This window comes from Callorhinchus milii, unplaced genomic scaffold (genome assembly GCF_018977255.1).
Source record: "Callorhinchus milii isolate IMCB2004 unplaced genomic scaffold, IMCB_Cmil_1.0 Scaffold28, whole genome shotgun sequence".
Classification (NCBI taxonomy): Eukaryota; Metazoa; Chordata; class Chondrichthyes; order Chimaeriformes; family Callorhinchidae; genus Callorhinchus; species Callorhinchus milii.
This window is the reverse complement of record NW_024704769.1, coordinates 3,430,665-3,501,564: the sequence shown is the minus strand read 5'-3', so window position 1 is coordinate 3,501,564 and position 70,900 is coordinate 3,430,665. Positions and strand designations below refer to the sequence as shown.

Sequence of the window (70,900 nt, the reverse complement as noted above, 5' to 3'; positions counted from 1 at the left end):
AAGCGCTTTGAGACGTTTCAACAACGCGATAAAGTGCTACATCAAATGCAAGGAATATTATTATGAGCGAGTTGTCTGAACAACCCTGGAGTTTGTACAATCCACATCTTGTAGCTCGTATTTCTCTGTTGCCTTTCCCCCCAACAAACTGAAAAGTGTGAGAAAACTATAACGTAATGCTCTGCCACTAAAGTGTAAGTGTCAGATGCACGGAAATAAATTTTTCCCATCAACGCTTTGCAACGAGGTACGAGAGGAAAAGAGCGCCTAACATAATAAAACTAATACACAGAAATCAGATTGGTTAAATCCCATAACATAGACTGAATAAGATAAATTGCTTCTCAATAAAAGTGACTACATTTTTGTGACAGGCATTTTGGAAAAATATTGATCTCCCCACTGAAACCTTTTAATTCTGAATTTAAAAAAAATCCACCATCTCTGTGTAGATTTCAAGTTAAATATTTAACCAGCACAATACAAAATGGGAAAAGAAAAGAGATGTGAGCAAAAAGGTCAAATCTGGCACGTCAGTTAGAAAATAAAGACAACAACACCAACAAGTTACATTTGATAGCGCCTTTCACGTTGGGAGGACGTCCCAAGGTGCTGGACTGTCAAAAGATGTGCAACCGAACTGGAAGTTGGGATTAGGAGGGATGGAGGACGGTAAATTAAATAAAGCAATGAAGTTACCTCCAATTTAACTTAAAATTGTAGAAATTAAAAAAACATTTTGAAAGTTGCAGGTATTACGAGGCATTCGAATGTATCCGGGCTCACTTCCAGTCAGGCAGGTCAATAGATTTGAATACATTTGTACTGTATTTACAAGTTAAGCTCAGAATAGAGTAATTTGCAGGATTTCTTAACCGCAATTCTTTGATTGCATTACCAGGAGGAGTGAGCCACATCCTCACCTAATGAATCCCATTTAGAAATACCGCAAACTAAAGGAAATCCTAGAAATGTACAGCGCAGCAGGAGGCCATTCAACCAACTACTCCCGCTCCCCCGCTCTTACCCCATAGCCCCGCACATTTTTCCCTTTCAAGTACCTATCCAATTAACTTTTGAAGGCAACTATTGAATCTGCTCCACCACCCTTTCAGGCCAGTGCATTCCAGATCGTAACAACTCTCTGGGTTAAAAACAATTCTCGTCTCCCCTCTGGTCGTAAAGAAAAGGATCTCTTCGCAACGGTAAAGTAGGGCGAGGGATTTGTGCAAAAATAATGGTAGAAATTGGGCCAAGGTAACACGATAATGTAAAGCCAACACCGCAACACAAAGCTGCAATCACAGTGCCTCCCAGCAGTTACCGTTAAGATGAAATATCCAGTTTGTGTGATTACAATGCAGAGGATTTATACTGTTATGAATGGCCTAAGCTTACCAATTGCATGCTGTTCAGCTTTAAACGCATTCCGCTTGTACCATTTTGACTGTTTTCCACGGATAAACTGCTGTCACTCTGAGCTACCGCATTCCATGTTTGAAGCTGCAATGCCCACAATGTTACTGTTGTTGAAGTCTAATTGTGGAGATTTGGCAAAAGGTGGGGTGGTATTAGAATTAATTCCGTACCTGCCGATCTTTGCTGGAAACACCAGCTGTTCTCATACTCAAGTATTCCCAGACTAGAAATTATTTCTGTTGCAAAGGAATTTGTTACGTAAGACAATACGTTTGCAATAAACAGGCACAAAGCGAGATTCCTCCTTTCTGTCCCATCCCGTTCAAAGCTATACGTGTGTGTGTGTGTGTCTGTGGGGTGGTGTTCTAATGCAGATGTTTTCACTGGCTCTGCTTTTTATTTTATTGAGAGTGGTCAGAAAAACTCTTCCCAATATAGCAAACTCTCACCTCGCATTAGTAATGATCTTAGACAGTAATTGGCCGATCTCACTTTAGAGGGAACCACAGCTCCTCTGCGACCTGCTAACTCCATACTCCTGTTCGCTCCCTCTGCTTGGCAAGCTCTGGCCCCTGCCTCACTATCAGCAGACGGGCCTTCAGCCTTTCTACCCCCACCCTCTGGATCTCCATCCCAAAGTCCTTTCGCCTCGCCCCCCCCCCCCCCCTCTCCCTTGCCTCCTTCAAGGCCGGTTTCCCGCGCCTTCGGTCACCCTCTCTGCCCTCCACTCCATGTGAAAGGTGCTGTGTAAATGTCATTTGTTGTTTTTGTTGTTGTCACCCAAATTACCAAATGTGGCAGTGCTGAATTGTGATGAGGAAAGGGAACCCTGGTTGATTTTTCCTCTCCAGAGCCTAAGAACCTTTATAGCAATGAGTGCACATTGAATGTGAGATCAGCTGAGCGGGCACTGACTAAGTATCTATTTTTAACTGCAGGATAACCAAAAATACAGGCTTATGCAGCTTCAAAACCACGCAAACGCAGCATTCATTTTCATTTGAAACAGATAAAATCACACACATACGTGATCTCAAACATCTCCCAAGCTTCCTATAGGTTTAAGAGCTCATTGAATAGATGACACAAATTGTCGCCCTTTTTTTATTTCTCAACTCGTACTTTAAAACTAGTTTTTAAAAATAAATTTAAATAATTTTTTAAAAATTATAATTTGGTCACTCAATCCACGACTGTTTGTGGGACACTGCCTTGCTTAACTGGCTGCTGCCGTACGCCCACAAAATATACAGTCAATTCACATTACAGTATATTCTGCAAAGTGCTTTGAGACGTCTCAACGGCGTGATAAGGCGCTATATCAAATGTAAGGATTATTATTCTAAAGCAAAATTAAACTAAGTTCCAGGAAACTAGAATTTTAAAAAGCTTTTCAGTTATCCATCTGTTCGAGGGAATGTGGTGTGATTTTGATTGTTGATGTTTCAGAATGTGTTTAGTCTGTTTCACATCAAGGCTGCCATCAAATGTGCTTGAATCATCACTGGCGTTGGCACAAATATTGGGGGCAGCTAACTGGTTCTATTGTGGAGCCATTATTCCAACAATCATTGAATCATATCATCTTACAGGACGGAAGGAGACCACTTGGCCTATCACGCCTGTGCCAGCCCTTTGAAAGAGCGATCCAATTAGTCCCATTCCCCCGCTCTTACCCCATAGCCTTGCAATTTTTCCTTTTGAAGTGTATGTATACACGATTCCCTTTCAAAAGTTATGGGACCCAAATGCCAAATACCAGCAGCTCAGCATTGTCTATCCACTGGCTAAAGGAGTAACACATAGGTGCCAGTCAATTATAGAATTTATACAGTGAGAATGCTAGATAAATCATGGATTTAAGATATCCTACTTCTGTTTTGGGCCAAAAATATTCACAGTTTTACTGACAGACCACAAGTGGTCTCAGCTGGTTTTATTGTGTGAAGCGTTTCCTATATGTAATCCACGACTGTTTGTGGGCAATCGGCTGCTGCATTTCACCCACAAAATATACAGTCAATTCACTTTACAGTATATTCTGTGAACTGCATTGAGACGTGTCAACAACGTGATAAGACACTATATCAAATGCAGGGATTATTATTATATTTTATCTCCATGCTTCACCAAGTGACAGTATCTCATTCCTAAGAGGATTTTTGTACTGAAAGGATCATTTAGTTCACTTGAAGTACATTCTATAATCACACAAACTACGTTGATATACGTGGTAAAGAAACTCGATATGGTTTCAATGTCTATCTTTCATTAGCTGTTTGGTTCTGATGTTTTTCCTGAGTGTGTATCAGTTAGAGAATAACGGCAGGCAATGCTGCCGGTTGTATAGAATGACTGACGCGGCTTGTACTAATTGTTGCTCCTGCACTTTCCTCAGCTCCTAATTATCCTCCTACCTTGTATTTGTGTGTTGTCTCGCTCTTGCAGTAGTCTAGCACTGTGCTGTCGTACTGGCTGACAACCCAGGTGAAAGCCAGCTCTTCTTAAAAACACTAAAATATTATTTTCCTTAATAATTAAGCAGTGACCTGGGGCCAGGCTGCTGCAAGCAGCACTTTAGCACTGATCTCATCCTGAAGGATGGGTTACCCGGCATATTTCGCTGTGAAACCCAGTGTAAAACATGTTCAAGATGTGCGATAGGAAAGGATTGGCTGCTGGCGCTATCTTAGGGAGGCAGTTCATTACAGCAGAGGGGACATTTGCCTGTATTATCAAATCGCATTGCTGCAGTATAAATATCGACAATGTGAAATGATTTGGGCTGCCATTCAAAAGCGATTTCGCCTCATTTCACCTCCAGGAACATTGCTTGGTTTGTGTCAGGGGTTGACGAGGTTTTGGGCTGTTCATTCTACTCTGTCTTCATCTTCCATCCTCAGCCACAAGGTTCACAGATGTTCTAAGCAGTGTGCGGAGGGGGTCTGGGCCCTACCCTGAGCACGAGGCAGCCCAGACTGCCACCCCACCCCCCCAGATGCTCCCCCTCACTCCCTCAGCCATGCATAGTAAGTAAGCACCATTCAGTGTGTGGTGAAAAGCAGAGCATGCTGTGTGCACATTATCTGAGACCACATTCACACACACTCCCAAACGTCGATCTTGCTTCCTAATATCCTCAAGGGATGGGTTGGGGGAGGTGAGCAGGGTCTCCTTGGAGCTGAACCGTTCTGTTTGGCAAAAGAATGTCAGAGCCCACCCTCCAGTCCGGTTCGCAGTATTCCGGGGCACTGCTGATGACAGCCCAGCTCGGCCCGGCTCATCAGCAGAACTTGGAAGGGCAGACCAGCCACTGGGGGCTGGGAATCCTCCCACTCGGTTCCCGTTAACCCCGCAAGCCAAAGCCCTAACGGGTAGGCTGTTCCTAGCTGGACAAGCAGCGGGAAAGCTTGCCAGATAGCGATATCGATGGCAAGCTATGCAGTTTTAGCTGGTTAGACTCCAGCAGTTACCCCAACACAAACTTTTACTTCCCACCTGTTCCTCTTATTCTGAGTCCAGATATAGACAGTTAAATCCAGACATTTACTGCTAAAAAAAACAACCTCCCTTTCAATGAATGAGATGTTCTAGGAAACCTTTCTAGTACAAACATCCACAATTTACAATATACAATGCATGAAGCTGCGCATATAATAAGTAAAACCAACAACGTCCATCCCTGTTTCTGGGGCTCCAAGATGCAGTGTGTAAAATGTCTCGAGTCCATTTGTGTGTGAAGGTTACTTGCCTTAGATTTCTCTAACTAAGCTTATACTAAGCTTGTGCATTCTGACAACATGTCTTCCATCTTACATCCTCAGCTGCAAAGTTCACAGATGTGTTAAAGAGTGTGCGCAGAGGGTCAGGACCTTTTCCTGAACCGGAGAGTGGGCAGTCTGTACAGGCACCTCCTCTCCCTCCCTCCACCTCCACCCATTGTAAGTAAGCAGTGCCCCTGTGTGAGGCTGCTCAGTGCAGAGCACAATATCTGCTTACAGCATGCGAGAGGCATGTGCTTTTTCTTGAATGGCAGTGCAGAAGGTGTGGAGTCTGTGACAACCGGATGATTTCACTAACCCTGTCTATTCGCAAATACTTTGCCCACAAAATACACAGTCACTGCACTTTACAGTGTATTCTGTGAAGCGCTTTTAAGACGTCTCAGCAACATGATGAGGCACTATATCAAATGCCAGGATTATTATTGTTATCTCAGCAATGAGGGAAACTGCAGGGATCTTGTGGGTGTTTGTTTAACCTTATTCTCAATCGAAAATTGACCCGTTTCATGTCGTAGTTTCATGATGCAGTAGACTAATGTTTTACTACAGCTCTACATGCATTTCTTTGCAGAAATCACAGCAGCAATGTTAGGTGAAGATACAAACTCTCCTCCAAATTAGACAATTGTCTCATGTTACTGGGAGAGGCTGAGAGCTGAAATGTATTCATAAGCTGAACGCGTGACAGCAAAGAGTAAAATGTTAATCCTTTTTAAAAATGAGTATTCCTTGAAAATCGCTGATTGATTACAGACAGGATTATAGGTCCAGCATAAAGGAGTATGGCACAGACATTTTATACAAACAAGAGTATCCTGTTATGAATTCACTGTAGATTTTACATTAATCTACTTCAAACTTGCATCGAGTGAGAGGGCAATTTCTGTATTCATGCTGCCATGTTTGGGTAATGATTTGCAAAGAAGATATTTGATGGTGCACGTAGTACTTTGAATTTTCAGGCTCTTGTGTTCCCTTTTTATCGCAGCAGCTCAGTGAATTTAATCAGCTTAACCCTTTACCGGCTACACTAGCTTGGGTTAAATTCAAATCAAAGTAGATTTTGTACAGTCTTGGCCCCAGCATTCCCTTAAAGATGAGTCCTCCCTGTTAATGAGGTGTCACGGCACAACTCTGACCACAACACTGGTCAGGGTTACACTGCACTACTGTTACAAACCTCGTCACCATATCACTCTAGAATACTCACATTTTAACATTAACGATACCCAAAAGATAGTGGGTCCAATGTTTTAAGTTATTGAACAATCGCCACGGAGTCACCCCACCATTGAGGCAACAATTCATACGTTCATTTTCCTGTGAGGAACCTCAGTTTATCCTGTGGTCTGTCTCAGTGCTCCAGGGGACAGCAGCAGTGCGATTGATGATCTAGGGTCAGTTTCATTCATGACCATAACACCAGTTCAAACAGGAACAGGCTGGCTTTGGTCTGGGTCCCTTTCCACTTTATCCCTCAATGTTAACCCAGGTAATAGCTATATTTAATCGCTTTGGCTTGTAAACTCCTCCCTTTGCCATGTTAAGGACTTACATTTGCCCTGAGCCGGAGATGACAGCTAGGATATCACAGCATATGGATGGGCAGAGCATGTCAACTAAATCTGATCTGAGGAGAGAGAGCCGGATAAGAATAGCATGGCTAGGTCACTTGGTTTAAATAACAGCTCACCATCAGGGATACAAAGATATGGCCAAGCACTAGGAACAGAAATGACAAGCAAAGTGGCAGGTATGTTCAAATTTAAATAATTTCTCCCCATTTGCCTGAAGCTTGTACTAAATGCAATAATGGTTGTACAGTGTTTATGATAAAAGGAACAGCCATCGTACAACGGGGGGGGGGGGGGGAGGAGGGAGAAATCTTGATTTGATTAAGTTACAATCCCTGAAGACAGACCCACAGAGAGCAAGAGATTGTTTTGCTTGGGTGATCATCAACATCATCTTAAAGAGCAGTCTGCGGAAGGAGCTCAACGGTGCTTTTCAAGCACATACTCTCCGTTTGACAACCCAGCTGATTAGGGTAGGCGTTGCTTGTCAGAACAGTTCTGTGTATTCTGTGGGAGGATTACCAAAACTTGCCAAAGATAATTTAGCTCAAAGATCGGAGGAGGGGGGGAGGGGGGGGAGTGGTGAACAGTCTTCTTTATGAAGCATTAATGTTACATAATTCAGTACCTCGGAGGTATGTAATACCCGGCACTAGTTAAAATGAAGACACCAGTTAAACACCATGTTTTTAGGGTAAATTTGTAAATTGCAAATACTGTACAGATGTTAAGTTTTGAGTAAAACACTGGCCTTGAAGCATTAAACTGTACATGAAGATTTTACTGTAAATTACAAGCTTCAAAGGAAGATTGGCACTGCTTACGCAGACATATATTCTGTGTAATTTACAATACAAAATCTATTTGTATTATAAATATTACACTTTACAATATATTCTGTGAAGCACTTTGAGATGTCTCAACGACGTGATAAGGCACTATATCAAACGCAAGGGTAATTATCTCTTCTGAAGGGATACTGGGGTGAAATTCCAAATTAGAGCATCTTTAACAAGGTGAGTTGTAACAGAACCCTATGGCCTTCATCCTGACCCACGAGAAATTGTTCTGAGATAATCTTGGGTTGGAGCCCGGTTTCTCAGGAGTTGGTATAATGTACGCTGGGTCCAATGCAGGAGAGACAACCATTTCTGATGCCGTTTTCCCTGACAAGCTCATTAGGTGTCAGTCTGGCTCAGTTGGTAGGTAGCATTTTGCCTCTTGAGTCAGAAACTTTGCAGGTTTAGCCCCAAATCAGGCTTTGAGCTCATAGTCTAAGATGATTCTCATCTTATAGATGATTCTCTAGTCGGGAGCATTACATTGCCAGTGTCTTTCAGATGAAACCTTGCCATCTGCCTGTTAAAGATCCTGTGCCACTAACGTGAAGCATATTGAGGCATCTCGAAGACGTGATAAGGTGTTATATCGAGTGCAAGGATTATTATTATTACTGCTAAATCCTGTGTAATAACAACCTTTCAGCAAATTGTATTGAACTTCTTTAAAGCAACGTTTTAAAGCAAAGATCCATTTGAAAAAAATGTCTTAGCGATTGTGTAAACCGTCAGAAATCTAGTGTGTTAATTAAAGTAGGATGAATCATGCCAGCCAGCCAGGCAAAATGCACCCCGTGGCTCAGTAACAAAGGGAAAAGGCTACACAAATGATGTCTTTAAAAAGATCCAAAGATTGATCTAATTTGCAGGGCTATGGGGTAAGAGCGGGAGAGTGGGACTGGTCGGATAGCTCTTTCAAAGAGCCAGCTGAGGTGCGATGGGCCAAATGGCCTCCTTCTGTGCTGTAAGAATCTATAATTCTATGATACGGTGGCCAGTAATATGCAGAAATGACAATGTACGTAATCCTTTCTCAACTGAACAACAACTCGATTCATCAGTCAAAAAAGCTTCCTATGATCTGGGATACTGTCTCCTCATTTATAATTTATTATTATTATAAATTTATCATTTATCAGACGCTAACCTTCTTTCTCGATCACTTTAGAGTAGGAAGAAGTGCAGATGTACATGGGTTTAGTGGTTTTTCACATTCTGAATCTATCACTGAAAAAAATGGACAAACTGCTCAATTCAGTAACATGACCTTGTGAAGGATTAATGCCTGAAAGCATTTGAAAGCATTATCATTTGATAATAACCCATTAGTGTTTGATCCCTCGACCCTTCCTGATTTCGACTACAGTAATGTTTGCCTAACAATACACATTTTCAGCTCAGTACTTTAAGCAACGCCAGGGTTGAAAGGTTCCAGCTTACAGCAAGTCACGCTCCATGACCTACCTACCTCTCCTGTGCATGTCCTGAGAATGTAGCTTAAACAACGATTTTGTTTGTTCTGTGTTATATGTCATCTTGTGAAAGCAAGCAACTAGGAGACCACAATGATTACCGTACTTTCACGAAAACTACCTGCAGGGTACATCTTATAAAAAGCATATATTTCCAGAGACAATGTGGCTTATATTCGTGGGCGGGTTATATGTGCAACTTTTTTTGCAGATGGCTGGCCAACTTCAGTCTTCCTACAGGTAAGAGGTAAGTCATTACAAGAGTGAAGATGGTGGATTTTATATGCGTGTGTGAACATGGAAACGTTTCTTAGTGCGTGTAAGAGTTTACATCTATGTATATTAATAGGAAGGCAGTTGGAGCATATGATATTTTGATGTGGGGTGGAATCAATGTGTGGGATAACGGTATTTTACTGTCCCACAAGTCCCAAAGCATAGTCCTTGTTAGGTTAGGTGAGAGTGCAGGTTTTTTTTTCGTGAAATTACGGTAACAATCCACAGTATGAGCTTTCACGAAGTTATTAATTTTAACTGTAAAAATTGCTGTTAAAACGATTGCAGACAGGACTTTTATTTAAGAGGTGAATTACTCTGAAAAAAATCGGTTGGTTTCTGTTAGGTAGTGGGTCAACTCAAACCTTTTCCTCCGCCAAAACAGTGCTGCTGCTGGGATGAAGTCAAGTGTCGCATTGTGTTTGGTCTTTTTCAGCTCGCAAGCAAGAAATCATCAAGCTCACCGAACAGCTGATCGAGGCCATTAACAATGGGGACTTTGAGGCATACGCGTAAGTAATAAATGGACCGAATGGCCTCCTTCTGTGCTCTAAGATTCTATGATTAAACAAACTTGGCTACAGTTGTTATCAGGCACCAGCATCGCTTCATCTCGGTGATCTGCTACCTGAGTCCTCTCCTTGCCCACCTCCCCATCGGTTACCGAGCCTTCAGCAACTACCACCCCTACACCCCCCACCCCCCCAGTCTTTGAATCCAGCCTAAAAATGTACCTCTTCAATCACACCTGCTTTCCCACCCTCCCCTCACCCCGGTCTCTGTACATCAACAACATCAACTTGCATTTATATAGTTATGTCATTACAGGTGCACTGATAAAATAATCCTTTGTTACATTTCTCATTGCAGAAAAATATGCGATCCAGGTCTGACTTCGTTCGAACCTGAAGCTCTGGGAAACCTAGTTGAAGGAATGGATTTCCACAGATTTTATTTCGAGAACTGTAAGTAACAGTGGGCGCTTTTGCACTGATGCAGCTAATATTCTGCTAACTTTCTATTTGCAGGGCTATGGGGTGAGAACGGTAGAGCGGGACTAGTTGGATAGCTCTTTTAAAGAACTGTCCCAGGGGGCACGATGGACTGAATGGCCTCCTCTCCTGTAAGATTGATCCATTGGTGTGGTCAAGAACTGTGAACACCCAATAATTAATCACAGTCTGATCTTTGCACAAGACTGGTATATATGTAAAAAGACGTATACTTGGGATGCAAGGGTTATTATTATTTCCAGATCTGGGTTCTAACGTGGAAGCCTCTTCTCAGTTTGTCTGTTGTTTTTACAAAGACAGGATTTATTTGGTCTGGCAGACCAGCAGAAAGATATTTCTTGAACGTTATCCAACATCCACGCCTGGATACTGATGTGCGCAAATGGCTGGCGCGTTCTGCCCACAAAATACCACAATCAATCCACTTTACAATATATTCTGTGAAGTGCTTTGAGACGCCTCAACAGCGCTATATCAAATGCAAGGATGCAGCATCAATAGGAGCTAAAAGTATGAACGTTAACTGAGTTGCTTTGTTTTTCTTACCCCTCCCCCCCCCACCCCCCGCAGTGTTATCGAAGAATAGCAAACCCATCCACACCACCATTTTGAACCCTCACGTCCACCTGATTGGAGAAGACGCTGCCTGTATAGCGTACATCCGGCTGACTCAGTATATAGACAGTCAAGGCAAGCCCAGGACCACCCAGTCAGAGGAGACGCGTGTCTGGCATCGCCGTGACAGCAAGTGGCAGAATGTTCACTTTCACTGCTCGGGAGCTCCAGCTGCACCTCTCCAGTGAAGGTACGGTAAACAGAGTCCAGTGTCTGTTGCGGTCGAGAATTTACGTGGCAGAATAGATCACATCAGTGGACAGTGAGAGGTGGAGAAGCAGATGGTCCAGATGCCATTCAGCCACTGTTGGTTTCTTCCACAAAATATACAGTCAATTCACTTTACAGTATATTCTGTGAAGCGCTTTGAGACATCTCAAAGTTGTGATGAGGCGCTATATCAAATGCAAGAACTATTATTATTTGGAAAGTCAATATCGGATTTCTGCCAGGAAAGAAAGCGCTAATCCATATCAAACGCAAGTACTATTATTACTACGACTGGCAGAAACCAGAAGTGACTGAAACATGCCCTGACTGAAAGCCGTATTAATTTATCTCCTCCCTACCCACCATCATTCCCTACCTTTCCCCCAGCTCACACCATCCCCTTCACACTCTACACAATTGAGCAATATATAAACTTCTTTTTTAATATATAAAGTATCGGCAGATGGTCGGTCTGATGTACGAATATGAATTAATTTCTTTCAAAGCGGCAATGCAATCAGTATCTGTAGATCCTGCAGAAATGTCCCACTAAACCAGTTGCTGAGCCTAGATTATACCAAACGGGATTAGAGGCTCTGAAACTGTACGAGACGATGATGGCATATCATCTGCACAAACAGCTCCACTCTGTCAGCCCTCATGTCCTCCCACAACACCAGCAGCAGAAATGTCCCATTTGCTCGGCACTTTGCATCCTCCGATATATGGCTGGTTCCTTTTGAAAGGCGTTAACTGATTCAATATCTGCACTGATGTCTTTTCTGTACATCTACTATATGCGGTTGCGTGCATGCATCTTTCCCGTTTCAGCAGCCCCAGGGCTCTGCTGTTCACCACAACCAAAGAGCAGAGATTAAATCAGAACAGTCCATTAACTATATCAATCCCCTTACCAACTCTCAAATAAACTGAATCCAGGCCACCGCTGATGTGATTTCTTACTGTGTGTGCCAAATAACAGGGTGACGTGCTCCTGAATTTTTCCATATTTCATTTCCACTCTACCCGCGATTGGCTGCCATGTTCCGCTCACAAAATAGTCAATTCGCTCCACAGCATATTCTGTGAAGCGCTTTGAGACGTCTCAAAGTCGTGATAAGGCGCTACATCAAATGCAAGGAATTATTATTATTATTATCCCAATAACTTCTCCTTTGCCCCATTCTTCACACAGCTGAAGACGTTGGCACAGTTTTGTACCTGACAAACACTCAAGCTGAGCCTATGAAGACCAGCAGTGACATGCACGTGTCCGCATGCACATTATGCTCCAGATGGCTGCATAATTGTCACGTTTGTGGAACCATACGGTGTTTCTTTCAACTGTCTCAAGATGCAGACCATTAAAAACGAAAAATCATTTAAAAAAATCTAAAAACAGCTACTGTATATGTACTTTATATGATTCACATTTGATGGCAGTGGTGATTCATCGCAAGTTCATTTGAAACATTTGCCAAAGCATGAAGGTCAGTTGTCAATTTAATGGCTATCATCCTTGTGTTGGAGGGTTAGTGTTCATTTTAAATGACATTGTACGCCAAAAGCAGTGTGTCATTTGTTCTCTTGGAAACCCACAAGACTGGTTGTAAATTCTGTTCATCTCAGTGGAACTGTAAAGAACACTCTGTGTTTGTCAGTCGCTGGCAATTTGGGTGGTTTAAAAGACGGCCAATTTTTTTTAAAAAAAGCCAACATTTCATTTTAAACAATTGTTGCAACCAATTTTTGAGATATCGCTTTGAAAATGTCAATTTTATTATAAAATATAATCATTTGAAAAAATTACGACCGTTTGTGGGACACTGCTGTGCGCAATTGGCTGCCACGTTTCATCCACAAAAATACAGTCAATTTACTTTACATTATATCCTGTGAAGCGCTTTGAGACGTCTCAACGACGTGATTAAGGCACTATATCAAGTATTATTATTGTTATAAAATACTAAGGCTTCTGCCTTCACCAAGCCGTCACAAGTGGTTGCTGTACGCAACCAAAGTACATAAAGAAACACAACAACTTTGTTTTTTCATCTCATATCTTTGCGTGCTGTATTTTGGGGGAGAGAAGCAAGATTGATTTGTGGATTTTCTCATTTTGTGTGCAAAAGAAAAGTTTATTTGGTAAACAAAAAAAGTTAAAAAATTATTTTCAAAAAATTCACAAAAAGGTACTTTCAGCTGAAACCAAGATCTAAAGTGTTCAAATGTGAAAACATGGAGGAATTCTTTCCCCGGTTTTATTCAGCTGTTAATTATTTCACGTGCTCAGTAGCAAAGGTATTACAGTGTTCTTTACTGTTTCATTATACTGTGCTACCGACTCCAGGATTCAAAAGTTGCCATGAGTTGAAACTATATGCATTTTTACAGAGTTGATGCATGTTATATATTTATAGCCAATAATTTTATTCTGTGTTTAACTTGCAATGGGTTCAGATGATGTTCTGAGTTTTACCGCTTTGGAATTGCACAGTCTTGGATGCGTGTTGTGTACATTTGACGTCTGAGTTCGGTCTGGCTCAGAAAGGCATGATCACTTTGTTGTTTCTTTGTTAAAACTCGTGTAGAAAATAGTTTGTTCAAATAGACAAAAAAAAAAGTTTGCATGCCATAATTATCCCTGTTGCTTTATAAAAACGATTGCTTGTAGAGCTATACTTTCTCGTTCCCTCTCCTTTCTGAGCTTCGTAACTGGTTCAACTTTTTTTGTCTGACAATATGTAACGGAAACCTGGTTTGCATGCATTCTTCCAACTGTTTAACAATGTGGTGCAGGGGGCTGTGGAAACGCATTGAAAAGGACTTCCTCTTCACGTTTTTAATGGATGTTTTACATTAGACAGCTAGGATCTCAACTGTAACGAGCTGTGTGTGGGTCACATTTTTATTTTTATTATTAATTTTTTTTACGAGGGCTGTGAATTAAATGAATGAGTTTTACCTCATTGTTTGCCGAGTGTGGCTTGAAGTGTGAAAAAAAATTTGTCGATTTGCTGGAAATATTTTTATGGTTGACATGATGGACTATATACGCTTTTTACACAGCAACTGCCTGAATATGAAATGTGATTTTTTTTATTATTATTATGATTCAAGTTTTCTGCAGCTGAAATTCTGTCAGGTCTGGTTTATATGAGGACAAGATGTGTTACAGGATGTGGTCTGTGTTCCTCTCACCATTTAAAATGTTGATATGTTAGAAATAAAATGACTATACGAGTACAGGTGTGCAGTTACCATTTTGTGAATATTTGATCAACTTATTTTGATTGTGGAGTTCTGTAGCGTACTGGTTAGAGCACTCGCCTCACAAGCGAGAGGATCTGGGTTCGATTCCCGGTCGGTGTGAAATATTGGGCAAGTTTTCTTACTCCACGCACTTCTGTTTACCGAGCAGTAAGTGGGAACCCGTCGTTAGTCGAATCGCTTTTCTGGGGGATAATAATCCCTTAAAAAAAATTTGGTCACTTAATCCACGCAGGAGGAGTTTATTACTGTACTTAGACAGTTCCCTAGAAAGGACAGTTATGGGTTTAACAATGTGGAAAGATACAAATTTTTCTCAAACTGCAATTCAGAGTCCTAAACCGTGCGAGGTAACAACACACAGGAAAAAGGAAAGCCACAGAAGTTCACCAAGAACATTCCCCAGAAATCAATCTATTTACATCCGCCGACGGCACTTATTTCGGATTGACAAATCTCTTTGCTGATCCTGATCATTTGCGCTTAACACCGAACACGCTACGGTACGTGCTTAAACTTTGGCCGAGCCGAAGCGATCGCCGCTATTTCCCCGGGCCCGGTTAGGACGGCACTCAACGAAGAAAATCAAGAAAGAAAAACCGACATCCACGTCGCTCTACTCCCTGCGCCTTCATAAAAAGATTCTGTTTGGATCGAGAGCGATGAAAGAGGCGAGTGGACCGCGTCTTAATATAATTCGGAAACTCGGTAAGAACATTGCTGTGCGCAGTTGGCTGCCGTGTTTCTCCCACTTTACAGTATATTCTGTTAAATATTTCGAGGCATCTCAAATGATATAAGGCGCTATATCAAATGCAAGGATCATCATTATTATTATTATAAACTGCTTGATACACCTTGTAGTTTTGTACTTCAGATATTTTTGCATGGATTATTTATACAGGCTTGACGTCAGTTAGCTTCATTACAAAGCTTGTAACAGAATCCTCTTGTATTAAGGAATTGCAGCTGGGACTTGAATGCCGACACATGTCATGTCATTAGGACCACACTTTATATTTAAAGCAAGATTGCACTGTAAAGATACGTATTATACATCAGTTTCACTGCCATGTTCCCTTTAAAAGTTCTCAGTGCAATCAACTTTAAACTCCACCCCTCCCTCCTACATCCCATAAATACCCCAACGTGCAGTTACTTTCCTTCTTTGCCCATCCGAGGGGGGAGGTCGGGCGAGAAGAGGAAAGGTAAGACTTATCTTCTTTTCGTTTCAAATCAGAAACGCTTGGGTTGTATTGTCGTGAAAGCAGTGGGTCGCTCACTATCTGCAACTCGTTGGTTGGGGGTTTAAGCTGTTTGGGTGTTTTTGTCTAAATATATAGAAGTGCTGGTGGGTGGGGGGTCATTCCAAAGTCCCTTCTATCCTCCCCTCTCCCCTTCATTTTCATTGGCATGTTGCTAGCGATGTTGTCCTGACCCAGGGTGGGTATAGGAAGGTTTTTTCCCACCCCCCAGTGACTTACAAAAGCAAAACGCTTCCTTCAAAAACTTCAACTGAGGCTTTTTGCGGTGAATTAATTGTGCTGTTGCGGATGTGCGAACATACATCATATATGTGAACTTATATATATGTGAACCTATATACATATATATATGTGAACCTATACACATATATATATATGTGAACCTATATATATATATGTGAACCTATATATATGTGTGTGTGTGTGTGTGAATCTATATATATATAAAGTGCAACACCAGGAAACCCTTCAGCTCGTTCAGGCGCAATCGAACCACAATTGCTTTCGGAGGAGCTTTAAACGGGGCCCCCAATTATTATTATTATTATTATTGTTGTTGTTGTTGTTGGGACCGGTTTGTGTGAGGAGTAGGACCTGGGAGTCCACTCCCCCAATTAAGACCGCCTTGAAACTTAATTGCCCCACGAGTTCGGTTCGCGAGGCCGTCGCGCGGAAGGTCTGAGATGAGTGGTCTGCGGTTTACTGAGAGTGCGGTTGACCGGTTCGGATCCCCCCCCCTTCCCTCCCCCCTCCTCCCGTTCACAAAATGGGAGTCTCTGGTCCCCAAACAATTGTGTAATGTCGCTTTTTTTTTCTCTCTCTATTCTACGCGGGTTTTTTTTTTGTCGACGTCGTGATATAAGGCGCTATGTCAAAACCGCGAGGGAGGTGTTGATTGTTGGTCCACACAAACACACACACACACACACACACGTGAACATTGGAGGCGATTTTTGCAGCGATGGATAATAGGGGGGAAACAAAAAAAACGTGCGTTTCTTCACCATCTGCAAGTACTTACCCCCCCCCCTCCACAGCAATACCCCCCCCCCCACACACACACAGTAACAGCAACAGCCCCCCCCACACACAGTAACAGCCCCCACTCCCCACAGCAATACCCCCCCCACACACACACTAACAGCAACAGCCCCCTCCCACAGCAACAGCCCCCCTCCCCACAGCAACAGCCCCCCCTCCCCACAGCAACAGCCCCCCTCCCCACAGCATTACCCCCCCACACACACACACAGCAATACCCCCCACTCCCACAGCAATACCCCCCCCCACACACACAGCAATACCCCCCACTCCCCACAGCAATACCCCCCACACACACACAGCAATACCCCCCACTCCCCACAGCAATACCCCCCCACACACACACACAGTAACAGCCCCCCCCACACACAGTAACAGCCCCCACTCCCCACAGCAATACCCCCCCACACACACAGTAACAGCCCCCCCCTCCCCACAGCAATACCCCCCCACACACACACAGTAACAGCAACAGCCCCCCCTCCCCACACACAGCAATACCCCCACACACACACACAGCAACAGCCCCCCCCCCACAGCAACAGCCCCCCCTCCCCACAGCAACAGCCCCCCCTCCCCACAGCAACAGCCCCCCTCCCCACAGCAACAGCCCCCCTCCCCACAGCAACAGCCCCCCCTCCCCACAGCAACAGCCCCCCTCCCCACAGCAACAGCCCCCCTCCCACAGCAATACCCCCCCTCCCCACAGCAATACCCCCCACACACAGTAACAGCAATACCCCCCCACACACACACACAGTAACAGCAACAGCCCCCCCCCCACAGCAACAGCCCCCCTCCCCACAGCAACAGCCCCCCCACACACAGCAATACCCCCCACACACACACAGTAACAGCAACAGCCCCCCCCACAGCAACAGCCCCCCACAGCAACAGCCCCACAGCAACAGCCCCACATACACAGCAACAGCCCCCCCTACACAGCAAGGGCCTCACCTTCTGGGTCAGTCGAAGCCCCTGTTCCGGGGCTGTTTTGAATCTCTGATGACGATTAAAAACTCTCTGTGTGTGTGTGGTGTGTGTGTAATGGCGGTGTCTCTCTTTGTTTTTTTTTCTCTCTCCTCGTCGTGTGTTCTGGCGGCGATGTGGGCGATGCGGTCAACGACGACGTCCTCCTTCGCGCCTTCTGCCGCTCGAGCTGCGCCGCGCCTGCGCATTAAATAGCCCCCGCGAGCGGGCGGCCGTTTCTGCGCGTGCGTCAGCTCATTCGCCTCGCGCACCCACCCACCGCCCGCGCCGGCCCTACCCGCACAATTGGGCTGGTTTCACGCCCACTGGGGCGGGTTTTTTTTTTTTTTCTGTGTGTGTGGCGTAGGGTTGGGCGCGGAACTTTGTGCGGGATTCACGCCCCCAATTGGGCGGGTTCGTGTTTTTTTTTAAACGCGTGGGGGAAACCACGGCTTTGCGTGGACCCGACTACAATTTCCACCTCTGTCACGCTCCCCCCCCCCCCCTCATTCCCCTCCACCCCCGCAAAAAAAAAAAAAAAAATTCTGCTATACGGGAGACGAGCGGTTAAATATTGGGCTACTTTTTGGGCTCGTGTTGGGGGCGCTTTGGGCTACGGCCCCGCCCTCCCGCTCCGCCCTCGAGCCGCCGCGCCTGCGCAGAGCCTCTGGGTTCGGCTCGCGCAGCGACCGTTGGCGGCGGCGGCGGCGGCCATCTTGTCACCTCAGCGAAAGGGCGCGCGTGTGTGTGTAGGCGGCGGAAAAACAGTCGGTACGCGGCGAGCGTGTGGCCCCCTGAGCCGCCCCTCCGTTTGTTCAGCAGTCCGGCTGTGATGGCGGCGGCGGCGGCCCCCGCGGTGAGCCGGTGTCTGGGCGGTCTGCAGGTGAGGGGAAGGCGAGAGAAAAAGCCCCGAGGCCTTCAGGGCCTCAGGTTTCCGCCGCCTTCGCTTTCTAACCACCATCTTGTCCTCTCCCCCTCTCTCTCTCTCTCTCCTCCACCGCCACCGGGGGCTGGGAGAGCCCCCACCACACACACACACCCCCCCCACCCCCACACACTCCACCCCTCACACTCCCCCCCCACCCCTCACACTCTCCCCCCCACACACACCCCCCACACACACCCCCCACCCCCACACACTCCCACCCCTCACACTCCCCCCCCTCACACACTCTCCCCCCCCAACACTCTTCCCCACACTCCCCCCACACACTCTCCCCCCCCACACACACACTCCCCCCCCCCCCCACACACTCTCCCCCCCAACACTCTTCCCCACACTCCCCCCACACACTCTCCCCCCCCACACACACACTCCCACCCCTCACACTCCCCCCCTCACACTCTCCCCCCACCCCTCACTCTCCCCCCCCCCCAACACACTCTCCCCCCCACCCCTCACACTCTCCCCCCCACCCCTCACACTCTCTCCCAACACACTCTCCCCCCCCCACACTCTCACTCTCCCCCCCCACTCGCCCCACACTCCCCCCCCCCACACACACACTCTCCCCCCCACTCTCACCCCACACAGACTCACTCCACACACAGACTCACCCCACACTCACCCCACACTCACCCCCACCCCTCACACACACTCACCCCCACCCCCCACACTCACCCCCAAGAGTCACCTCCTGTCGATTTTTCTTACCGTTGATTATTATTAACTTAATTTCCAAGTTTCAGCCACAAAACACACAGTCGCTACAGTCGCTGCCCCTCACTCGGCCTCTTGAGAGTTTTTAACGGTTAAACCGATCCATTTGCCCTCGACGGCAAAAGCGGGTCTGACCCTCGCAACAACCACTTGCCCGGACGTCTCGAGGACATGATAACAACAACAACAACAATAATAATAATCCCGGCATTTGTCACAGCCCCTTATCACGTCTCCGAGACGCCTCAAAGCGCTTCACTGCAAAAGCGTAGTGACTGTGTGTTTTGTGGGTGAAACGCGGCAGCCCATTGCGCCCCAGAGACGACCCCACAAACAGCCGTGGATTGAACGACCAATTTATTATTAGCTTCAACCCTCGTAACAACGGCTTCACGCGCTCCCCCTCGTTCGACGAGTCTTCAAATCACGGCCGGAGACGTCAACCCGCGCCTCGCGTCACCTCCAGCTCGGCCGCAAACCACACCACTGTTTTAAGTATCGAGATAATCAACAATAATAATAATATAATAATTCTTGCATTTGACAAAGCACCTTATCACGTCTTCACGGGACACACTAAAGTGTAGTGACTGTATTTTGTGGTGAAACTCTGTGCCGTCTAAACGCAAGTTCTTGGGTCAAATGTTTCAAAGCACTTTTACAAAGTCCGAGTGATCGCACAGGACTGAGAGGACTGTCAGAACCGGGTTTTGGAAGCTGAGGAGAGTGTTGGCAAAACATGTCAATGTTGTAGTATCATATTGGGGTAATACAGCAAATGGTGGGGGGGGGGGGTTGTGGGGTTCAGAAACCACAATCCATTGACTGTTTCCCTTTTGTCTCCCGACCCCATCAGAAACATTGGTCAGATTACAGGGACGTTAAATACATAAGGCCACTTAGCGAACAGTTATAGAAGTATTTTCAAGTGCTTTGCACACTGGCTTGTTTCCCCGTCACTTGCACAGTTCTCGAGTCATCTAATTGATCGAGCAACCCATTATTATTATTATTATTTAACTGATACTGTATTTTATTCCAGGTTTTGGCTTGGCAACGTGGCTGCACGTGGAGGAGGAGTATTCAGACGACAGCAGTTTGTCTCAAGGTAAGCAGACAAGGAAACCACAGGTGCTCTTGAGGAGATGTCTAGTGTTGTGCAGCAGATCAGTGATGTTTATTGTAGGGAATAATGGATACCAAACACAGTGTTTCATTGTCTGCCGGGCACGCTGGTGGAAGCAGGTTCAGGAGGAACTTTTAAAAGGGAATTGGATAGGTATTTGAAAAGAAAAGATTTGCAGGGCTATGGGGAAAGTGGGACTTAGTTGGGACAACTCTTTCGAAGGGCTGGCACAGGCACAATTATAATAAGAATCCTTGCATTTGATATAGTGCCTTATCACGTCATTGAGACGTCTCAAAGCGCTTCACAGAATATATTGTAACGGGATTGACTATTTTGTGGGCCTTCTGTGCTGTAGGATTCTATGATGTCAGGTGCAATCTCAGCCCCAACATTTAAGAGTAGCACTGTCCGATGCCTATTTCCAAACTGTATGCCACTGTCACGTGCCAGAGCCAAGAGCTCAAGCATTTAATAATACTGATGTTGACTTTGCAAACTTGATTCCTTTCTCTAGAACCGAGCTGCCAGAGTTCGTGTTGGCAAAGGTGATAAACCAGTTACTTACGAGCAAGCGAATCCACCACATTACATTGCTCACCGCAAAGGTTGGCTCTCCCAGCACACCGGTAAGTGGCTTGTAGCTTCTGACACATTCTCCTCAACAATTTAATAATACTAATAATCCTGAATTTCATAGAGCGCCTCATATCATCGGGACTTCTCAAAGCGCTTCACAGTGTATACTGTAAAGCGAATTGACTATTTGTGAGAGAAGCATGCCAGCCAGTGTCGCAAGGCAGTGTCCCACAAAGAGTCGGGGATTGAGTGGCCAAATTATATTTATTTATTTGAAGGGATTATTACCCCTGGAAAGCAATCCGCTAATCAACTTGCAGCCGGGTTCCTACTTACTGTTAGGTAACAACAACAATACGATTACATTTGGATAGTGCCTTTCACGTCGGGAGGGTGTCCCAAGGCACTGGCTTAGTAAACAGGCGTGTGGAGTAAGGAAACTTGCCTAAGGTTTCATCCCACCCGGGTTTTGAATCCTACGTGTCCTTCACAGCTTTATAATTCAAATGGGTTAATTCATATGTCACAGTGGGAGGCAGAGCGAGTGCTAAAAGGAGGAATACATACAATATAACTTACATTTATACAGCACCTTTCATGTCAGGACATCTTAAAAGCACTTAATGCTTTGGGCCCTTGAGCTGAGGAAAGGGGAAGAAAAAAAACAAATCATCCATCCATGAATGCAATCAGAATGTAGAGTTCCATTGTACCCTCTATCGTACTATGGCATTGAACCACTGATATTATTCAGTTTATACTGAAAACCTCTGCAGACAAGTCAGTATGATTTTACTAGTGTAATCCAATCACAACAACTTACATTTATAAAGCGCCCTCCATGCAAGGCTCGCATCTCAGAGCGTTTAATTACAAGTTTGGTTATAAATGTCTCTGTTTTCATGCAGGTAACCTGGATGGTGAACTTGGGACAGCGGAGAGGACGATAGAGGATGTTTTTATCCGTAAGTTTATATACGGGACGTTCCATGGCTGTCTCGCCAATGAAATCGTGATCAAGAGACGAGCGAACCTGGTGTTGATCTGCGCGGTGTTTGTGCAGAAGCTGCCACCGCAGAAGTTCTACTTTCTAATTGGTTACACCGAGGCTCTGCTCACCTTCCTGTACAAGTGCCCGGTCAAGATGCAGGTGCAGACTGTGGACAAGAAAGTGATTTACAAATACCTGTGACTGCAGACTCGCCCGGTGAAAGGACAAAACACTAATTTTTGTGTGTGTACAGGACTTTCGACTCCCACTCTGAGTTAACGAGGAGTTTTATTTTTTTATCGGGGCCACAGTTCAGTTTCGTCTCAAAACACGAAAGGTAGGCATTGCAGGTTCGAGTCCGGCTCCGACGATTGCAAACCAGATCCCCTTGGACCTGATTGATGTCCAGGCCATTTTGGAGAGACACAATTACCCGACCACCTGCCTCCCATTGCAGTGATGTGAGCCAAGTGAATGCCATCAGGTGTGACCGGGGCAGCACTTTGAATGGTGAAAACTTGTAAAAATGCTGGAATTATTTATTGTTCAGGAATGAATAAATACAGTACAGGCAAACGCGAGGCATCTTAGTGTCCTGATTTAAAAATGTGGTGAGAGGTTGAATATTCGAGGCATTTTATTGGGGCGTTTTGTATTGAATACGTTTCTCAAAGGTGAAGCCCGGAGCGCCTGTGCGGTGCAGTGCGTTTGGGGCTCAGTTTGCGTCGGAAGAGATGTGCGGATATGGAGCAACTGTGCGGTTGGGTTTGGGAATGAATCGACTGCCTTTCTCCCTGAATCGGTGCCGTTTGCAAGGAACCTGGAAACGGTAGGAAACATATCATGAACTTCGCACTGACGGGTGGAAGTACTTTTCAGCCACAGACAGACAGACAGACACAGACAGACAGAGACAGACAGACGGCCCTGAAAACAACGGGAGCGCGAGTTTTAACTGCTTTTTCTTTTAAATATATTCGAGGCATTTTATACCCTTTTGCAGAGTATATTTGGATGGAAAAGGGCAAACGGGAACTGCAAACGGGGGGTGAGGGCGGAATGTTTACTCACTCTTTTGTCTTTAAAAAAAACACTCATTTTATTTTCCTTTTAGCCCGAATTCCGTGTCCTACTCCCAGTTAGTAATACTACTATCTCCTTGAATTATTTTGCATTTTATTTTAAACGTACTTTTCTCTCTCTTTCTCCCCCCACACACTCACACACACTCACACACACACACAGTGGCCACTCTTTTTTTTCCCCTTCGGGTGTTTAAACGCAAAAGGTTTAAAACTTTTTCTTATATATAAAAAAAGAAAAATAAAGGAACTTCGATGGGACTTCGGGTTTTGAATGCGGCGTTTTCTCGGTCGAGGCGTTTGGTTCTTTCTGTTCTGTTTCTCTTTCTTGCAAACAGACGAGTGAGTGAACACAGAGAGAGAGAGAGAGAGAGACTGTGTCTCTGTATCGGGATATTTCATTTCCACTTCAAAATAAAAATCAAAATAAAAAAGCGAATTTTGTGTTTTCTTTCCCCCCTTTTTTTTTCCCCCAAAGGACAGACTCGGGGTTTCCGTTCGGCTGCATTCGACGATTCGCTGTGAGCAGATAAAAAACCCACAGAAAAACACCCACAGAAATCACTCACCTTCCAACAAACCATAGAGCTCCTCCAGGAAAAGTTCCTCTGTGTGTGTGAGAGAGATGTGCGTTCAACTCCAGAGACCACTCAGCTCTGGGGAATGGCCTTTTATATTAAAATGTCACGTGATAACCCCCCCCCCCACCACACACACAAACACCCCCCACCCCTCCCTCCCCCCCACCCCAAAAAAAAAGTCTCCAAATCTCATGATTTGTATATATTTATTTTGCTCAGATGGAGGGACGGTCCGATAACGAACGCCATCGGTTCATTGCTCGTGTCCCGTTCCCCCCCCCCCCCCACCCCGAAGCTGTTCTGCACCATCACTCCCCACTCCCCCCCCCCCCCCATTTAATTCGACCGCAGGAGACGCAAACTTTTTTTTTTGTTTGTTTGCATTTAAATAAATATTCCACTTGAATTTCTGTTGCAACTGTTGGATAAGGAGGGGCGGAGGGGGTCCCGGACTTATTACAGAGAGTGTGGACTTAAGTGGGGGGGTGGGAGGGGGGGGGGAGTATTTGCTTAATAGATTTAATTGCGGTGGAGCTGCGGATCACCAGCTTCATAACCGAGCTACGGTTCCCACCCGGGAAACTGCGCCGGTTCTTTATTACCCTCCAGAACCGGGACGATGCCCCCCCCCCCCCGTGTTGCGCCGCCGCTCTAATGTCTATTTCTATTGGCCACGACTCCGTCGTTGCGATCCCGGAAGTTTGATCAAATGCCCCAAAACAATTCTCACATTTCCATTTTTAAATGGTTTTTTCTCTTCCCGGACTCCCATCTCTGCTCATTTGAGAGCCACACACATATATATATATATATATTATCATCAGATGGTCAATTTACTGCTTCCACAGTAATTAAATGGTTTAATTCCTTTCCGGAGAGAGATTTTCCAGTCCCTGGTAACCGAACGCACTCAGAATTGCAATAAAACTCGACGCAAAGATTTGTCACTCCCAATAAATGTGTCTTTTATTTCAACAACAAGAAAAAAAATGCTCGACACGCGATTGCGATTCGATTCAAAGCGCTTCAACCGCTGCGACGATTATTGTTCGCTCGTGGGAGTTCAGCTGAGATCCACACCCATCGTCGGCCAGAGTCGATTACCCTGTTATAAAGGGGAGAAAAACTTTTAACACTTAATTACACTTCACTATCGCTCTGCAAAAACACCCGCCCGCCCCTAAATCAAGTCGCCTGCTCTCAAGTCAGTAAAGGTGTTCTCTCTCCCTCTGAGCAACACAACGCAGACGCTGCTTTAATTTAATGAACAGGAAATTGTTTAGACAGTTCTCTCAAGGACAAAGTGCTGACACAAGGTGGGGGGGGGGGGGGGAGAGGGGCAATAATACAAAATAAAATCATAAGTTCCCCTCCCCACGCTGCATTATTATAATATATAGACGGTCAGCGCAAAATCTCTGCTCAGGACTCTTGAGCCTATCGTTGCCGGACGGACAGTGAAGGGTTTGCACAAGGGAGTCGAGAGGGGTGGGGAGGGCGACCGGATCAGAGAGGAAAGTCTTGAGACGGGGCCTTAAAGGAGGCAACGGAGGGGGGGGGCCGAGGCTGAGGGGCTCCGGGATGGAGTGCCAGAGGGTGGAGGCACGGCCGTAAAGTTACTAACCCTTACGCCGTCAGCAAAAGGGGACCTGCTCCTCCTCTTCGCTTTACACACTGAGCGATGAGGAGGGTGGTGGGGGGGGGGGGGGGAGTAGGTCAAAGAGCCACTACCAACACAACAGAACAAATGCAAGAATTATTATTATTATTACTATATTAACACGTGCTGCTTGAAAATGGAGACGGTTCAAAGTTACTCACGTGCGGAGACCGAGAAGCGTAGCAATGCCCGTGTGGTCCGGGTTGGATTTTTCTCGCCCGGTTACAGCGTCTGGAGATCCCTTTTGGAAGCCGCCACGACCTGTTCCGGGTGTATCTGAGTGACAAATAATTCCACGGATTGGAGCTGATGAGCGCCAGCAGGCTGGAGAGTGCGTGTGCGCGCTCTCTTGTGTTCAACACCACAGAAGAGCATCAAAAACACACAGGACGTCTTCTCACTCTCAAAGCGTCACTGATTTAACACAAACTCAAACTCAGTTCAACGGTGAATCTGCCCGTAGCAAATGCACGGTTGGCAGTAGATTCCTGGGAAGCGCTTTGAGACGTCCCTCCTCCCGACGGGGAAGGCTTCGTCAAACCCAAAGATTACAAATCCCAGGATCTGCAAATCAATCTTTTGCCTTAAGGTTTAAGTGGACGTTTGGGAACGGAGCCCCAACGTTTCAACCCCTCCACGTGGAGTCCTGGAGCTCAGTGGTTAGAGCGCTCGCCTCCACAAGCGAGAGGACCCGGGGTTGATTCCCGGGCGGGTTTCCTTACTCCGCACACACGCCTCTGTTTACCAGCAGTAAGAAGGAACCCAGTTGTTAGTCGACTTCCAGAGTAATAATCCCTTCAAAAAGAAATGTTAATAATTTGGTCACTTCAATCCACGACTGTTTGTGGGGTTCGCTGCTGTGCGCAATTGGCTGCCGTGTTTCACCCACAAAATGCACAGTCAATTCACTTTACGGTGTGTCCTGTGAAGCGCTTGGAGACGTCTCAATGGCGTGATAAGGCGCTGTACCAAATGCCAGGATTATTATTAATATAAATCACAGAAGCTGAGAGGTGAAGAGTTGCCGATCTTTCACCCGAAGGTGAAGTGCGGACGTTTGGGGACTGAGACACGAAGCTACACCCCGTCCAAACGACACGTCTGCCGAATGATGAGATCGATAGCAATTTGGATCCGACAGAAACAACAACAACAAATTACACCTGTAATTGCGCCCTTCACGTCGGAAAGACATCCCGGGGCGCTGGAAGAAAGAAGGGATCAGGTGGTGTGGGATGGGGAAGGAGGGGAGGACAAGAAAACCATTAAAGAAGCGTGACAAGGCAGCTCCTCCGTTTGAACACTGAGAACAGTTTTATTGAAATTAATGTCAAGCAAAGTCTGTATTCGTATCCTCTTCAAATCAGTGGAATGTCCTTACAAATCGTGGGAATGACCCCCTCGGGGAAACAAACCATGGCAATTATTCCAACAGTAATTTGTACCAGTTAAAAAATAAAAAATAAAAAGAGATAAAAGAGTTGAGCGAGAGAGACACCTCAGTGGCCGGTAATGTACAAAAGAATTGAAACACTCCAACAGTCAAACACGTAACACAGCTATATTGTTTACAAGCACTCGAAAACACTACAGTTAGTGAAAGAGCTAATACCTATATACAATCAGTTAAAGCCGCAAGTGTCCACACTCTATGCGATAACATAGTGAAACGACAGAGTCAAAGACTGTGCGTTTTGCATACTCTAAACAGCAACAGAGATTGGTCAACACAATAATGCCCCAAAGGTGCGAGGAAGGAAACTGTTAAACATTAGTGTGGCCCGAAGGGGAAAAACAAAAACAAGGCCAGTTGCGTTTTCCCAAAAGAAAGAGAGAGAGAGAAAAAAAAAATCCGGCAATTTTATATCACAGCGAGCATTCCCTTATAAGCTGTACAAACTTCATTTTAGGTTTTTTTTTTCTTAAATAAAAATGGAAAATAATTACAAAAAGGATAGATAGATCGGTCGGTCGGTCGGTCGGTCGACGGAAACCGCAGTTTGTTTGTTTGTTGGTTTGTTTTGTTTTCTCAAGTGTTTTGCTGTGCAACTTCACCCTATTCTATACAGTATTTGCCAAGGAAACACTTCACTTTTTTTTTAGCACTTGAGAATGAGCGATGAGAACCGTCTACTCGTTATCATTACGCTAAGTTTCGTGGTGATACAAAAATATACTGCAATACTGCCCCTAACCTATAAATAAAATGACCAAACAATAATGGCTGTAAAAAAACACACACACACACACAGACACACAGACACAAGGACAGGACAGAAGATTCAAGTAATAAAATAACAACACTGGACACTTGGTAGAAAGACGAGCGGAACGAGTGAGTCTCGGCGACAGGCAAGACTTGTGAAGCTCTTCAGTTGTGTTTGATAGTGTTCTGATCATTTCTCTCTTCTCCCCCTCTCTGCCCCTAAGTGCTCACCCACCCCCCACCCCCACCCACCTCTCCCCCCACCCCACACACACACACACACACACACACACGCGCGCGCGCGACTCTGGGAAACTGCCCAAACCAAAGAAAATCAAGGACGTTTTAAGGAAAACGTCTCGATTCCGCCACTTTTCAAGCCCCGTTTTAGAACAGGTTCATAGCCACGTCAGGGACTGTTCTGTACGAAGGAGGGAACACGGCCCCCACCGGGGAAGATTCCTGGCTCGCAAGCCAACAGGAAAAAGCTGGCCGGGGGCAAGGAATCTCTCGATACCAGCCCGGCCAGGTTTCCCCCGGTTTGCAAACCAAAGGTAAAGAAGAAAACGACTGGAAGTCATCGAAAATAAAGCCTCGGGTTCAAAAAAAAAAGTGCTCTAACTTGTGCTCGGGGTTGAAAGTGTCCCATTTGTTCGCCAATTTGGAATTAAGTTTTCAGAATGATGACAAAAAGTACTGACCGACACCCAATACCCGGGGAGTACAGACAGGAGCCGGTCCTGTCCTTCACACACACATTCAAGGTGATCAAAATGATCAAAGGTTTGAGACCGGTTGAGAGAATCCTTTTTTTTAAAAAAAAACCTTTTTTTTTCGCATCCACAATTCGCGGAAAAACCTCAGCAAAGATCGGGGGGGGAGGAAAGCTCATAATAGTAGTCGATTTCTTAAAGCTTGGAATTTTAGCCTTAATTATTTTTTTCTCTGGTCAGCCGGGCGTCCGACACAGGCGGACACCCATCACCGTTGCTTAAGAGTCTCCAAACCCAACTGAGAATTTCCTGCGTCCCACCTACACGTGGAAATCCTGGAGATGTTTATTGGAATTCAATGCTTTCTCTCTCCCTCTCTCTCCCCTGGAGGAGGGACGCATAGTGTTTACCCCTTAAACAGACCCACACTTTTGAGACGACCTTTACTGACGGTCTCTAGTTTAGCAAGACACGTGTCAGCTAGACCAGTCTGGCCAAGATTATTTTTATTTTTCTCTTGAGCAACCCCCCCCCAAAAAAAATACTCACAGAACCAAGAGGGGCTTCTCAAATCCTGCCTCCGTTTAAAAGCCGGTTCTCCACTGTCCTTTCGAAAGAAATGGCTTTCAAGTTAACAGTGAATTAATCGTTAGCCGTGTCTCGAGGCAAAACGGCCGAGATTTGAGTGGGATTTCGAGGGGATAAACCTAGCCAGGAATTGGGGGATTACCTGGAATGAAAGCCACCCGACACTGGTCAAGTCAACTCTTCAAAGGGAAAGTCATAAGGTGGAACCTGCCGATATGTAACTGAAGCAATGCGAACGCGGCCAAAGGTAGGGACCCACAAACACGGCCCATTTCAGTGACCTCTGCTGTGCAAAGCCGAACCCGTTGGAATAACCCCATTCTCCCTCCTTGCATAGCGACTCGAGTCCCACAAAAACTCACTCCCCCAATAACACCCAACGATTGTTGGGGAGGTTCATCCCAGTCCACGCGAGGACCGACCGGTGTCTCAAGTGGCCTGGTTCAGAAGTGCAAGTAGGAAGCTATGTGTGGGTGACACTCATTCATCCATCATTCATCCGTGTGACTGTACACAGAGCTTCACAATGTCTCAGGGCTGCCTCTATGCTAAGCCAATCTCATCCCAATCAAGTCTTCCCTGGTTCAAGAGTGCAATGGCTTCCAGTATAAGCGCTCTTACTGTTCCGTTTCCACCCTCCCTCCCCTCCCTCTTTCCCCCCACCCTACCCCCCACGCCCCCACCCCCCCGCCCCGTCCCTTCTCTAGACGGCTTGACAACCCTGCCTGTTACTTTACCAGCTACCAAAGTGCCAAATGATAATGATTGATATTCGATAAAGAAACAAAATAAATTAAGGCAACAGGATGAATCAACGCTGCATATTTACAAACATCCCAACTTATTACAGAGCCCCAAATTCACAAATAAGACCCCATTCCCCCCCCCCTCCCTCCCTCCCTTTTTGTAGTTGTCCTTCAGAGAGAAGCAAGTGGTTATAACCACACGCACACACACACACACACAACCTGAATTCGGTTTCCCAACACTTTCAGACGCACAAAAGTTCCATTTCCCGACGGCCAAACTTGCGAACTCAACACAAGAGAACGCGCGATTCATAGGCATAGATTCAAACCTCGGGCTGATAAAGGTCGACAAAAGTGTACGCTGGGGATGGGAAAAGGTGATCGTGAAGATGTCAATCTCTATGTATATAATGGAACGTTTTATTTTACACGTTAAAACCCTATCCTTTTTATTTATTTACTTATGGTTTTTTTTTTTTTTTACAAGAGTATGTTACAAAGAGCATCGGTTTTTCAGTACAATACTCGCCCTTCAAAGACACGCTGAAGATTCCAACCCGACCCGGTTCAGCATTGAACCCCAATGCGGTATAAACATTCTTATCATCAGACCAGCTACAATTCACTGGTTTAAAATAATAATAATAATAATAATAATAATATGTCAGGGGTTTGGGCGAGCGTGCGGAGAGCGAGAGAAAGAGGGAGAGCAAGAGAGAGAAAGAGGGATGGGGGGGCGAACTGGGCAAGTAATAAAAAAACACACAACCCTCACCAGACAAGACAAATCCTATGTATGGTCGGAAAAATAACATGGTTTTTGGCTCACGCCGCAAGGATGAGGGGAAATGCTTTGCTCACCCACCCGTAGCTCAGGCTGTCTGCTCTCTCCTCCCCTCGTGATCACACCCCAGCCACCTGTTAAGTCATAGAGTCTTATGACACACAGTGGGATAAGCGTTGGATAATGAGACACAAGCGAAATGTCACAGACACACACACACACACACACACCCACGTACACGATACCAGTCTGTATCTCCCCACGACACACCCCGGCGCGCTTTGCAAACTAACTTTTTATTTTAAAGAGAGAGATCGAGAGAGAGAGAGAGAGAGAGAAAGAGAGGCGTCTTAAAAAGACCTTCCTTCTGAATGCGGGATGCAGATTCCGGGATTAAAACACTGCGTAAACTCTCCACCGGGCCATTCAAACTGGTCATTTCCTGCAGCCACAGACTTTCATACTTGCAGTCGTTAAGTTTATTTAAAAGGTTTTAGAACTCTTTCTCCCCCCCCCCCCCCCCCCGCCCCCCACTTTTTTAAAATTTCGGGTCACGGCGATTTGAAAACATCTGATTAACATGCGGATTTAATAGTCAGGCAAATATCTTCCGATCTCTCTCTTTCCTCTCTCTCTCTCTCTCTCTCTAAAAATAATAATTAATTCTTGCATTTGATATAGCGCCTTATCACATCATTATCACATCTCTCTCTTCCTCACCCCCCGACCCACCCACCCACACAATCACTGTCACCGGCTACAAGCATTTTGCAGTGACCTGACTTATCCTTGGCGTTTCCTACAAGACAGTCACTACACTTCGCAGTACAGTACATCCTGTGAAGCACTTGGAGGCCTTACGACCGATTGATAAAGACGCTATACTGAATGCGAGATTATGTTTTTTTTATTTTTTATTATTATTATTATTATCATCACCGACGTGAAAAAAAAAACTACCATCACACAGTCATTGACAGTCCAAAGCAATTACAAAATTTAGTGTTATTATACGTGCACTTCAACTCGGCGCACAACGGGTTAAAAAAAACGAGCATGGGGGGGGGGGGGGGGTCTATCTGACCACCAGGGAAAGAAGGGGTTAAAAGCTCTGCGAAGGGGGGGGGAAAAAAAGAGAGATCGCACGTCCGTAACATTAAATCTAAGCCCAGGGATTGTTCTGACAAGACCGGGGGAAACAAAACACAGTCACTTCACGTCACTGCTTTAGATGTCGGCCGAGGGCGAAAGGCGAGGATTATTAGATGACCAGTTACTGACAGACGCTGCGGTTTGCCTTTCGTCTGCATCTCTCCCCAGTCGGCTGCTCACTGTCAAGTGCTGAGCCTGGTTTCTGACTATAAACTAAATGTCACTCTTCTCCCCCCCCAACCCCCCCCGACACACACACACACACACACGCACCCACTATCGCCCCCCAATTTGTTCTGCTGTTAATCATGTTGCACCCGGTGAGTGGAAGTAACCTCACTCACTCTCACATGCGCACACGCACGCACACACGCGCGCACAACAAGATGAGCGACCCCCCGACTTGACTCCGATCACAGGACTGCTTCGTGCCGTTAGTGGGTTGTTGTGTACGCGCGGGCAGACACGCGCGCACACGCACAGAGATATAAACACAGACACAGGCACACCCCACACAGACAAAGAGCACAGCACAGACACACAGGTACATTGCATCACACGCGCACACACACGCGCGCGCGCCCGCCCGCAAAACGCACAGGCACACACCCCATGCAGACAAGCAAAAAAAAAAAATGCTATGCATTGTACAACCTCAACACTGGCAGAGCACTGCGTGCAGAGCAGCCCTGACTGATCCCACAACGAAGCAGGGAGTTACGTCATTAGGTTTAAACACTCTACACAAAACCAAACAGACGGCAGACGCCCGCCCGCCCGCCCGCCCACCCAGCCTCGCCGCGGTCTGACAAGGGTCCCGGGTGCTTGTAATTAGTTTCGGGGCAATGGTTGGCAGTTGCGGAAGAGAAATGGTGGAAGGTTTGTGTGGTGTCTCCCACCCACCCACCCCCGTGTCCATCCCTGTGGGACACAGAGCTATTGCCGTCCATGTTAGGCACTGCGAGTCCGAGCTGCCTGATGACATTCACTAAGTGCATCATCTGCTGTTACTAAAGTGGATCAGGTCTTGGCTGGTCAACTGAGTCAAGTGATTCGGAGTGTATTGAAGACAGAGGAACGAGTGAGTGAGTGTGTGTGTGTGTGTGTGTGTGTATGTGGTGTGTGTGTGTGTGTTGGGTGTGTATGTTGTATGGTGTGTGTGTGGTGTGTATGTGGTGTGTGGGTTTGTCGGTGTGTGTGTGTGCGTGTAGGGGGCGTGATTCGGAGTGTATTGAAGACAGAGGAGCGAGTGTGTGTGTGTGCGTGTGGTGTGTGTTGTTACGTGTGTAAGCACAGGTTTGGGCGGGATAAGTGCTAAAGTAAAAGATCATCGAACGCGGCTCGCTCCAACATGGATCAGCTCATTCATCCGAGTTGCGGTGAGGTTTAACAAGCGGAGCTCGAGAGAGAGAGAGAGAGAGAGAGAGAGAGAGAGAGAGAGAGAGAGAGAGGACAGTTTTTGCAACCAGGTCCGCCAAAAGTGCTGCGCCGCACGGACAGCCCCAGTTAACACAGCCCTGAGCTCGCGGGAAGCTTAACCGTGGGGACACGAGCTCGTGGATAACAACGGCGTCAGCACCGCTGGGGGAGGCCGAGAGGTTTTAATTCCAACGCGGAATTCCCACGCCGGAACGCAAACGGTAAAAAATAAAAAAAAAAGTTACTTAAATAGACGATAATTTACAACGGGGGGAATATCATTCGAGCGAAACAAAGTGCCTGCTTCTCGTTTTGAAAGATAACAACAACAACAACAACAACAATAATAATAATAAGATCATATTTAAAGTTTTCCTTTTTTCTCATTTTTTTTTTAAAAAAGAGGGCGCGCTTCCTTCTGTTCACTCGCTGCTTTTACGATAAGTGTATAAAAATAATAAATCACGCTTCCTGTCAAAGTTGCAGCCCTAATGGTTAGGATCGAGACAAAAGAGAATAAAAACTTTAAAAGGACAAAACACAAGTGTGAAGTAAATACCCCATCATGTGTATGTATATAGATATATATATAAATTGTATGCGTATATATATATATATATACATACACACACACATTATTAACCAGGGCAAAATAATAACACATGCTCAGGGAAGTTCCACACAGTGAAGGGTGAGAGTTCTTTATAAGCGCTGTAGAGCCCACGAGTGTAGGAACTCTCATCTCCTGGTAGTCCCTCGCTTTACATGATTAAACCAAGACCGCGCCTACGATTAACCTACATCGGAGGGGGGGGTGTGTGCGTTATAAGGTCCCCTTCACACCCACCCACACGCACACCCACCCACCCACCCGCACGCACGCGCACACACACACTATATCGTCCTCCGCCTCACCGGAGGGCGCGACTCCCGCTTGTTTCGCTCACCGCCCGGTGGCCCGATCTCGGCGGTTGGCCTGGCTCTCGCTCCCAGCTCCTCACGGGTCGAAAGAAAAGTGCTGTATATAGTCAGTCTGTTTCCCACCTCTCCCCCCCCCACCCCACTTGCGAGGAGAGGTGGTCCGCATATCCCACACTCTGGGCTGCGCGTAGTTCCCACTTTGAGCAGGAGGGGGCACTGCGTCTCTTCGCTCTCTCTTCATCCGCACCCCCTTTGCCCAAATCTGCTCTGTGGTTTCAGTGGACGCAGTAGATAAGTCTCTCTCTTTCTCACACACCCCTCCCCTCCTTCGCTACGGCCGCCCCTCCCCTCGTCCCCAAGACAACAATAATCGGGCACAATATACCACGATACACCAACATCAAAGTGGGGTGTAAAGAGTGCGGGGGGGGGGGGGGGGGAAGACACAAAATTAAACACAGGCGTAACAAGGTAAAGGGGAGGGTTTACCTCTCAAAAAGTACCAGGTTTGTCACCAAGCGAGTCCAAAGCGTGGACTCGAACAATCTTTTGGTCGTCGTGTTTACTTACTAACTCCCGAGTTTCCGAGCTCTCTCTCCCCCACTCCTTTCGCAACGAAAACATGTGGTTTTTTTTGTACAAGACCCAGAGCCCGTTAAAGACCCGGGTCGGAGAGTTACACACGGCCCTTTTGGCCTCTTCTGTCCGCTCCGCTCCAGTCCAGTCCAGTGCGGACGCCTTTTATTTTACTCCAGGGCTTCCTCGCTGGTGTCCTCAGTGGCGGAGTGGTTTGGGAGACTGACGGACGAGGCCCTGTCAAACTCCGCATGGAAGCCAGGCTCGTGGTCGGAGCAGCAGAGCCGACCGTCCAGCCCGCAGGCCGTGAAGGATCCCTTCTGGTGCTCCCTGCAGTAGGAATTGGGGCAGAAATCGCAGAAGGTGGTGGCTGGGTTCCCACACTCGTCACAGTGATGCCACGGACACTCCCATTTGCCTGAGGGACGAGAGGCAAGAGCAGAGAGGGTGAGGATTATGCGGGGAGCGAGGGGAGAAATAATAATCCTTTGCATTCGATATAAACCACAATAACTTGCGCCCTTCGCGTGGGGTAGCGTCCAGAAGTGAAGCTCGACATTGACGGGAGTCTGACCCCGAGCTGGTGGGGGGAAGGGAGGAGGGAGGTGACCGTAAACACCATCAAAAAGGAGGGTCTTTAGGTGAGATTTGAAAGCGGGGAGGAAGGGGGTGAGGCGGAGGCAGAGAGCGACAAGAAGGCCACGGATGGTGGAGCAGAGGGGGCGAGGGACAAACAGGAGGCCGGAGCCAGCCAGGTTGGGGGTGGGGGGAGCAAATCGGAGAGTTAGGGGAGTGCGGCGCCGTGAAGGGATTTTGTAAGAGAGGGTCTTGAAATCATTACTTGGGACTGTGACAAATGGAGGCGCCAACTGCAGAGCTCACTCACCGAAGGGCGGTTTGGTCAGGTTAAGGCAGGAGAGGTGGTAAGCTTTGGGGCAGTCCTTCTTGTCGCACATGACTAGTTCTCCCCCGTCCCCGCACCGGTAGCAGTAATCCTCGTGCATCTTCCGCACGTCCATCTTCGTCTTGCGCCTCTTCATCTTCTTCTTCGCGTTCTTCGCCTTCTCTTCGTTGGCTGTGGCGGCTGCGGTCTACGGAAAGGGGGGGGGGGGGGGCAAGAAGACAACCGGGGACAGTCAGCCACGACAGCTTGTGTTTACACCGCACACACCCCCTCCCTCCCCCCGCGCAGGGTAGCGTCCCGGAGCGCTCGACAGTGTTGGAGCCGGACGCCCAGTCTGGGGAGGGTGGGGGGAGAGGGGGAGGACGTGCCGAGAGTTTTAAAGGTTTGCATTCCCGTCGGGAATTTCGTGCGGAGAGACTTGAACTTGGCCGCTGTGCGCGACAGCGCCGCCGTGTGGCAGGACCGGCCATTGCTCCACTCGCTCACAACAACAACGACAATAATAATAATAATAATCCTCGCATTTGATGCAGCGCTTTTCGAGTCTTTTCGACGCCCCGAAGCGCTTCGCAGAATAGACCGCGAAGTGGACTGACCGTGTATTCGTGGGCGAAACGCGGCGGCCGATTGCGCACAGCGGCCGGCGCCCCCCCCCAAACAGCCGTGGATTGAAAATGACCAATTTATTATTGTTTTGTTTTTTGGAGGGATTATTGTGAGGGGTGTGGGGTAAGGAAACTTGCCCGAGGTTACGCCCTTGTGTAAGGAAGTGAGCAAAGAGGGCGGGGCAGGGTCACAAGTGTGGAGGGAGGGGTGGGGGAAGCGAGAGGTGTGGATGGGGCGGTGGTAGAGGGGTTAGAGGCGCCAGAGTGGATCCCCTCTATACTGACAATACTACTAATAATAATCCTCGCATCTGACACAGCGCCTCACCACGTCTTCCGAGACGCCTCGAAGCGCTTCACAGGGATACACCGCCCAGTGAATCGACTGCGTATTCTTGGGGTGAAACGCGGCAGCCAATTGCGCACAAACCAGTCGTGGATTGAGTTGAGTGACCAAATGTATTTGTTTCCCGAAGGGATTGTCACCGCCAACGATCGACTAATTACCGCCAACGATCGACTAACATCCCAGTTCCTACTTAACTGCTGGGTAAACAGGGGCATGTCGGTGTGTGGGGGTGGGTGTGAGTGTGTAAGGAAACTTGCCTAAGGTTTCCCCCCTGCCCGGGAATCCAATCCAGGTCCTCTCGCTTGCGAGGCGAGCACTCTAAAACTACAGGACTCCACGTCTCAACGTCTCAAGGAAGGAACTTGACAATGATGTTGGCTGGCAAAGCTTTACCCACTCCCACCCCTCAGGCCGGGAAGCCCACTCACCTTTGGACGCACCCCCAGGTAACCACTGCAGTTCGGAGCTCCACATTTACAGATGGTCTTGCCGTTGCCCAAACAGTCCAAATTATAGTTGAAAGTTAGTTCGGACCCTGAGAGGAACAGAGCAGAGCTTAACCGCGGCGTACAGCATCAGAAATAATCCTTACATTTGGCGCAGGGCCTCTCAGTGTGGCCATGTGTACTTGTAGGTGAACCCGGCAGACATTTTGCATCGACCCACAAATAGCCATGAAACAATTGACCGATTATATCGGGGGGAAAGGGGGGTAGGGGGAGGGATTGTCGGCCAGGACACCCACCGGGAGAAAGTCCCTTCTCTTTTCGAACCACACCTCAGGAGATCTTTAACATCCTCCTGAACAGGCAGACGGGGAGCGAGGTTTAACACTGCACCCGAAGGACGGTGCCTCTTGACAATGCAGTGCTTCTCGCCAACCGATCGGCTACAGGACTCCACGGACCCCGATCCTCACCTGCCCGCACATCGCACAGAGCGAAGAGCCCAACTCGTGTATCCCCGCTGACCGTCCACTTCTGGGTCTCGCAGTTTGGGTTGCAGCTGTGGTTCATGAAACGCGAGTAATTTCCTTTCGGCCCCGCATCGATGACCCGATCCTGAACGTGCAAAACAAAAGACTCTGATTTCCCTGCACTTTTGCCTTTTCCTCAGCCCCCACCCCTCCAGCCCAGCGCTTCCCGTGGAAGGAACGGCAGCTTGCGAAAGAAACTGACAATAACCCTTGCATTTGGTGCAGCGTCTTATATCACCGTGACGTCTTCAAGCTTCGCAAGATTTGTTTACTGCAAAGCGAAACGATTATGTACGTTGTGGTCGGACGCGGTAGGCGATTTGCGCACAGCAAAGTCACGCAAACAGGCCCCAAAGTGAGTGGCCAATTTTACATGGGTTTTGCTGCCCCCTTAGGCTCGCAGGGTCAACAGACAGGAGCCGACTGACTCCCTGACCCCCAGTGACTGATCTGCCCTTCCAGGTCCTGCCGATGGCTGTGCTGTCATCAGTGGTGAGCGCCCTGGAATACTGCGGCCCCTCCTGGCTCAGGAACAGGGGACTAGAGACCGTCACAGAGGCCGGGCTCGATTCCCACCTTCCATTGCCAAACACATCACCTTGGAACCAGTTCCGCTCTGAGGAGCCCCTGCTTAATTTTATCTGGGAGGTTCGGAGGGGGCACGGGGGTGGGGGGAGAGATTGAAGACAAATTTGCACTGACAAGGGCCCACAAGCAGCCACGAGGCCAATGGGCGACAGAATGCTTGGAGGGTCAGTGACGGAGCGCGAGCGAGAGAGCGAGCGTTACCTTGGTTAAGGTTAACATGTAGAAGTTTGTGACGTTGTTTTCGTGAGCGTGTTTGATGCGTTTTCTGCATTCCTCTTCATCAACAAGCTCACCCACATACTCGTTCACGAACTGTCCCTGCCGGTAACAACACAAGGGGACTTTACAATAACAGTGATAACGATGATAACCCCTGCATTTGATGTACAGTAAAACCTCACACAACTCTTATCGGTTGGGGCCATACATCCAATATGACTTCTGCAAAGTAGGAGGAACGTCAAACTTGCATAGAATTCATATAAACTCTTGAACTTGGGGACTTGGGCAGATAATAATTAATAATAATAATCTTCTTCGCACTTGACACAGCGCCTCATCACGTCTTCGAGACGCCTGAAAGCGCTTCACAGGATATACTGTGAGGTGAATCGACTGTATGTTTTATGGGCGAATTGCGCACGGCAGCGTCCCCACAAACAGCTGTGGACTGAGTGACGAAATTGTTATTTTATTTTAAGAGATGACCAAACCCTGAAAAAGCGATCTGCCAGTCGACTGATAACCGGGTTCCTACTGACTGCCAAGTAAACAGAGGCGTGGGTGGGTGGAGTAAGGAAACTTTGCCTAAGCTTCTGCCCTGCCTTGGGTCCTCTCGCTTGCGAGGCGGGGGCGCTCTAATCAGTAAAGGACTCCACGTAGAAGATAGCGATTCGGGGAGCATGGGCCAATCCCCAGCCCATTTCCCTTTCCCACCACCCCGGCTCAATGCGCCAACCAAAGTGGGTGGGGGGGGGGAAGTGGGGGTTTGGTGGAACCCACGAAGGTTTAAAGAGCTACCTTTTTAATGTCCACTTTAGTCCGCAGCCCCCACCCTCTGCCCTCGGTCTTGACCAGCTCGGTGTCGGGATACAGCCTCTTGGAGAAGCTCTGGTTCTGGCAGTGCTCCCCAGCCGGGCACACGTCTGCGTGACACTCGTACATCAGGATCCTGTTCAGGCACTCGGACTCCAGCCCGCAGGGGCTCTCGTCGGTCGGCTTGCAGTTGCAGCGGGGGATTTCCGAGAGGTCGGCCGTGTAGATCTGCACCTTTCCGATCGGTTTGTTGGTCTGAGCCGGAAAGAAAACGATCGACGGTGACAGGTTTCTGCTTACCGAGTGCAAACCGCTTACTTGCTATCACCAAGATACACAAACATTAACGGTCATAACAATCCCCAATGTTAGACTCGTCGCCGTGTTTTATTGACCTGGATCAGATGAAGAGAGAGCTGAGCGGATCCAATGGGATTCAAACCCATTGGAACCTTTGGTCCCATAGCAACTCAACCACCCAGTCTGTGTACAGTCTAAAGTGCTCCCTCCCTCTCCCCCGCTTAAAGTTTTGGTAAGTCATCTGCGCTTCTATGGTACCGTAACCCTGGAACACAGTCAGTATTTGTACAATACAAACAACAGAATAAACCAAAGATGCAACATCAACGCGTTGAACCCTAATTCTCGAGGACAACTGTAAAAATCTCGACTAATAATAATAATAATCCTTGTGTTTGAAGTAGCGCCTCATCACGTCTCAAAGGCGCTTCACGGAACTGGCTGTAAAGTGGATTGACTGTGTATTTTGTGGGCGAAACGTAGCAGCCAATTGCGCACAGCAGCGTCCTGGATTGAGTGACCGCATTTTTTTTTAAGGATTATTACACCCAGAAAGCGTTACGCCAATTTAATCAGCATTTGCTCACGCGGCTGAGCAGAGAGGGAGAGAGGATAAGCAATTATGATCAGCACCTTCACCGTGTACTCATGAACTTACTTTAACAAATCTGTAGGCCGGAGGCTTCCGTTCATTACGTTCGTTCTCCAGAGCTTCCTTGCTCTCTCTCAGAGCCTTTAGCTCCCGGAATCGCTTGGTGGTCTCCTCGAGTGCTGAGAAGGGAACAGAGGGAACAATTGACTTGGGATCAGGCAGTGTCTTTCCTACGGGAGGACGTCCCACATAGTCACAGAGACAGAGACACACACATACACACACGGGGGAGGGAGAAAGTCGGAGAGCCAGAGAGAGAGAGAGACAGAAAGTACAATTGTCAGGCAGAGAAAGAGAGAGACGGAGAGAGACAAGGAGAGAGTGGGACAGTCAGTCAGAGAGAGACACAGAGAGAGAAAGACATACACACACACACCCACACACACAGACAAGGGGTGGGAGAGAGACAGAAAGAGAGCAGAAGGACAGAGAGAGAGAGAGAGAGAGAGACACAGAGAGAGAGAGAGAGAGAGAGACGCACTCAGAAAGAAAGAGAGCCACCTCTTCTCTCTCTCTCTCTCTAGCCGTCCAGCAAACACTGCAGAGGGATGAGGATTCCCGATGTATTTCCGAAGACTCACCCTTTTTGAAGGTCTCGTTAATGCTCCCGGTCCTGCCGTCGGACACGTTGCCCTTGTCTCCTTCCAGGTAAGGAAAGACTCGGCCCTGATGAACCCAGTAATAATCGTTGGATCCGAAGAAACGTACGGGAAACTCGCCGATGTGATGCTTCATCGCTTGTATGTTCAGCGGCACAGATTTGGGGTTGCAGATCTCAGCCGGCCACCACCTGAAATAACAGAGGAACAAGTGACGGTTACAACCACGCCCAAGCCGATTCGGTAACAGCTTTCAAGAGAGGACAAGTGGGGAGGACAGATTTTTCAGGGCTTTGGGGAGAGGGAGAGCGCGAGGGTTGAGTGGGATTGATTGGGACAGCTCTTTCAAAAAGCCGGCACAGACGCAATGGGCCGAATGGCCTCCTCCTGTGATGTAAAACTCTACTGATTCCATTCTGTGATTTGGCCCCATCAGACAGTTTACCTGTAGATGCCCAGCTTGACCCAGACGATTTCCTTGTAGCGTGGTTTCTTGCCAGCCTTACAGTCGTTGCAATACCAGCTGCCTTCCGGCATCTCAATGTTAAGACACTCGGGATGGAAGGATGCCGGGCAGGACTCACAGCATAAGAGATGTCCACCTGACACACAAGGAAACAGGTTTAGTCAAGGTGCCCATCCAATGAACACCATCAAACACGCTCCAGTCTATCGGGTGCTACAGTACCTCAGTCACAGTAAACCGTGGCCACACATCCACACACACACAGACACAAGGGAGGTGTCGCTAGTCACAGCCAGCAGGCAATTAAGCTTGCTCATCTCCAAGTGAACACACACACACGCGGGCACATAAACACACACACACACACACACACACACAGAGTCAGGAGTGAAATCTGAGAGCATCTTTTGCAACAAAGGCTAATGGAAATCTGGAACTCTCTCTCTCTCCCCTCAAAAGGCTGTGGATTATGGCTGAACCCATTCGGATTTTCCAAGACTGAGGTGGAGAGATGTTTAGGTCAGGGTATCAAGGGATATGGGGCAAAGACAGCTAATTAGAGTTGAGGTGCAGATCAGCCATGATCTAATAAAATGGCGGAACAGGCTTGAGGGGCTGAATGGCCTCCTCTGGTTCCTGTGCTCCTTTGTCCGAGGCGCAAATTTCCTTGGTTCCATTTGATCCCATTTGTACCAATTGCTCCCACAGCAACCTTGGAATTGAAAGCCATTGAAGGGATCCGGGCAAGGACGCTTCCCCACTCTTCACACACGAACGCTCCCACCCCACCCCCGACACACACCCCTCCCCCTCCCTCCCTCCCTCCCTCCCAACTCACACACAGGGAGCAAGCGAGCGAGCGGAGGAGAGAACAGGGGATGATGGAAGAGGCAGACAATGGAATAACGATGCGTTTACAAAACACCGCAAGTCGCTTGACACAGAACATGCTTAGCAATTGTAGCTGGCAACATCCATTCTGGGGGAGAGAAAGAGGGGGCGACGAAAAACACACCCCATTATTTTTAGCGTGTCCAATTTTTCCCCCAAATACTCTCCCCTCTTCTCTGGCCCCCTTCTGGCCGGGTGGTTGCCACTTGGACCAGTTGCCAAGGGCACTGGTTGCCCTCTAGGAAAGCCCACTCCCAGTTGGCCATTGGCCATGTGTCAGCCTTGGCAATGAGTGCCGCCCACCCTCTCCCCAGCCGGCTGTCACACACAATCATTATTTTCACGCAAAGGGTCGTGGAAATCTGGAACACCCCCTGCCCCAAAACTGCGGATTATGGCTGGATCCATTCATATTTTCAAGACGTTTTGAGGTGGATAGATGTTTGTTAGTTCAGGGTAACAAGGGATATGGGGCAAAGGTGGGTAATTGGAGTTGAGGTGCAGATCAACCATGATCTAACAGAATGGCGGAGGAACAAGCTCGAGGGGCTGAATGGCCTCCTCCTGTTCCTACTTTCTACGTTGGGGTAACGAGGCCAGCCTTAGGAGGGACCTGATTTTACACACCCTAAAAAGTTAACGTCTCAAGTCTCATCGGCCACGACCTACACATCAGCAGCAACGCAGTCCGCTTTCCTAACACACAACAGCACAAGTGCAGCATTTACGCGTCAGACAAGATGGGCAGCAGGAGGGAAACAGATTAAGATGCCAAGCAGGTGTGTTGCCATGCTTACCTTCATCAACAGTAGCACATTAGAAGCATCCTGCCCATGCCAACAAAACAAGGCGGGGGCTTAAAATAACTGCAAGTCTCCCCACCCTCTCACCTCACCTCCCTACACTCTCCCCAAACCCCACAAGTCAAATTTTCAAGATTAAGGTGGATAAATGTTTGTTAGGTCAGGGTATCAAGGGACCTGGGGCAAAGGCAGGTAATTGGAGTTGAGGTGCAGATCAGCCATGATCTAACAGAATGGCGAAACAGGCTAGAAGGGCTGAATGGCCTCCTCCTGTTCCTATGTTCCCAGTAAGACACTTCGAGGAGAAATGGGTTCAAGGCCCATTGATATATTGAACACTAATCTTTGCATTTGATATAGCCCCCTTATCGTATCTTCAAGATGTTTCAAAGTGCTTCACAGGATACAGTGTAAAGCGAATTGACGCCTTTATTTTGTGGACGATGATGTTACCACGGTTAACACTGGAAACCAAACTCAAAATGGATCTAAAATACCCCAAAACAAGTGAGCAGGGAATGCTCTTGTAGTTATCTCAAGCCCCGTCCTAGACCATTGATTTCTTTCATTCCTGCACAAGCTGTGTGGGTTTTTTAAAAATATTTATTTGATTTAAAATTTGTAGATGTGCATAAGATTTAAAAAAAACGTGTTGTAAAAAGACAAAAGAAAAACTGAAATCAAATTACGGCTTTGTAAGCAAGAGGGTTTTAATCAAAGCAGCAGATTTAACAGACGGGTGGGTGGGTGAGGTGGCGGAGGGGTTGGGTGGGTGGGTGGGTGGGTTTGCGGAGGAAGGGGGGTGGTAATAAGCAATGGGGGTGGGGGTTGTGTGAAGGCGGGGTGGGGGGGGGGGTTGAAAAATACAAGCACAGATGGTTCTAGAGATCAAAGCTGGTTAATTACCTTTCCCACATTTCTTTACTGTGGCTGATGGTGAGGGAGGAATCATGGCTAATTTCAGCAACTCAGCAGAACGATTTGACTCGCTCAATAGGTAGTGCGACTTATATGCATAAGAACTGAAAAGGGATTCGGATTGATGTTGCTCAATTACCCCTAAACAAAGTAAATAAACAAAGGATGAGTTGCAGTGAAAATATCCATGATTCGCCCCCCCACCGAAAAAGATCTGTGAAGACATCGTTAAACTTTTTAAGAGGGATATTGTTTTTTCTTTTATTTCTTTTTAAAATCTCGCTTGTTTTTTTAATATATATATAGATAGATAGATAGATAGATAGATAGATAGATAGATAGAGATATAGATAAGAGATATAAAATAAAACGGGTTACGGAAAGCTTGTCAGAAGTTTAAACGTGCTGGAATATTTTACGTGGCGGGGGTGGTGGTGGTGGGGGGGGGGGGCAGGGGGGAAACTCATAAAACTGGGAGACATGAACAGGAAAAGAGCAGGAAGACCTACCTCTGGCACAGATAAAGCACCAGCTTACGTTTACGTGGGAAAGGGCAGCTCGATTTCCCTTCTTGGCGCTGGAGTGGTTGTTACAGATGATGCTGTGGTTGGAGAGGACGAGGCTCCCGGCTGCAATGCAGCCCTCGCCTGTATGGTAAGCTGTGGGGCACCGCAGGCATCGCAGCATTCGGCCTGTTTCAACAAGGAGATACGGCGTTAGGCCACGCGTTAGTCATGTGCGGGCGCAGTCCCCTGCAGCTCAGCGGTCAAAGCCCTCGCCTGGCAAGCGAGAGTGACCCAGGTTTTTTTTTCCCCCAACATGGAGCTGGATAAATCCCTTCGGGCCTTGGCACTTCCCTGCCTTTCTGACCTGCGCGCTCCCCAATCCACGAGCCCCCCTGCTGACCTCCGCTCGGCTGGCTCCGTGCCCTCTGCTCTGCCATCTGCGGCCGCCCTTTCAGCCACTGCGCCCCGAGGCTTTGGAACTCTCCCCATCCCAATCCTTCCGCCTCGCCCCCTCCGTCCCCTCTTTTTCATCACGATTGAAGACCTTCCACCGTGCTTACGGTCACCTCCTCCTTCCCCTCTCGGCTCGGCCTCAGCCGCTGTTAAGTCTCTCGAGCACGTTTAATAATAATAATCCTTGCACTCGGTGTGAAGCCCTATCCCGTCTTCGAGAAGTCTCAAAGCGCTTCACAGAATATATTATAAAGCGAATCGGCTGTGTATTTTGTGGGCGAAACGCGGCGGCCGATGGCGCACAGCAGCGCCCCGCAAACAGCCGTGGATTGAGTGACCACATTCTTATTATATATTTTTGGGGGAAGGGATTATGAGCCCCGGAAGAGCGATCCGCCAATTGACTCACAACCGGGTTCCAACTTACTGCCAGGTAAACAGAGGCGGTGCGTGGAGTATGGAAACCTGCCCAACATTTCGCCCTGATGTGAATCGAACCCAGGTCCTCTTGCTTGCGAGGCGAGTGATCTAACCACTGAGCTACAGGACTCCACAGTTTGTCTGTCCGGAGCAAGCTGTGCCTTTCTCACCTTTGGTTGCCTTCGCTATTTCCCGGTTGTCGGCCAAACAAGCCAGACAGCAGTGCAAGGGGCAGCGGAAACCTTTCCCTTCGAACATGGCAGTGGAGTAACTCCTCAAACACGACTCGTGGTAAAACCTCCCGCACGAATTCACCGAGCACCTCTTCACGATCTTCCCAGACACCTTACACGAGAAACAAGTGTGATTTCCTGCAGGAGCAAAGGTTTCAAGGACAAGCAGGCATTACTACCTTTGACTGCAGAGCAACGTTTTACATCAGCTGCAAGTTATTTCACAGTAAACTCCCGATAACTCAACCCTGGCTTAACTTGTCGCTACCACTTAAGTCAGTCATCGTGCCGTCAATATCCCAGCCGCCTTTAATGATATATTTATACACACGCCTAACTCACCACTCCTGATAACTCGTCCCTGAATCGTTTTCCCTCAGAGTGACCACTTAACAACGATAATAATCCTTGCCTTTGATACAGCGCCTCATCACGTCGTTGAGACGTCTCAAAACCCTTCACAGGATACACTGTCGAGTGAATCGACTGTATATTTTGTGCCCAAACTTAACTACTTCTAAATACAATTATCGTTCACACGTTTCAGTTGTTGGAAAGTTCGCTGAACAAAAAAAACGGGGTGGGGGGATTATTATAGCAGGACTTTTTGGACACCCTGTATATGCTCCCGCTACATCTCAAAGCCAACGTGAGGACGACGGGAAGAAAATAACCAACCAACCGGGAACAGACAACAACATCAACAAATTACACTTGTATGGCACCCTTTTCGTCGGAAAGACATCCCAGGGCCCTGGACATCAGGAGTTTTGGTCCCGAGCTGGGAGTTGGGGGTCAGAAGGGGAGGAGGGCGTGGGTGGGGGTGGAAGGAAGGGTGGCCAAAGGCTCGCCCGAAGAAAGACACAATTCAGTGACTGGCGTTCGTTACCTGTCGTGCATTCCATACACGTGAACTTCCCATTGGGTAACTCTGCCAAACCCAGGCACTCCAGGTGAAAGACTCTGCAGCATTCTCCCTCGCAGGGCACCAGCGACTCGCCAGGTTTCTCGCAGATCTTAAGAGAGAGTGGGCGCAAAACAGTCCTTACACAGCGTTGGGACCTGGAAACTCTGCAACGGCCTCCCTCTATCCCTCCGCCTTGCCCCCGCACCCCCACTTTCTTCTCCATCTTCAGATTGCGGCTGAAGATCTTTTCCTCTTATAAATAATCCTTGCATTTGCATTTTTTGATAAGAGCGCCTTATCACATTTTCGAGACGTCTCTCAGAGCTTCACAGAATATACCGTAAAGCGAAATTGACCGTGTATTTTGTGGGTAAAATGCCTACGGTCACCTCCTTCCCCCCCCCCCCCCACCCCCCTCGGTGTTGTACTCTGCCTCTGTCGAGCGCTATAGGGCGCTACGTGAGGGGCACTGCGTTAAATGTACTTTGCCACTGATGGCGTTGGCGTGGCTCACCTGGCAGATGTTATCTTTCCTGGAGGCTCCTGAGCCGCGCCTGGACAGACACGAATCCACGGATGTACCGTCCGAGGCATCGCCGTCTGTAGGCCCCGGGGGGCTGTCCGCTCTCTTCTCCAGGCTAACCTGGGGGGGGGGGGGGGTCAACATCGTCTGCATTAGGGTCAGCAGGTAGGGCACAGGAACATACAGCAATCGCGATCCCAGTCATAACCGTCTCCTGGGATTAGCAAACCCTCATCAGCACGCAGTGCGGACTCTGGGTTTGGGTGGAAAGGCGGGGGGGGGGGGGAGAGAGGAACGTCTCAAAGTGCTTCACAGGATAATACTTCTTCTCTTCTGGTGTTGAGTTCAATTGCGCATTGATCGCTGATGCTTCCAAAGTATAATAACAATAAATAAATAGTAATAATCCTTGCATTTGATTTAGTGCCTTATCAGGTCCTTTCGAGATGTCTCAAAGCGCTTCACGGAAATATACTGTCGAGTCAATTGACGAAACACAGCAGCCAATTGCGCACAGCAGTGTCCCCCCCCCCAAACAGTCGTGGATTGAGCGACCAGTTTTTTTTATTTTTATTTTTGGAGGATTACCCCCGGAAAAGCAATCCGCCAATCGACTGACAAACCGGGTTCTTACTGACTGCTGGGTGTGTGGAGTAAGGAAACTTGCCTAACATTTGGAATCGAGCTTGGGTCCTCTCGCTTGCGAGGCGAGCACTCTAACCACTGAGCTACTCGACTCCACGGATATTTCTATACATGCACCGATCGAGTCCCTGATCTGAGCGCAGATTTCAACGGACTCCCCAAGCATTCATTGAGCGCAGCTCCTTCACTCACCAGGCCTCTGCAATCAGAATCGTTCACTTCCCTGTAACTGGAGCTGGTCATTTCCACGTCAGTGGAAGCTCGACTGCGCTTTTTCAACGGCTTACAGGCGTCAGAAAGTTCGCTGGCACCTACGAATAATAACAACAACATACCTTGAATTTGATATAGCGCCTTATCACGTCGTTGAGACGTCTCAAAGTGCTTCACGCAATCTACTGTCAAATGTATTGACTGTGTACTTGTGGGCGAAACGTGGCAGCCAATTGCGCACAGCGGCGTCCCACAAACAGTCGTGGATTGAGTGACCAAATTATTATTATGATTTTTTTTTGAAGGGATTATTACGCCAGGAAAAGCGATCCACCAATTGACTGCCAACTTTCCAGCATTAGGTGAGGCAGGATGTGTGCCTCCAGGGAGAGAGAGCGCGCGAGTGAGTGCGCGTTCCACTCCAACGCTCAATCTCTGGGATTCCCGTGTGTAGGCGGGATGCGTGGAAATCTCAGTTGGATTTGGAGGCTCTTCAGCAACGGCGATGAGTTTCCGCGCGTGTCAAGACACCTGACTGACCCCCGCAAAAGTCATGAATCGTTGATACTGAACTCTCTGCGAGTCACAACCAGTCAGGCACAAGGCTGGCTTACCTGGCAGGGCTGAACTCAGGGCAGATGCTTGTGTGTAAGGTAAGCAACCGCCTCTTTGTGGGCCTAGTTTCTCTGCTGTTACTGGCATGTCTTCTGCCTGTGGGTATAACAACACGTTCATCTGACGTGCTCATATAAGCGCCGCCTATTCTAAAACCCCCGGCAATTTTTGCTTCCAACACCGCTGCCTTCAGAATCGTCCCCAACTTTAGATAGCAATAATCCTGGCATTTATCACGTCTTCGGAACGTCTCAAAGCGCTTCACAGGAAATACTGCAAAGTGGAGTGACTGTGTACTTTGTGGGCGAAACCCGGCAGGCCATTGTGCACAGCAGCGTCCCCCACAAAACATTCGCGAATTGAGCGACGAAATTATTATTTTATTTTTTTTGAAGGGATTATTAACCCCGGAAAAGTGATCCGCCAATCGACTAACAACCGGGTTCCTACTTACTGCCGGGGAAACTGAGGCGCGTGTGCGTGCGCGTGGAGTAAGGGAACTTGCCTACGGTTTCACCCTGACCTGCCCAGGAATCGAACCCGGATCCTCTCGCTTCCGAAGCGAGCGCTCTAACCGGCGAGCTACAGGACTCCACGATATTTAAATGATGGTGAATGTTGTCAGTAGCCAGGCCTCCATATACTGCCCTCACCCTCAACAACAACAACAACTACTTGTGTTTCTATAGCGCCCTTCATGCGGGCAGCGACTCAAGAGTGCCCAGAGCCCTCCACTCGTCCCAGAGCGTACCTGTTCTTTACGCATTTTCTTTTTTGGCACAGCCTCCACGGATTTCTCGGACTCCGAGCGGCTTCTGACGCACCTTCTTTGCTGCTTTCTTTCCAAAGAACCTGGTAGGCGATTTACGCCGGAAACAAAAGGTTTTTGATTTGGGGTGGGTTTGCCGGCCTGAGCTCACGGACGGTCAAACACTTCGGTTAGAAGGGCAGCCTGGATCGATGACTGAGAAAACGGGTCTATTCATTATAATAATAATAATAATCCTTGCATTTGATACAGCGCCTTATCATGTCATTCGGACGTCTCAAAGCGCTTCGCAGGAATACTTTGTAAAGTGTAGTGACTGTGTATTTTGTGGGCAAAACGCAGTAGCCAATTGCACACAGCAGCGTCCCCACAAACATTCGTGGCCAATTTATTTTTATTTGTAAATATTTTTTTCTGAAGGGATCACAACGCCTGGAAAAGCGATCCGCCAATTGACTAACAACTGGGTTCCTACTTACTGCTCGGTAAACAGAGGCGTGAGTGTGTGTGTGTGTGTGTGTGTGTGTGTGTGGCGTAAGGAAACTTGCCCAATGTTTCGCTCTGCCGGGAATCAAACCTGGGTCCTCTCGCTTACGAGGCACTAACCACTAAGTTACAGGACTCCACGTTCACAACATTTTCACAGGAAATGACCCAGAATTAGATAAGAATATTGTATTACTATGATTATTGTTGTTGGTGGTCATATATATCTGGGGAGGATGGAGAAAAAATGTAAGACTTTTTAGGTGCGAGGGAATACAAAAACACGGGTTCACGTGAATTGTCCGGCAACCAGAAGGCTGTGGGCTTGCTTACCTGCTAAAAGGTCTCCATATGTGGAGTAGTGCGTCTCAGGCTCCTGTTGGTCGCTCTGCAAGTCTATGGGTGTGATGGCTACCTTGTCCACTTCTCTGCCAGACACATCTGTCTTAATACACGTTCCCTTGTAGGAATAAAATTAGCTTGTTACCCAAACGAGCCAGGAACCCAACCACCGACTGTTCACTAATTTCTTCTTCCCTGGGGAAGCCCGTTCATACCGGGACATTGGGGATGACAACGGTAGACAAGGAACAAAGATGTTCGGGGTGGGTGGACGGAGGGAAGAGGAAGCCAAAACTTTTAACTGTACGTTGAGGCAAAACTTTTCACCTTCGACTGCTTTTTTTTTTCAAGGAGTGTGTTGAACGCGTGTCAAGTCACTAGTTCTGAGCAAATGTACTGCTCGCTTCGTTCGAGATGATTTACTTACACACAAATGTACGCACTCACGCGCACGCACTCACACACACACACACACACAAAAGTTTAACACCGTTTAAAAATGGAAAGACGCATTAAATTCCATGAAGTGGAATTGTTTGTTCCGACAATTAAGAACCAGCGGTTGGCGATTACCACTGTTCTCTGAGGAAAATAATATACCAGATATAACGCAGTTAGCAGATCAATCTCTGTACTAAATCTCACTCCAACAGAGGCAGGAAAACCTGTCCAATGGAGCCAGTCGGTGGAGGTGGGGAGGGGGAAGAAGAGGGAGAGGAAAGAGATGGAAGAGGAGGGGAAAGGGAGAAAGAACCATGGGAGCTTTAGCAGTCAATAATGAACGCTCATTGTTCCATTAAATTAATTATATTTAATAATAATTTGTCCTCCCGGCCAGTTTCCTCTCTCTCTCTCGCTCTCACTCCTTCCGCCTCTCCTCTTGTGATTCAGCGACCAGCACGTGTTGCACAACCACAAAGGGAGGAGAGAGCTTGCCTGCTTCCCCTCAGTGACAGAAGCCACCGGCTTTGAGAGCACGAGAGAAAGAGAGTGACAGAGAGAGAGAGAGACAGACAGGGAGAGTCTGGGACAGGATTTTTGAGTTCAGATCTATTGGGATGGGGAACCCAAATGCTTCTTTATTATTATGATTAATCATCATTATTATTAAATGCTTCCACTGTTAACACTGAAAAGAACAGAGGGCAAAAGATATCACTGCACTGCAAAATTAACTGGAAACAAATCGAAAGGTGAAAGAGAATTAAAACAGTTTCCACTGATTTGCACAAGACTCTGACACCAGAACAAACCAGAACAGAACAGGCACGTAACGTACATACCCCACAGAGCCACTCGGTGAATTCCATTCATGTTCAGCAGAAACTTTTCTCAACTGTGGACCCGCGGGAAGACAGAGTGAATCAATCCGGGGTGGGGGGGTTGGGTGGTGGTGGGGGGGGGGGGGTGTGAGAATCACGCTGAGACCCACAGCACCGCTATTCATCACACACCTTACTTTGCCACGAAGCTACCAGTGACTTACTTAAGGCGCGACCCCAGAATTTCAGCTAAACGCAAAACTCCAAAAGGCCAAGCGGAGCCCTGTAGCTCAGTGGTTAGAGCATTCGCCTCGCAAGCGAGAGGACCTGTGTTTGATTCCCGGGCCGGGCGAAATGTTGGGCAAGTTGCCTTACTTCACACGCCGTCTGTGTTTACCTAGCAGTAAGTAGGAACCGGGTTGTTAGTCAATTGGCGGATGGCTTTTCCGGGGTGGGGTGGGGGGGGGGGGGGGCGAATAATCCCACAAAACAATAATTTGGTCACTCAACCCAAGACAATTTAGGGACACTGCTGTGCGCAATTGGCTGCTGCGATTCGCCCACAAAATATACAGTCAACTCACTTGACAGTACATTGTGTGAAGCGATTGGAGACGTCTCGAGAACGTGATGAGGCGCTATATCAACCGCAAGGATCATTATTAGTCGAGATTTTTACAGTTGTCCTCAAGAATTAGCGTTCAACGCTGTGATGTTGCATCTTTGGTTTATTCTATTGTTTGTATTGTACAAATACTGACTGTTTTTCAGGGTTACAGTACAATAGAAGCACAGATGACTTAACAAAACTTTAAGCGGGGGAGAGGGAGGGAGCGCTTTAGACTGTACACAGACTGGGTGGTTGAGTTGCTATGGGGCCAAAAGTTCTGGGTTTGAATCCCATTGGATCCGCTCAGCTCTCTCTTCGTCTGATCCAGGTCAATAAAACAAAGCAACAAGTCTAAAATTGTGTCTCAACTGGGGGGGAGGGTGTGTGGGTAGATTGGGGTGCGAGGAAGGGAGAGCAGGGGACGAGGTGGGAGAGGAAGAGGAGGATGAAGGCAATCAGGGTCTCTTCAGGACTAAATTGACGCCAAGGAGACAAACCGGGTGAAGCAATATAAGCTCCATAATAACCCAAGGCTCCGGCACATCAACAAGACTCCACGTTGCAGTAGATATGTCATGTGCTGAGCCCCGTGACCCAAAGCGATAATGGGTTAGGGGGCTCCCAGCTGGACAAGCTGTGTGAAGATCAACAGATATTTGCAGTGAAGTCCAGTTGTAAAGTTCCAATTCTACTTGGAAAAGGGACTCAAAACACACAATAGCTGGGGATGTGCCTGCACTGTAACAGGACTCCAAGGTCACTAACTGGAGGTAAACTGTGACGGGATACTCGATCTCCAGGGAAAGGTCAGAGTCAAAGTGCTTGTGTGCATTTTGCCAATAACCCTTCCTTCCTTTTGTTATGTTAGGAAATAATATCTCGGGCTGCAACATGCAGTTTGGGACACGACTATTTGTCCTTCCACGTGGAGAGGACATCCCAAAGAGGTTTGGTTAAGGGGATAAGAGGAATGTTGGTTGGGGGGAAGAGGGGCTTGTGTGGAGTATAAACACGGCACCGATTAGATGGGCCAATGGCCTGTTTATACAGTCTATAGTTTGGGACACCAGGATGGTGGAAGGCGAACCGGATGGACCTTGGTCTTCTTTCGCCGGGCAGATTCTTATGTTCTTCGCTCCCTCTCCCCGTTCTGGCTGCTTACCTCAACTCACGCTACTGAAAGTAAGGGAATCTTGGCTAAATTCCCTTCTCTCGTCTCTGAGGCCAGTGCTCAGCGGGAGCAAGGGGGTGGGAGGGGCAGAGAGAGTCGGTGTCACTTCAGGATCAGGTGGCCTGGCTCTGGGAATCTGGAGAGGGGTGATGGGGGGTGGGGGTGGCTTTGAAGGATGAAACGGAAGAGTCTAAGCCTTCCGCTCGCCTGGCAGACACAAGAAATCCCTCGCCGAATAAATCCTCAGCTCTTATCACAAGTTCCTGGCCACCCATTCCAGCTGTTTCACACACACGCACGCGCACACAAATCCATGCAAGCAAACACACACACACACGCGCGCGCACACTTAGAAAATTAGGCAAGTAGACACACACACAGAAAACTACACACATTCACAGGGAAACAACAACAACAAAATTACATTCGCGAAGCGCCTTTCACGTCGGGAGGACGCCCCAAGGCGCTGGGCCGTCTTCCCGACGTGAAAGGCGACGTAGAAAACTGCACACGCGCACACAGAAAACCACGCACCGACACGCACATACCATTCAGCCACAAGCGAGGGGGACAAGGGATGAGAAGCACAGTGATCGGTGGAAACATTAAACTGGCTGCTTGACAAGATTCCTCTCTTCCCCCCACCCCCCACCCTCTCCCCGCCACGTTTTTTTTTGGTTTAAAACGATCATTCAATAGTTACCCTTGTAAGTTCCTTCTTAGAGACAACTAAATACTGATTGACGCAGGTCCCTGGGGTTCCTTGCTCCTGGACCGACAGTACCTGATCGGACTTAGCGACTGGCAGCACGTCGCAGTCCGAGCTGCCGCCGTTTCTCTTCTCGACCTTCAGGTTGGCGAGAGAGGGCGGCAGCGATTTCCTGGCCGCTGCAGTCCTCCAGGCCATTTTTGGGGCTTCCCTTTCGCCCGGGTGCCCGTGCCCGTTCCCGTCTCCCGCAGAGGCCGGGCTGGGAGAATCCAGGTGCCTTTCCGACTCCTCCTGCTCCGCCCTGGGGAACATCCGAGGCTTTCTGCTCCTCTTCACCTCGGATTTCAGTGTCGCTGGCGACTTGTTGGACTCCAGCGAGGTTTCGAGTGGCGGGTCGACATAGATGAAGGTGTACTGTGCTATCCGGTCCTCCAAGGTCATCTTCAACGCTTCCTCCACCTGAGCGATGCCAACATCCCATTGAGGACGCACTCGCTGTGCTATGGGCTTGAGGATCTATGGGGGGGGGGGGGGGAAGGCCACAGACAGGCTCAGTTAAGGATACTGCAGCGACAATGAACGGCGAGGGAGTTGGGCACTTGGTCAAGGGGATCGATCAGCGTGGAGCCTTGTGCAGCTCAGTGGTTGGAGCACTCGCCTCGCAAGCGAGAGGACCTGGGTTCGATACCTGGGCAGGCAGGGCGAAGCGTTAGGCAAGTTTGCTTACTCTACACACACGCCTTTGTTTACACAGCAGTAAGTAGGAACCCGATTGTTAAGACGATTGGTGGGTTGCTTTACGAATCTTTTCAAAAAAAAATTTAAAATAATTTAGTTACTCAATCCATGACTGTTTGTGGGACACCGCAATTGGCTGTCGCGTTTCGCCCGCAAAATACACAGTCAATTCGCTTTACAGCGTATCCTGTGGTGAGGCGTCTCGAAGACACGATAAAGCGCTGCATCAACACAATCCAAAATTACATTTACACCGCGCCTTTCGCTGTGGGACGATGTCCCAAGGTGCTGGACAGTCAGGGATTTCGACCCGAGCTGAGGGGTGGGTTGGGGAACGTGTGAATGGAGCGTCTGGGAATAAATAAATACCTTTTGTTTCTCGGCTGTGCTGCTGGCCTGTCGGGCTGTCTCTGCCACCAGGATCTCGTACTGTGAGCAACCCTTGTAAGGCGCCACTCTCTTCTCGTGAACCCAGGCTCTTTCTGGTATGCTCCCGAAAAACTGCACGTGGTATTCCCGGGCACCTGAGCAAGAGTCGGCAAAGCTTACCAAAGGTTACGCTACATCTTCTTTTTAAAAAAAGATCACTTTTCCAGGAGTAATAATCCCTCCAAAAAAAATAATAATTTGGTTACTCAATTCACGGCTGTTTGCGGGACACTGCTGTGCGCAATTGGCTGCTGCCTTTCGCCCGTAAAATACCACAATTCACTCCATACTATATTCTGTGAAGCGCTTTGAGGCGTCTTGAAGACGTGATAAGTCGCTCTTTCACATGCAAAGATTGTTATTACTATTAATATTACATTTCCACTCCCCACAAGCCAGACCCCTGACCGCTCTTAAAAGATTCCTCGTTTTCGATGAGAAAAAATTAAATAGGAAATAAATAATCCTTACATTTTATACGGTGCCTTCTCACTTCATCGGGATGTCTCAAAGCACTTCACAAGATTTTACAGCGAAGTGTAGGCAAATGCGGCAGCCAAATTGTACGCAGCAATGTCCCTGCAAACAGCCGTGAAGGGCATGATTCCTACAGTGTCTTTTATGTAGGATAACATCCCGAAGAGCTCTACACAAACCGTATGGAGCACCGAGTAAGCTAGAACGAGGGAGAGAGTGAGGATGTTATCTGAAAGGACGGTAGGTTTTTTTTTAAGGAGGGGTTTGAAGGCTGGGAGAGAAGGAAGAGTTGGAGGAGTTCCAGCGGGCAGGACAACAGTGACTGAAAGCTTGGCTCTCAACAGTGTAGCAGAGGGGACAAGAGATAACACCACAGCAGGCCCGAGTTGGAGGAGAGGACCCCAGGCACAATCCTCTCAGCAAACCCCACAAAGAGAGACAGAGCAATGGGACGCCAACTTCTGCAGGGCTAAAGGCTTTTCTGGAAAATGTGGGACCAAATAGAAAAACTCCTTCCTTAAAATAAGCTTTCACTTATCTCCCGCCCCTCCACACACTTAGTATTGAAGCGTTGTCAACCACAAGCTACAGTATTTTGTCAGCAAATATCCAGGGAAGTACACTCCTGCCATGTCAGCATCTGCTCTGCCAGATTGCGTTGGTTGACGATTCAATGCCCCGTTGGACAGTTGGCAAAGAGCAGGCACCTCATTTTTGCTGCTTCCCTTCATGATTCGGCACCTCCCTCCCTCTCCGACCTGCTTACTTCCCAACCCACTACCTCCGCTTGACTGGCTTCAGCCTCCTGCTTGTCCCTCATGCCCTACATCCCACCATCGTTCCACCATTTATTTGGGGAATTTAATATCTCCGCGGACAATGCAACACCCACCCCCAGCCCTGATTCCAAGTCTCGACGTGGGGGCTTGAACACATAACCTTCTGACTCAGAGACAAGAACGCTACCACTAGCACTACCTATGAGTCTCACCGTATATGGGACAGGATAACGCACTTCATCAAATGCAAGGAAAACAACAACAACAACAACAAACACAGCGCTCCTCACACACGGTAGCGTCACAGAGCGCTTGACAGTGGCGGAGCAGGACGCCGAGCCGGGGGAGATGACCGTAAGTATGGTCAAAGAGGAAGGTCTTCAGGTGCGCTCTGAAGATGGGGAAGGAAGGGGCAAGACAAGAGGGAGAGTTTGAGGAAGTGTTCCAGAGTTTTGGGGCATAGTGGCTGATTATTATACTGCAGAGTTATTGCAGCTGAAGGTGTTTGCGAGGATAACCTTCTCGCTCTGGCGAAGGTATCTTTGCTGTAAAACACTGCGTCTGGAGGGTGGACGGCCTCACCTCGTGTGTTGATCTTCGTGTGAATCTGCAGCAGGGGGTCGGAGGAGACCATACAAGGCCACCAGGGGTACGTGCCAACCTTGGACCACACCAGATCCCCAATCTGGTACTGGGCTGTAACTGCACTCTGGCCTCCGAAGGCTGGCAAGTGAGGGACCTGAAAGAGAGAGAGTAAGGTTTGAACTCCGTAGCTTGGAAGGAGATAGAAGAGGAATCACGCACCAACAACAACTTGCATTTATATAGCGCCCCCCCCCACGCAGGGTAGCGACCCGAGCGCAGGCTGAATGCTGTACTTGTAATGGGAGAAGGCTATTCGGCCCATCGTGCCTGTGCTATCCACTCCCCCGCTTTTACCCCATAGCCCCGCACATTTTTCCTTTTCAAGTCCCTATCCAATTCCCTTTTGAAAGCTACTATCGAATCGGCTGCCACCAGCCTTTCAGGCAATGCATTCCAGACCGCAACAACTCTCCGGGTAAATTAATTTCTCCTCGTCTCCCCTCCGTTTTTTTTGGCAATTGTCTTAAATCTGTGTCCTCTTGGTTACCGACCCACCCGCCAGAAGCAATAGTTTCTCCGTGTCTACTCTATCAAAACCCCTCATAATTTTGAACATCTCTCCCCCTCAACCTTCTCTGCTCTCAGAAGAACAACCCCACCCTCTCGAGTCTCTCCAGTGAAGAAGGCAGACAATTTGCTGACAGAAGTGAACGCCAAACGGGCCTGACCAATTTTATACGCGGAGAACTGTTAGCCAGGACCCTAACTGGGAGGAACACCCTCCTTTTTTCAAACAGTGCCTTGGGATCTTTAGAATCCATACAGATGGGATCTCGGATTAAAGTCTCACAAGAAGGATGACACCTCTGACATTGCAGACCCCTCCACCGCGGCGTGTCCAGAGTCCCGACTTGGGGCTTGAACCCAAGATATTCTGACTCCGAGGCGAGCAGTGCCACCCTCCGAGCCAGGCTGACAGTTTTGGTGTCCTGCTCGGTCGTTCCTGACCCGCCAAGCGATTTCACGCCAAAGCTGGCGGGGATCTCGCGCAACGAACGGCAAGGACGCGGGAATTAAACCTCAGACCTGACTGAACAGATTTTTCCTGTTGTACACCACAGAGGATATCCAGTTGTAACCTGCTCGGCACATAAACAAATCCCTTACCAAGCCTCAGAAAGTTATGTGCTTTGAACAAGCCGTTTCCTGCGCTGGCTTCCCTTTGTCAAAGGAAAGAAGACAGCGCTTAACGGGAGGCAAATGATGACCTCGATGTTTCACCACCGATCTGAAACATGCCCGCGTCTGTCAAAACAGGACCCATTGCCGACCCCTCCCAATCCGGACTAAATACACACCCACGCTGAGCTTGGTACAACAACAACAGCTTGCATTTATATGGCACCCCTCAAGAGCGCTAACACAGCGCCACACCAGATAACTGATAAGTGTGTGATCACAAAACGCGATAAACTGCAAAACAACAAGGTCAAAGTTTGGGCACAAAGTGTGTGCTGCGTTCACGCTGTGAGGCGAGAGCGTGTCGGTGCGAGGGTAAAAACCTCAGGCAGATTTACACCCAACACCTCAGCCACTTCCCCCAACACATAGAAGTTGTCTCAATAATAATAATAATAATCCTTGCATTTGATATAGTGCTTTTCACGTCGGGAGGACGTCCCAAAGCGCTTCACAGAACACACTGCAAAGTGAATTGACTGTATATTTGTGGGCGAACGCGGCAGCCAATGGCGCACAGCAGTGTCCCACAAAGTGTCGTAGATTGAAAATGACCAATTTATTACTGTTTTTGGGGTTTTGGAGGGATTATTATTAGGCTCTGTGTGGAGTAAGGAAACTTGCCCAAGGTTTCGCCCTCTGCCTGGAATTGAACTCAGGTCTCTCACTTGCAAAGCGAGTGCTCTAACCACTGAAATACAGGACTCCACCTGAATGACAATAGGTTAACGCACTCTGGACCGACGCTCACAAGCAACGACGCACAATTATAATATACTGAAGCGCGTCTGAAATTGCTGCTCGCTTCACCGAACAGTTTCCAAAAAAACAACACACGAACAGCACGTGCAAACTGCGACGAGGTTACTCCGAAAGGGACCGGACCGTCCAAGCCCCCGGTAAGTGTGCCAGCGCAAACTCCTCCGTTCACAACGTGGGAGGTTTACAAGCCCATCAAAAAAAAAATAACATTCTCTCTCTCTCTCTCTCTCTCTCTCGCACGCACGCGCGCGAACCCACAACAACAACAACTTGGATTTATGCCGCGCCTCACACCCGGACGGAGCAGCATCTCGGAACGTTCAACAGTGGCAGAACCTGACCCAGAGCTGGCGGCGGGGGTGGGGGAGAGGAGGTGACCTTTGAATAAATAAACACATTTTAAAATATATACATTTTACTTAAAATAAACGTTACACTTTGGATGTAAAAAGATACACACACCCAAGGAGCACAACCCCACTGGGAGCCCTGAAGGCTTCGCTGGTGCAAAAATCCCTTCCCATCCCATATTCTACGTGTAAGGTTACGGAGACTGAATTGCCCCCTTTGCCTGTGGTCGGTTGGGGGGGGGAGGGGGGGAATTAGGGAGAGAGAGATTGAGATAATCTCTCACCGTTAATAAAAATCACAAAGCGATACGTCGGGACGGAAAGGGCTGCACGTGGAGCTTTGCCCCCCCCCACCCCACCCCCAGCGTTTGCAAAGGACTCACTTTGTGTTCCTCGGGCTCCGCTTTGATGACCTTCTTCCTGGTCTGCTCCTCCCCGCTGCAGGAGTCGTGCTTTTTCCTCTTCTTCTTCTCCCTCTTCTGCTCGCGGGCGGCCGCCAGGGGCGACTGGGCCTGCGACTGCGCCTGCTCCTCGTTCAGGAGGTCTCCGCACAGCGAGGACTCGAACAGCGCCTTGCCGTTGTGGTAGGTCTTGGTGATGCGCAGCTTGATCTCGGGGGAGCCCGTCTTCTTTGGCGTGGCGGGCTCGGAGGCAGGAGGCGAGGGCGCTTTCTCCTGGATCTCCGGCGGCTTGACGATGCAGTTCTCCACCGCGTAATAGTCGGCGGAGGCCAAGTTTCTGTACGTTCCATAGCCGTTGGCAGAGCCATTGGGCAGCTGAGAGTATCCTGCGTACTTGTTTGGGGCGTCGTATAGGTTTACGCTGGCGTAGCCGTTGGTAACTGGTGGGATACTGTCAGCGCTGGAAGCAGGGTAGATAAAGCCTTGCTGTAAGGAAGCTTCGTAGGTTTGCCCTCTGTCTTCCCCGATACCACTGGCGGCATTGAGAACATCAGGAACCTGCCTCATGTTGGCTGAATCAATAAGTTGTTGTGGCAGCTGTATCGTGTTTCCCATGATACCTTTCATGAATGAGTAGGAGAGATCCATCGTGTTGCCCCCGCATCCTCAACTTTCCCTCTCGCCTGTTGAGCCTTTGGGTGGGTGAGGGGTGGGGGTTGGGGGAGGGAGGGAGGGAGGGAGGGGGGGGGAGGCGGAGGAAGAAAGACAAGAGACGACGTTACTACTCGTCCAGATCAAAGAGCCGGGAAAAAAAAGCCACAAGCACACCTCATTTTGAATGTGGTTTTGTGACAATAATAATCCTCGCATTCGATAATAATAATAATAATAATCTGCTACAAATTCGACCACGAACCCACAACTGTTAAACGAATTGCAATGGGGGCGGCAGGAGGCCGGAGCCGGTCGAGCGGAGGCAACGGGTAGTGGGTCGGGGGGGGTGGGAGAGGTAGGGAGGTGCCAAGGCGTGAATGACATTCCCATTATTAATACCACAAGGATTATGGTATGAAGGGATTCCAAGGTGACTCAATGTTCTGACTCGGAGACAAGAGTACTACCTGATCAGTCCGACCGATACATTACTGTTTCAGTGTGTGCAATTCGGGGCCCAAACGTGCACACAGATCCGTCTGTAACGTTGCGATGGAGGGAAAGGCAGAGGAGTAAAATACACTACTCTGCGAGCGTCAGCTTGTGCGTATTATTTTTCATCCAGCGCGGACAAAAATATCTTATGCAAATGGGACTGCCGGGGATTTATCCAGGGAACTCCGTGGCCTGAGCTGATGAGTTTGTTTACTGCCGAACTGCTGCTGGTAAGAATCTGCCGACGCTCGAACCGTTCACAACATTTCTACGAGGAATTGCTCATTTTCCCGAGCACAACCTTGTGCAACACGCCAAACGGCTTCACGCCGTCAAACCACAAGAAGAATCCTTGCGTTTGCTGAAGCGCCTCATCGCACCAACGAGACGGCCGAGACGTCTCGAACCGCTTCACAGTTGTGGGCTGATCACCGGAGAAGGAGAGGGACTCGATCTAATTGCTTCTTTCGCCACAGAAGTACGTGTTTAAAATCAGCGAAAGGTGACTGCAGTCAAAAAAAAATTATGACCGTGTGGCACTGCTGTGCGCTATTGGCTGTCGTGTTTCGCCCACACAAATACACAGTCCCTCCACTTTACAATACATCCGGTAGAGCACTTTGAAGGGTCTCAATGACGTCTCAAACGCTTTTAGTTGTGAAATGAACTCACAAACGTAAATTTATTTATTCTCCGCTGACTGGGTGCTCGAGAGCTCAGCAATGTTTTTTTTTTCACGCTCTTTCGATGAAAAGGAAAGCTCTGCACTACTTTTAAGACTTTTCCATAGCAACAATTTTGCTCCTGTCCCTGGTGACCAGACAACAGAGGCGTTTGGGGAAAAGATTATTTCAGCAAAAACACCTGGGAATCAAGACCATAACACACATGTTTGTCTGCTCCTGCCTTTCGCTCCAAAAAAAATATAAGCTCTGTTACTCTGCTTGCACTTGATATAGCTCCTTTCATGGTGGGAGGATGTCTCCGAAGCGCTTCACGAAGTGCAGTGACCGTGTATTTTTGTAGGCACATGCGGCAAGCGTGTCAGCCCGACTCAGTGGTAGCGCTCTCGTCTCTGAGTCGGGAGTTTGCGGGTTCGAGCCCCATGACGGGGTGAAGTTATACTGTCGGATAAGGAGTCAGATAAGACATTAAAACCGAGGGGCTACTAATTCCGCCAATTTTGAGGCGACAACAGTCTTAATATGCTAAAAGCAAACGGTGTGTATTGCACATTGCAAATTTGTTTAACTTATTTCCCAATGCAATGTTATCATTCAACAGATGTTGAGCAATATTTGAATATCTGTGGTAATCGCCACTGGAAGGAGATTGAGGGGGAAACTGAGGAATTAGAATCACTAAACGCCGCAACACCCAGACAACAACAATTTGCATTTATACAGCGCCCCTCACGCAGGTGAGCGTCCCAGGGCGCTTGACAGTGGCAGAGCACGACGCTAAGCCGGAGGGAGGACGTGACCATAGGTACGGTCGAAGAGGAAGGTCTTCAGGCGCGATAGCTAACGTTATTGTGAGACGGCTCTTGCATTCATTGTGAGCTGGTAACTAGGAGGCAGAGACTGGGCGAATATTCAAGATCATTACCAAAGCCACTAAGGGAGCGCGCACACACGCGCGCGCGCACAAGTACGTACACACACACACACACATACACACTATTATGACATGGAATGCAGTACCAAAAATACAGAGTGAAGCAGAACCGTACAATACCTTTTAAAAGGAAACCGACAAATATTTCAAAAATAAGCTATAAAGTGGTATGGCGGAAACAGGTCAGGGCTAAATGGATAGCTCTTTCAGAGAGACGGTGCAGACATAATAGCCAACAGCTATAAATTTCTATGTGCTGTAAATTTCAATGGCTCAAAATATACACATATATCACACATTACAGTGTATAGTGGTGAGAAGCGGAATTCCTTCTCATTTTGACTTCTGTTTAAAGCTTTTTCATTTAACAGCAACGCCCTCTCCTCTCATGGTCCGAGTCAAACAGCCTGTTTACATCGACATCATACACGTACCTCACCATTTCATATGAAAACACCCATATACGATTTAGCCTTGTAATCCCATACCAGTTATGATTATTATTATTACCAGCTCTTCCGCCTTCACAAAACACACAAGCATTTCTGGCTGTGACTGGAAACGAACCTTATTAAGCCAAAAGTGCTTTTAAGAAACGGACGGCTATAATTTCTGTCCTTTTAAAGGGTCGCACCCCATACGGTAAATTATCTTTCACGGCCTGACTGACACGCTGGAGATTTTTTCGCCTTTACCAGCTTTCCAGCATTCGTCCGGTATTTTTTTCTCTCTCAAAATGACTCGGGGCTCAATTCCACAAAAAAAGGAAATCGTCAGAAAGGTCTGATCCAGCGCTCTGGTAGCGACTGAAGCCAGACAGGAGAGTCTGTCTGCGTGTGTGTGTGTGTAAGGGGCTCATTCTCAAATTACGTCATGCGCTTATCATTCCAATTCCACACATAAAACCGCACTCCGACCAGATTCTGAGTGACAGATTCTGAATCGCCCGGTTTTAAAATCCCTGCAAATTCCAACGGCGCTCAAAGCAGCACACAAGAGTTATGGCCAGTTACCTGAACACCACCGCGCCTACGGTTGGACAACAACAACTTGCATTTAGGCAGGGCAGCGTCCCAGAGCGCTCGACAGTGGTGGAGCACGATTCTGAACCGGGGGTGGGGAGGGGAGGGGAGTGGGGAAGCGACCGTAGGCACGGCCGAAGAGGAGGGTTTTCAGGCCAGACCTGAAGATGGGAAAGGAGGGGGCAAGATGGAGGGATAAAGAGTTTTCTGGAGTTTCAGGGCATAGTGGCTGAAAGCATGGCTCCCGATGATGGGACGAGAGGACGGACAGGACACGCGGTATCCCAGGGTAGTAAGTGGTTCACCTCCGTCAACCTGGCAACTGAGCCTGGCACAGAACACACACAGACGAAGTACACCGGCCCACAGTGTCATGTAAACGAGGTAAACCAATGAACCTTGGCCAAATCACAAGCAGCCGAGAAGCCAAAAACCCAAAAACTCCATGACAAGCATTCGCTCCAACCGCAACGAACATCGCGCTGCAGAGCAATGCGTGCAACAAATATCCCAAATCATTTGCTCGGCCTCTAATAATAATAATCCTTGCATTTATCCAGCGGCGGCGGCCCAGCTTTTTGGTTGGCCCACAAGATAATCATGGAAATAACAAAACAGCATATAGATTGATGCCATCAATCCGGAAACATTCAATCAAGAAACATTTATTTTGTTAAGTCAACCAAGCTGGTTTGCAAATCATTGCGCTTGTCGGTACCTGCCATCAAACACACACGCCAAGCCTTGTCTGCCTGTGTATGCAGGTCTATCGACACTTGAGTCGAGGCTTAAAGAGGTGCGTGACCAAGCCTCGGATCCCCCTGCACATTTGTTGGGGCTGCTCTTGGCATTGAAAGAAAACAAAGCTAGGTATTAAAGGACCAGATGCAGAGAGAGTGGCAGGTGCAATTCAACTGCAACAACTTGCATCTGTATAACGACATTCACGTCAGATATCGTCTCGGAGCACTTCACAAGGGCAGTGTCACAAGCAGAGGTGTTGCTATGTGGCACATGACAGATGACTCAATATCACAGTCCACCGTTCTTTGGTGAGATTTCTTCAAAGGGCGACTGACAGGCAGATTCCACTCGAGTTGCAATATGACAGACGTGACACTGAACTTTAACGTGAAAACAAGACGGCAGAGGTGATTGGCCTAGGAATGGGGAGGAAGAGAGTTAGCCAGGATTCACCCTCATCATTGCTGGTAACTCCTGGAATGTTTCTGCAAAGAAATGAGCCCCTTTAGTCCCACAAATAGTCATGATGCGAATGGCCAATTCTATCGGGTTGGCTGGTGGTCAGGACTCTGGGCCAAACTCTCTTCTCTTTTCCAACAGGTAGACGAGACCTTGGTTTCACTCCTCACCCAAAGGGCAGTATCTCCAACAATGCAGCACTTCCCAGCACTACACTGGAGAGTCACCTAGATTGTAAGTTTAAAGACCTGCTGTGGGACTCGAACCTGTAAACGTCTGACTCGGACGGGATTAATAATAATCCTTTCATTTGACGTAGTGCCTTTCATGTCAGGGGGACATCTCACAAGCGCTGCAGAGGAAATACTGTGTTGTATACGTGCAGTGGCTGCATTTAGAATACTTGCACCTAGTTCAGGTGAATTGAGTAATATAATAATCCTTGCATTTGATATAGCGCCTTACTGTGTCTTCACGACATCTCAAAGTGGTTCACAGAATGTACTGCAAAGTGAACTGACTATATTTTGTGGGCGACATATTATATTATTATTATGTGTGTGTAGTGGCTGTGTTTAGAGTGCTGACATCTAGCTCTGGTGGATTGAGTACATATAAAAGCACACTGGAACTCTCTGTTTTGGTGAAGATTCATATTTCTTTTTAGACTGATGAGGCAGATTCTGAACTTCCTTCTGGCTACGTACACAAAACTCGTAAGGGAATCAGGAAGTGAGTTATTGGAAATCGCACAACGACCGTTGTTCTTATGCCAAGAATTTTTACTGATGTAAATACCAAGTTGATGTTAAAAAAGTCAGCAGGATTGACTGGGAGAGTTTATGCACCATCTATGCTATTAATATTTCTCTTTCTATGATCATTGTAAACGTACCAATGCCTCCAGAGCGCTGCATAATCGGATTTCTTTTTCACAGCCAGTGTCACTCAAATAGCTTTCCCGACACGTAAATAAATGGAAAGTGAAATGGTGCACCAGGAATTTAAATCCAGAGTAAGAAAGCATGTCAGTGCATCTTTCATCTTAATTAACAGTTTAAAGAGAGGTTCAATAAACATTCATGATTTTACAAACTGACATCAGCAACATTCCTGAAAATGTCATCCTTAAAAGCCAGCTATCTAAACCCACAACAAGGTAAAAAAAACAACACCTGCTTTTTGGAATAATTATTAAGTCATGAACTTGGGTCTCTCTCTCTCTCTCTCTCTCGCTGCCTCTTGACTAATTTTACCAGTTACATCATTTGATTTGTCCTTCCACAAACGAGATGGAAGTGTGTATGTGCGCGCGTGTGTGGGTGATAAGAGAGGAATAAAACAAACACACGCACGCACAGCCGAGCCAAAAAAACACAGAAAACAAATTCGAACGGCTGGATTTTGTGCACGCTTGCCAAAGGTTGAGGGGAGGTAGATGTTTGTGCGTACACCAAACGCGCTGCAACTTCATTGTATCCTGGCGTACGGGGAAAACAAGAAAGAGGTAGAGAGGGAAAGGGAGGGCGCGGGGAGAGAAAAGCGGGGGAGAGAGAGACAGAAAGTGGCAGCAATATGGCTGCCACTGCCCCTTTAAATCAAGCATTGTACCCAACCAACCTCCTCCAAAACCTCAACACGCACACATTACGCGTCATGCCCTATCCTGCCCAGCCCCGGCTGAACTTCGCATTTTTAATGTTTCACATTTAATTTTTTTTAAAAAAAAAAAACAAAAAAAAAAGCCCCAGCCGTGCCCCGGGGCTGGCTGAACTTTCTGGCATTTTCAACATTTATGTTTTCGATATCCATGTACGAAATGAAAAGAAAAGGAGCGAAAGGATGCAGGAAAACGTGAAACAAAATGGGCGGAGGTTTCAAAACACGCAAAACAGCTCGTTCCACTCTCGACACACTCAGCCCCAGCTTGGCTGAACTTTTTTGCATTATTAACATTCATGTTGGTAATGTATAGCAATTAATAACAATAATCCTTGAATTTTATACAGCGCCCTATCACGTCGGCAAGACGTCTCAAAGCGCTTCACAGAATATACTGTAAAGTGTGGCGACTATATGTCGCGGGCCGAACACGACAGCCGATTGCACACAACTGTGTCCCACAAACAGCCGTGGATTGCGTGACTGAATAATTATTATCTATTTATTTTTGAAGGGATTATTACGTTACACCCCCCCCCCCCAACACCCCGCCCGCCCCGGGTAAGCGATCCGCCAATCGACTAACAACCCGGGCTCTTTGCTGACAGCCGAGTAAACAGAAGGAAAAAAAAATACCCGATAACATCCTATTAATTAGGGCGCGTTGCGACGTCGCGAAGCCGCGATGCAGAACAGAATACGCATTTAGAACGACGATCCTCACATGCGACCGCGTCTCCGAGACGTCCCGAAGCGCTTCGCGGGAATCCGCCGTGAAGTGTAGTGACTGTGATTTTCGCGAATGGGGCGGGCGGCGGCGGCGTGGCGGCGTCATCTGAAACGCGAGGCTCACCGCCACGCCAGAACGCCGCCCCCGCCGCCCGCGTCTTCGAGACGCCTCCGCCGAGGGCTTCCACGCGGGACTCCGCGCCGCGCAGTGTAGTGACTGCGCGGCGGGCGGGCGGACGGGCGTCGTTTGCCCCCGCGTAACAATCCTCGCGCGGCGGGGAAGGAGGAGGAGGAGGAGGAGGGGGGAAAAAGAGAGAGGGAGACGAAGGAAACAACAACAACAACAAACAAACAAACAACAACGGGGGGAGGAGGGGGGAGAGAAACATGAAACAAAATGGGTGAAGGTTCCCCCCACACACCCCCACCCCCACACAGTTACCTTCAGCTTGTTCCATTCTCTACACACTCAAGTCCCCAGCTCGGGCTCGGGCTCGGGGCTCGGGGCTCGGGTCGGGAGTTGGCGAGTGGCGAGGGAGGACGGAGCGGAGCGGACCAACGGCCGAGAGGAGGAGGAGGAGGAAGAGGAGAGAGAGAGAGGAAGATGTCCATTCGGGGCCTAGTCGCCTCAGCACAGCCTGACTGCAGCCGCCCCGAGCTCCATTACCGCCGCCGCCGCCGGCCTACAGCCTGGGCCCGGGCCTCGCCTCTCCTCTTGCCGCCCGCGCTGTCGTCGTAGGCCGCCGCCGCCGCCGTGCCCTCAGAGGCCCCGCTCGCTGTCGGGCGGGGGGGTTGTCAAGGCTACTCCAGGTCGGTCGGTCGGTCCCTCACTCCCTCTTCTTTTTCCTGACCGACTCCCTTCCCCTCACTCACTCACTCACTCCTTCGTTCGTTCGTTCACTCGCTCGCGCGCTCCCCTCAGGTTGACTGACTGACGCTCGAGCGCGCGCTCGCGCTCTCTCTCGCTCCCACCCCCTTCCCGTTGACGCTCTCGTCGCGAGCCGCACAAAGGCCCCCGGCCGCGCTCAGCGCCCAAACCCCGCGCTCCCATTGGCTGAGCCGCCCCGCGCAGCCCGCCTTTTCCCCCCCGTCCCTCACTTCCGCCTCCGCCCGTGACGCAGCTTGGGAAATGTAGTCCCTCCCTCCGCGCGGGGCAGCTTGGGGATTGTAGTTCCTCCCCACACCAGCCCAGAGCATCACATAGAGAGAGACAGACAGATACAAGGGGTGGTGGTGGGGGGGGGGAAGGAATGAGAAAGAGAGAAGGAATAATAATAATAATAATAATAAATAATAATAATAAATAATAGATCATCCTGGCGTTCGACCCGGCGCCTGATCGCGCCTTCGAGGCGTCCCGAAGCGCTTCCCAGGACACACTGTAAAGTTGCAGTGGCTGCGCGTTCTGTGGACGGAACGCGGAGCCGAATGGGACACAGCACCGTTCCCGTCACTCGGTGACGGATTGAGTGATGACTTTTTTTTTAAAAAAAGGGGGGGATGGAGAGAGAGAGGGGGGGAGGGGAAAGGGGAGCGGGGTACGGAGGGGTACGATTAGGAATAGCCGTTTGATATAGCACCTTTCGCTTTGGGAGGGCCTCTCAAAGTGCTTGAGAATAATTTCGCTGTTAATTGTAATGTCCTTGCAGGCAAACGCAGCACACAATTTTGTACGCAGCAATGTCCTGCAAACAGAATGATTTTATTTGGGGTTAGGGTTTCAGCGAGGACCCCGTCTCGGAGAAACTCTGCTCTTTTTCTTTTCCCAAATGTGCCATAAGATGTTTAACGTCCACCTGAACCCACATTGCTTTGGAGTGCCAAGCAACGATACATGGGTTGAACCTGCAACCTTCTGACGTGGGAGGCGAGAGCGTTTCCAACCGAACGAAGTCGACACACACACACAGACGCACAACGCTTGCATCTGGTACCGCAACTTATCACATCGTCAGAATATTTCAAACCACTTCAAAGGATTTTACTGTGAAGTGTAACTGCTGTATTTCGTACGTAAACATGGCAACCAATTTGCATTCCGTAGTGTCCCATAAACAGCTACGAAGTGAATGTTTCACTTGTTTCTGGAGAATTGTTGGCGAGGGCAAGGACTGGGAGAAACTCCCTTCTCTTTTTGCAAAGTGCCACGGGATCTTTAACACCCGTGTAAGCAGGCACAAACAGGACCTTAGTTTAACGTCTCCTTGAAAAGACGACACCTCTGACAATGCCGCGCTCCCCCAGCACTGTATTGGAGCGTCAGCCTGGACTGTGAGTTCAAAATCCCAAAGTGGCAGCTTGAATCCACAGCCTTCTGACTCAGAGACGAGAGAGAGCTACCAACGGAGCCAGGCTGACAGACAGGATAGTGAAAAGCAGAATACGTAGGAGAGGTAGAGAGAGAGAGAGAGAGAGAGCAAGCGTACTGCATTAACAAAAAGAAACAATAAAAGGTAAAAAAAAATAAATGTTGGCCTATGAAGAATACACTACTGGAGTCTGCTGTTGCAATTTCCCTCATGTACAAAAAGCTGCGATGCACAGATTTCCATTAAATGCGAAAATCCAAAAGCCCAGAGGGCAAAACAAATCTGCTTCTGTAACAGTAACAAACAGACAAATCTTCAGAGACTGATGGCTGTGATAAACCCAGAGAGACTGGCTGTATCTGGAATATAAAAATAAAGACAATTACATGACAAGCAAACAGGAATTAAAGAAAGGTAGAAACAGTGCCGAGAAGAGAAAGCAAAACTGGAGAGAGGGAGGAATTAAAATAATTATGTAAACCTCCAATCAGGACTGTTATTTACATTTATAATATAATACTAGGCATATATTAAAAAAATACAGTAATCATCGTTGCATTTGATAATGTCAAAGCTCTTCACAGGATTTCTTGAAGTGTAGTGACTATTTATAGGCAGACTCAGCTGCCAATTTGCGCACAACATCCCACAAACAAACATTTTTTAAACAAAAATCATGGGGGTAAAATCAAAGAGAAACTCCCTTCTCTTTGGAGGATATTTAACATCCACCTCAAGAGTCACAGATGAGGTCAGTTTTACGTCGCAGCCAAAAGGCGTCTACTCTGACAGTGCATTACCGCCCCACCTCCACCCCCAGCACTGTACTGGAGTATCATCCGAGTTAATGTGATTTATTGTCCTGTTTAAAGACACACACACGCACATCAGGCACTGTTGAGCTCCAAAGTCTATTTATTTCATTACTGGACAGATCTGGGGAAGCATCAGGCCTCAAGCGCAACCCGCGACCTCGTCTCCAAAAACTCAACAAGATAAACCAAGGTAAACGTAAAACAAGACACGTGTGCCAATTGTTATAAGCGCTGTATATAATTCAACGATATGACCAGGAGAAAGGAGGAAAAAATAATAACAATCGTTGCATTCGATATAGCATTTTATCACATCGTTGAGATGTTCAGCGCCTTGGGACGTCCTCCTGACATGAAAGGTACTATACAAATGGAATTTTGTTGGTGGTGGTGTCTCAAAGTGCTTCACAGAATATACTGTAAAGTGAACTGTCTATATTTTGTGGGTGAAACGCAGCAGCCAATTGTACACAGCAGTGTCCCATAAATAGTCATGGATTGAGTGGGGTTTTTTTGTTAAAAAAAAAGGGATTATTACCCCCCAGAAAGCAATCTGCCAATCAACTAACAACCGGGTTCCTACTTACTGGATTGACCGCATTTTGTGGGCAATACGTGGCCGGACTTAAATTATAAAAAGCATTTAAGTTGCAAGGCCTTCGTGTCAAGTCGCTCTAAATAAAGCATTGCATTTGACATCAGGCCATTGCGCAACGCGCTGTGTTCATCTCAGGAAACAGCGGACAGCTGCGAAGCCACAAAACGAGCGCGGCAGTCGGTCGTGCTCCGCGGGTTGCGTACGCCTTGGTTTCAGCGGACTATGGGTCTCCAGGAAGTATTAAGGTTGAGACAAGGCTCAGCTTCCTAGCGTACAATTCAGCCTTAACCGCGGCCCCACCCTCCCCGGGCGCTCGCGCACGCGCACGCGCACACGCACACGCGCACACACGCTTGCCAAACAGGAAACCAGACCAATTCAGAGACCACATCCTCTCCTCAACTTTGTTCTCGCAACAAGTCAAGATGTGGCTTCTGTTCGAGATAAGAACCAGCAGGACGGAGCCGTTGCAAGTTGTCTGTATATCTTGCGGCAGCGTTCCCGCACACAGTCGTGGACTGAGTGACCAAATCATTATTATTTTTTTTCTT

The 70,900-nt window shown here is 48.2% G+C and overlaps 3 protein-coding genes and 1 long non-coding RNA gene across 5 annotated transcripts in view; 2 read left to right on the top strand and 2 right to left on the bottom strand.

The window, feature by feature from the left end:
• The window catches only part of LOC103190417 (calcium/calmodulin-dependent protein kinase type II subunit beta), a 103,573-nt gene extending 89,124 nt beyond the window's left edge, over window positions 1-14,449 (top strand). Inside the window, exons 20-25 of the mRNA XM_042344470.1 lie at window positions 4,323-4,448; window positions 5,244-5,360; window positions 9,802-9,877; window positions 10,236-10,330; window positions 10,949-11,183; window positions 12,399-14,449. Coding sequence (XP_042200404.1) covers window positions 4,323-4,448; window positions 5,244-5,360; window positions 9,802-9,877; window positions 10,236-10,330; window positions 10,949-11,181 — 647 coding nt within the window. The 3' untranslated portion in view covers window positions 11,182-11,183; window positions 12,399-14,449. The remainder of the gene's footprint in view (window positions 1-4,322; window positions 4,449-5,243; window positions 5,361-9,801; window positions 9,878-10,235; window positions 10,331-10,948; window positions 11,184-12,398) is intronic.
• The window catches only part of LOC121851024, a 41,214-nt gene extending 23,289 nt beyond the window's left edge, over window positions 1-17,925 (bottom strand). Inside the window, exon 1 of the long non-coding RNA XR_006085818.1 lies at window positions 17,737-17,925. This is a non-coding gene — a long non-coding RNA (uncharacterized LOC121851024). The remainder of the gene's footprint in view (window positions 1-17,736) is intronic.
• Window positions 17,926-18,452: 527 nt separating this feature from the next.
• mrps24 (mitochondrial ribosomal protein S24) lies at window positions 18,453-22,680 on the top strand. Its single transcript, XM_042344471.1, has 4 exons — window positions 18,453-18,631; window positions 20,451-20,516; window positions 21,052-21,163; window positions 22,022-22,680. The coding sequence occupies exons 1-4, from the start codon at window positions 18,581-18,583 to the stop codon at window positions 22,303-22,305; spliced, it is 513 nt and encodes a 170-aa protein (XP_042200405.1). The 5' UTR covers window positions 18,453-18,580; the 3' UTR covers window positions 22,306-22,680.
• Window positions 22,681-34,399: 11,719 nt separating this feature from the next.
• Window positions 34,400-67,300, bottom strand: nsd3 (nuclear receptor binding SET domain protein 3). Of its 2 annotated transcripts, XM_042344481.1 has the most exons (23): window positions 67,070-67,300; window positions 59,228-59,937; window positions 56,491-56,647; window positions 54,593-54,747; window positions 53,480-54,001; window positions 49,725-49,851; window positions 48,888-48,988; window positions 48,136-48,232; window positions 47,501-47,619; window positions 46,655-46,783; window positions 46,123-46,249; window positions 45,171-45,371; window positions 44,131-44,313; window positions 43,610-43,762; window positions 40,989-41,145; window positions 40,526-40,734; window positions 39,951-40,063; window positions 38,978-39,247; window positions 38,159-38,275; window positions 37,313-37,454; window positions 36,822-36,928; window positions 35,422-35,626; window positions 34,400-34,953 (listed from the first exon to the last, which is right to left on the bottom strand). In XM_042344481.1, the coding sequence occupies exons 2-23, from the start codon at window positions 59,891-59,893 to the stop codon at window positions 34,706-34,708; spliced, it is 4,305 nt and encodes a 1,434-aa protein (XP_042200415.1). In that variant the 5' UTR covers window positions 59,894-59,937; window positions 67,070-67,300; the 3' UTR covers window positions 34,400-34,705. The 2 variants fall into 2 exon arrangements, with proteins under 2 accessions (XP_042200415.1, XP_042200416.1); XM_042344482.1 differs by lacking the exon at window positions 43,610-43,762.
• Window positions 67,301-70,900: the final 3,600 nt, after the last annotated feature.

What these genes read in the sequence shown, in the direction of transcription:
- nsd3 (XM_042344481.1), bottom strand. Translation starts at nt 59,893, where the DNA reads ATGGATCTCTCCTACTCATTCATGAAAGGTATCATGGGAAACACGATA. An exon ending in GTGTATGGAATGCACGACAG is followed by an intron (nt 45,372 to 46,122) that starts GTAACGAACGCC and finishes TTGCTCCTGCAG; the next exon opens with GAAATCACACTTGTTTCTCG. An exon ending in CTAAAGTGGACATTAAAAAG is followed by an intron (nt 38,276 to 38,977) that starts GTAGCTCTTTAA and finishes TGTTACCGGCAG; the next exon opens with GGACAGTTCGTGAACGAGTA.
- mrps24 (XM_042344471.1), top strand. Translation starts at nt 18,581, where the DNA reads ATGGCGGCGGCGGCGGCCCCCGCGGTGAGCCGGTGTCTGGGCGGTCTG. An exon ending in GGTGTCTGGGCGGTCTGCAG is followed by an intron (nt 18,632 to 20,450) that starts GTGAGGGGAAGG and finishes ATTTTATTCCAG; the next exon opens with GTTTTGGCTTGGCAACGTGG. An exon ending in CGACAGCAGTTTGTCTCAAG is followed by an intron (nt 20,517 to 21,051) that starts GTAAGCAGACAA and finishes TCCTTTCTCTAG; the next exon opens with AACCGAGCTGCCAGAGTTCG.